Genomic DNA, 64,146 nt, shown 5'->3' with positions numbered 1-64,146 from the left:
TCCTGCAGGGCCCTCCTCTGCTGCCCAGGGGGACCGTGAGGTTCCTGCCGTGCTGGAAACCTTCGAGTGGCTGCTGACACAACACCATGGCCTGAGAACGTACCAGGCATGTGGTACCATGGGCACCAGTACATTGCAAACGGAAGCAAATCAGAGATGTGATGAGTTCGGGGGGGGCAGGAGGCCCATGGAGACTCAATTGATCATTGTCTTGGCAGGGAAAATGTCCCTGTAGATCCACTGTGCCATTTTCTGCAGTGCCTCGTGCTGGGAGCGCAGCCACGTTTGCTGAAGCAGCCCATATGTTCGCACCGTTTCTCAGCGTGATTGACAGTGAGCCAGTTCCCCCAGAGCATCCTGAGACATCCCAGACTAATTCATCCTTTGTGCATAAATATTCTTCTTATGAGGACTTGGGACATAAATTCCCAGCCTGGGGAAGGCCAGGGAAGATGCAGGGATATGTCAACATACCTTGACTAACTGCGTCTGTTACAATACCTTCTTTAGATCCAAAAAGGCTTGAAAATCACAGCTGACTTTCAGTGGAACTGAGGACCTGCAAACAGCCCACACAGTGTGGTCCTGCCAGGGCTTGGCCAAATACGTGTGTGAGATCAAACACTGCAAAACCAGCCATCCCCTTTCCCAGGCTCCTGCGGCTCGCGAGAGCCACATTTCCAGATTGATTCTGCAAAATGCACCATGCCCGGGTGTCTCACAGCACTCTGAAGGGCAGCGCTCAGCTCTGCTGCCTCCCGCCCGGGACATCCCTTCTCCCCCACTTGCTTCGTTAGCAGCATTGCTCTCGGGAGGCTACGAGTGCTGCCGGCTGCCGTGGTTTGTCTGGTGGCTTTGCAGGCTGCCCCAGCCCGTGTTGTCACCGCTCAGCAAACACAGCTGAGATCTCAGTTACCAGGAGACTCTCAGCCCTGCTAATCCAATTTTCAGTAGGGAAGTTTGCCTGAGAGCCCCAGGAAGTGGTGAGCTGTCTGCCCTGCTGTGCCAGCCCTGCAAAGAGGGGACGGTGCTGCTCCTTCTGCTGTGACAAGGCTTATTTAAGGGGCTTCTGCTGTGCCCCTCCTCATTTGGCTGTGTAAAGGTAGCACTCGCAGATTTAAGGACAGGAGATAGTCTCAGCTGTATGAGTGTGTTCGTGCCAAGGAAAAGAAAACCAGATGAATGACCGGTGGTGTCAGCTAGGAAGTTTTAACACGGGGAGAGCTTTTTATTTTTAATTTTTAACTACCTTATTGTGTCCTTCTTTACCTTGGTGAATCTAAGCTTTGCCACAGCACCTTCAAAATAGGACTGTTACAGTCTTGCCAAGGACAAGTTTAAATACCAGCCATAAAAGCCAGTAGGGAAAAGCTAGTGTTAGCAGGGGTGCCTTCCCTAAAATCAGATTGGCGGCTTGGGCAGGTTTCTGCACTGTTGTGAAGCTGATGATGGAAGCTGCAGCTGGGAACAGGCCCGGGTCTAATGAAGGACAGAGCTGCTCTGAAACACAAGGGCAGCCGTGGCGCTGAAGGCGGCGCTGACGGGATCTCCTCTGCGGGACAGACCCCTCCTGCCCGGCAGAGACCAGAGACGTCCTGCCCCTGTGAGCTCCTCCTTTTGGAGAGGAAATTGGCCCAAATGGCCCATTTCAGGAGGATCAGAGCCATAGGGAGATGAAAAGCAATTGTTTTGGATCAAGAGCAAGTAGGAGACTGGAGAGGGAAGGTTCCATCTCCCAAATTGTTGAAATGCTTCTGCTGATTTTTGGTTAGAAACTGAGCTTCAGAAATGTTCAAAATATTTCAGCTGGTGCTTCCAGAAAAAGGCATCTTTAAATGTTTGTTCCAAACGTTTTTCAACAAAAGGTTTAAATAACAACAGGTCAGAGGAAGGGTGTTATTTAATCAATTCCTTCTGAAGGTACCGAAAGAAACGCAGTATTCCAGGGTGAAAGGAAATGCAATTTTTCCTTCTTACAAACTCAGTTCTAAACCTAATCCTATGTGTTTGTGCTGCACAACAACCCCAGCACCGAGCAACGCGCTTGGCCATCCTGCAGGGACCAAGTGAGAAGGACCCACAGCAGGTGCACAGTCCCAGGGGAGGGTCACCTCGCTCAGGACCTCACAGGGACCTGGGGTGGATGCTCAGAGAAACGTAAGAACAGGGCAAGTGCATCTGATGGCTCCCGAAGGGTTTTACAGGGGATTTTTTGAGTGTGATGTGATGTGTTGAGTTATGAAACCTCCTCCCAGGAGTAATCGTGTGGTCTCCTCTTGGACCTCGGTTAATGTCATATAGATTTATCACAAGCTGAGCCTCAGCTTGTGCAAGGGTTGAAATAAGGCCAATGTGGCTCCAATTCAGATCATAGCTGGGAGAAGAACCAGCGTCTCCAGCTGGGTTTTAATTCACCCTCTTGAATCATGATTTCCATCCTGCTGGAGCATGGATTATTTGCAATTTCAAGAGTTTTCTGCCACTTGAGTGAAGCACTCCGCCAGCCAGGCGCAGCACAGCAAGTGTCTGCGAGCGCTTCAGGTGCCTCCACCCTTTCTCTCCACCCAAGTATTAATTATTGTTGAACTGCTCCTTTAATATTTAATTGCCACCTTGACTCCCCTTTTCATCTCCTCCCTTCTCAGGCGTCTCTGTGCCTCTTGCAGCCTGGCCCTTGCACTTTCCCTGGGCTTGTTCTCCAAATCAGCTCCGCACCTTAACCCTGCGCAAGAACAGCCCGTGTCCCCGCCAGCTGCGCCCAAAGCGAACCCATGCAGCACCGCTGCGATGTGACGCCGCTGGAGTCCACCAAGGGTCTTCAGTCTGGTTCAGACCCTGGAGCCAAGGTGGGTCTCTGGAATTTGCTTTTGAGTTCTGCTGGAAAAAGGGATGTGAAATGGCTTGTTAAGTTTTAACTGAGTTGGTCGGGATGAGAGGCACTGAAAGTGGGTCACGTTGCCACTGGTGTGGCCCCAGAGCAGCCACGTGTTGAGTAATTTTCACTTTTTGTAGTTCACAAAGGGCCCATGACTGCGTCGGGAGCCAGCTGGCTCTTCCGCGCTCATCTGCAGCTTGTGAACTACAAGTTAGAGGCCATTGGGCTGCCCGTGTCCTCCTGGGTCCGGGCTGAAGCCCTGGGCTGGGCTGGGGAGCTCCCGTGGCCCCAGCTGTCCCCCAGGGCCATGCAGGTGCCGTCTGCCGCTCTCCGTGCTTCCCCAAAGCACTGCATTTCCATCCAACATGAAGAGAACCCGCCTGACTGGCTGGCCTGGCCACTTTGCACAGCCTAGCGCCCTTCCCAAGGCTGGGTCCTGGGTCCTGCGTCTGAAGGCTGGGGTGGTAAATGGGATCAGCAAACCCACGGTCGGCCCTGCTCTGCATGTCTGGAAGTGGGAAGAACTAAGAGGACAGATCCTCTTATTGTTTGCTCAGCCTCTACCCACCTCAGAGGCCCTACACTAGAATTACAAGTATTTCAAGAGCAGAAAATGTCAGGTGAGGGGATGAAATAAAGAGTTATTCAAGGTGGCATTAGATGTGGGTAGACACAGATCTCACCCACAGGACTTGGGGAAAGAACCTGCAGGCTGGGATAATGCACAGGGAGGGGGACAAGAGGGGACAAACTTGTCCTCTGAATGGGAACAAGGCTGCTCTGCACATCCTGAGCGGTTTCTGTGCTGGTGCTGTGATTGGTATCGCCGTGGGAAGGCAGCCCCTTGGTACCAACAGGCAGCTGTCACCTTCCTGGATTTTAAGCAGGACCAAACTGCCATTATATCTTTTAACTAGCTTCGGTAGTTTTCATTTTAATTGCATATTGATACAGCTGAAAATTAATGTCTCAGCAGTCCTTTGATCCTTATGAGTCTCCCCAGCTAAAGCCCGATTGACGTTTCTGGCCGGTGCCTCCTCCCAGCCCAGGGAGCACGCTGACCTTTCTCCTGGTGGAGGAAACGCCTCAAACGCCTTTTTATCCCACAGTTCCAGCTGACCAAAGGATCAGAGCAGGGGTAGGCAAGGGAGCAAAGAGGAATTTGCTTATTGCGGGGCAGCTTGCTCTGTGGCTGGCAGGAAAGATGCCTCCAGGCCCCCGGGAAGCTCTTCTTCTGCCTGTTCCCGTCCTTCCCTCTATCTGACGGGCCTGGAGAGGGGCTGCTAATTCTGCTCAGGAGCCTCAGACAGCAGGATCTGTGAGTTCCTGGCTCTGAAACTTGGCCATGCGGCTTATCTGCAGCCCCGATCCCCAGTGTGAAAGCAGGCTCCCCAAACAGCCAGACCTGCGGCTCCTTCTCCAGTGGGCTTCTCTGGCAGCTGGTTCTCAGCTTCTCCCAGCAGTTCCCGAGTGCCATCTGTTGACTAAATAGCGGTCATGCAAAAAAGGGAGAGAAGCCAAGATGAAGATGGGTGAAGAGCACTTGGGGAAAGTGGCAGCATGGGACCGAGTGGCTGTGGAGGAGTTTCACAGAGTGCAAAAAGAAAAGCAAGGAGGATTTCAAGCCAAAGCGGTTCCTGCTGGTGGAAGGGCTGATGAGGGGGTGCCAGGAATGCTTCTCAGGGCAGTGAGGTTTGGCTTTATTGAGGAATTGGATTCTTTCCTTCAGACTTTGTGTAAGGCAGAAAGACAGAGAAGAAACAAATAGTCTTGCTGTCAGAACGTGGCGTGATTCCTTTCTGCCAGCTGCTGAATGCTGTCCTGAAGTGGGGGGATTGTAGACTCCTGTCAGAGATGGTTGGTTGTGCTGAAACTGGTCAGAGAGAGGCTTTGCAGCGCACAGCTACAGAAAGGGACTATTTCACCATCACGAGCACAAAATGGGCAGGTCATTGCTCTGGTTTCCTTCCTTTGCCCCAGAAAAATCTCCAGCAAACTTTGCCCTGGGTGGAGATGGGGGGCTGCAAGCCGGCAGCTGAGGGCTGTGCGCAAGGGAGGGCAGCCCCGGCAGGGCAGCGCAGCAAAAATCCCCTCGTGTCCTCTTGATTCCTCCAGCTTTTGGGCTTTCCTGAAGGCAAGCTGCTGTCCGCCCCTGGGACTGCTCCTTCAGGGGCTGATACATCCCCTGCCGTGAAGCAAAGACCACAGGGCCAACCTTTGGCTCCTCTCCTTCCCAAGGGGCAGAGCTCTGGGTATTGGTGCTCCCTGGTGCCAGGATGATGGTCCTGGAGAGCCCTTTCCCTGGGGTGGGCACAGACCCCCTGGGAAGGCAGCGGTAACCTCGGGATTGACCCTGCACTTGAGAGCAAAGCGGGGTTTTTGACAGTTCAGACCAAACCCTCAAGCTGAGGAGGGCCTTGGTGCTATTGCAACCCTTTCTGGCCATGACACCAGGCGTAAGCAAATATATGTGCATGTATATAACTGCATAAATCTCAGTGCATTTATAAGGTTCTGCTTTCTGTGTCCTGTGAGAGTCCTGAGAGCACAAACAGGTCCCCAGACCAACCAGTTCTGCCCCACTGCTGAAGCTGCAGAAGCTGCTTCCTCGACTGGGCCCTTTTGCCCCGAGCTTTCCGTGTCCACAGCATTAATCGAGCATTCATCTTCTCATCAGTCTGAGGCGACGATGCAGAAGTAGATGCTTGTCATTTATGCCACTCAGACATGATAAAGGACATCTGAGAAACGTCAGCTGTTTGTGTCGAGGGCAGTGGAGCAGCCGACGCTGCCCTGGAGGGAACTGCAGCTCTCCAGAGACATTAGCAAAGGCAAAAGTATTTTGGGGCTCTTCATGTCTGCTCATGGCACTGCTGGTTGCTGGAAGAGCTCGGCCACACCATCAGTAGCAGCAGATGCCTTGGATGCCGTGGCCATGAGGTCTGTAGAAACTCCTTGCGAGCATTTAGCTTAAGCCTTGACAACCTGGGCATGACACGGGCCCTTAGCTACTGTGATCCACAGGAAGGACCCTGCTGCACATGGTGCAAAGCACCTGGGATAATGGTGTGGGTCTCTGCAGTGACCTGGACCTGGGTGTTTGCAGCACATGCAGGCTCCTTGAGCCCAGGAACGTGGCCACCACACCGATAGGATAATGAACTGTCACTGGAAAAAGTGTTTCCATGCACACTGACTCCTTGGCTCAGCCCCGCAGCATTTGCTGGGGCTGACCTCGTCCCTCTGGCCACCAGCCAAACCAAAAATGGGCCATCACCCCACCCTCACCAGGGGCTGTGCCAGTTTGGAAACCCAAGGCAGCCCCATCCTCGAGCTGCCCTGTGCTCCCAGGGTCAGGAAAAGCCCCGCGTGGCCCCACACCTTCTGCACAGCCTTGTCCTTCACAAACCTCTTGACAAGCACCTGGGCTCTAGCAAAGCTCTTGTGTCTTCTTCCCAATTTTCCATCCACAGCAGAGTCTTCATTTCCTTCCTCAAGCCTGAATCCAGAGGCACTGCCTGGGAAACTGTTCCAATTTCCTTTCATCATTTGAGTAGCTACTCATTAATATGGGTCAGTCTTTCCCTTTAAGCACTTTTACTAAGTCACATTTCCAGCTCCTTTAGTGCCTTAGTCCTGATCTCCAGTAGCTGGAGTTCTGCATAGAGGAGGGGCCAGATTCAGAGTCCTTCAAAGTCCTTTGAAGGCTTCTCTTGAACCATGCTGGATTTTGGGTTGAGCTTTTGGGATTTTGTGAGTGGCTGACCTGCTCAGAGGTCTCAGAGGGGACAGGTACCAGCAGCAGGCCTGCTCGCGTTTTGTGTGTTTGGTTGTTTGTTTTAACGTATGAACATAGCGGGGCCCTCATGTTAAGGCTGGGGTGTGCATCAGTCCTTGGGCACCAAAATATTCCCATGTGCTTCCATCTCCCATCCACCTCTTGCCTGATCTGGGTCCCTGAGACAGAAGCAGACAAATGCTGCCTGTTTGCTCAAAGCCCCACCATTCGTGTCTCTCCTTGGGGGGTCATTCTGGCAGCATTTCAGATGAGGACACATGGGGACCCTCTCCTTTGACTATGTGCTTTCTGCTAATCACGGTGCCCGCTGGTATTGCCCGCTCCACAGCATCGCTTCTGCTCCCTCCCTGAAAGAAAGGCACATTTTAAAAGCAGGGAAATCATCCCCAGAGAATACTGGAATTAAACAGCAAAAGGCAAGTGTGGCACTTGTTTTCCCGGGAAGGCTTATGCACATACTGGCATTCACAAGACATTGAGGACCCCAGATACTCTGCCGCTCCCCCGCCAGGCGTGCATTTAGCCATGCATAACGAATAACACGACCCCATGAATGGCCACGAAGTGAAGTCAAGCTGTTTGCCTGATCCATTTTTCATTGTTCGCCCCGCTTTCCTCACTTTGAACGAGGGCTTGTGGCATCAGGAAGTTAAAAGGAGTCAGGAGGGTGGGAAAAAGGGGAGTGTTTCTTTTAAAAAGAGAGTGAGATTGGAGAGGAGGACACAGGCACTCAAAACCCTGTCTGTGCTCAGTATATTAGGCAGCCAGTGCTCTTGGCTGGGAGCCCAGCCGAGGCTTTTGTAATCAAAACATGATCTTGTATGCTGTGCAACCAGTGCTGAGAAAGGCCGTCTGATGGCTCTCCTCTTTTAGCTCTGCTCTGGAATCCGCTGGGCTTTGCCGCGATGTCCAACATGCACCGAGCTGTGAGTGCTGCCTTTGTGGGGCCTGGGAGGGGCGCGGGGCGGTGGGGTCCCCCACCCAAAACGCCACGGAATGACTTGCGCTCGCTTCCTTCAGGGTGGCCTTTCAGTGGCTGTCGCTTTGTTGTTTTTTTCCTCGCCCGGCTGCCGGCAGGCACAGGGAGCAAACAAGCCGTGCCGCATCAGGGGGCTCCAGGGGGTAGATTTGGGGTGCTGGGGTTTGCACGTCCATTGGCGGGGCAGGCTGCAGCGCCTGGCTCAGGACAATGTGCCTCCCGGGAGGGTGGGAGACCGGGGCAGATAAGTACCAGAAAGGCGGGGAGTGCTGGATGTTGCCTGTCCCAGCAAGGGCTTCGGCTGCAGCTGTCAAGCCAGAGGATATTTCTTAAAAAGAGCGGATGCATTTGCTTACGCAGAAGAGTGTTAGCTAAGGGCCCCGCTCTCTTCGCCTCTTCCCTCCCCCCCACCTTCTGCCTTTCTCGCTTTTCCGACCCCGCTGCCTCCGAGGTCTCTCGCTGGAGAAGCGGGCGATCCAAGTCTGTGGGAAAACACTGCACGCAGAGCCAGCCTGGAGCGGGTGTCCCCCCGGCCCCCGAGGAGCTGCGCAGCAAGTGTGTGTGCTGCTGAGGCGTGGGGGTATGACAGGATGAGATGTCGTCATTTAATTGAAGCACGAAGCTGCTAGCTTTCCATTTCTCCCTTTGTGACATTTGTATTTGCGACAGAAAGAGGCCTCCTGTTCTGCAGCTTTGTCGCTCTGCCTTGCTATCTAGGAGGCATTGGGCTCGGCTGCTTTCTGATTCAAAGCCATGGCACGTTTGTTCTGCCAAAGCCATTTATAACTCTCCCGTCGCTGTGACATACGGGCACCTTGGCTCCCCGGAAGAGCTTTACCCCGGGGAGGGCATGGCGTAGCCACTTTTCATCCTGAGCACCAGCTTCAGCAGAGGCTGGGCTGGCAGATTTGTTCCCAAAGCAGAGGAGAGGGCACGTCCCCCTGCTATCGGCTGCCTGGGAGCGGCGGCTGACGAGCAAACGCTGACTTGGCTGAACCGTACAACGGGTGAGCCCCGCGAGCCGGTGCGCGGGCTCCCAACGCCGCTCGGTGCTTCTGCGGCTCTGTGGCCCCAGGTTGTGCGGGCAAGCGACCACCTCTCGTCCGCAGTCCTGCATTAGCTGAAACATGTCGCGCAGAGAGGAATACATTAACGGCCTCATTAATAAAGGGGAGGAGAAGTGCTGAATACCAGTAAAACTCTCCTTCCAGTGACTTGTTTCCAGCTGGAAATGGAAAGGCCCCCCTGACCCCCACACCAGCTGTGTTGCAGCGCAGACAAAATGCTGACGAATGTGCAGCCTCGTGCGGAGAGGGTGAACGACCCGACAGGGCTTTTCCATTTCTTTGCTTTTGAAAACAGAAGAGCACAAATACAACCTCTGCAGGAATTTGTAAATTCTTCTGGGCCGGCAGCCCTGTCAGTCCTCCTTCAAAGGGATGTGAAGATGAAAGGGGTGTGTTTGAGGGCATGCACCACTTTGATCCCACCCTCAAGCCGCCAACACCCCAGCTCTCAGCAAACAGCGAACCTGCCAATTTAGTGCTCACAGAATAGCTTCTGTGCAGGTACACACCGAATTCAGCTTTAATCAGCCTTGCAAAATGGCCATGAAAGTGTATCCACCCACACATACAATCCACTCACCTGTTGTGTACCCGGTTGATTGACGGCAATGGAAAAGCGTGTTTCGTTCTCCCGCAGAGCTTGACAAAACCCCGTTGTCCAGCAGGAGAATGTGCAGAGGCGGTTTCAATGTCCCTGTTGTTGCACCTGAGCACAAACGTGTGCCTGTGTCCCCTCGGCAAGGGCCGGTAAATCCGCACAGGTAAAATACCCCTCGCCAGGGACATGAGTAAAGATGCGCCTTGCAGGATCCGAGCTCTGCGTTAGCAAACCAGTTCTCCTGCCTCTCCGCTCGCTGGTTTCTGACATCCAGCACACCTCCTCTGCCACAGTGTCATGTTTTCAACCTTCAGTCCCTTTTCTCAGGCCTCTCCCCCCATCCGTGGTCCTATTCATTGCAGACCAAGCACAGATCGGCTTGATCAGAGCTGAAATATAGTTAGCTTTGAAATATAGTTAGTTTTTTCATGTAAAGCTGTTGAAAGGCAGAGCTGGCATTGCAGGGATGTGCCGTGGTTCAGCAGCTGGATCCCTTCCTTTGAAGGCAGCGCTGGCCATGCAGACAGGGTGATTTGCAGCCCTGGTTCCCAAGAGGCCCGTGACACTTTAGGAGGAGCAGCGATGCTAACCCCTGGCTCAATTCCCATGTGCTACCTACGATTATTTTCCGAAGGGCCCGCTGATCAAACCTGCCCACGTTCTCCGTTGGTGTCCACCTCCCAGGTAGCTGAGAACCTTGCCGTGTTAAGGAGGAAATTCCCGCAGCTCATATAAATCCTGTGCTTTAAAACCAGCAGGGTACCGTCACCCTGGCACATGCTCCATGCTCCCGGCATGGCCCCTGGGCCCGCACAGCCCCGCGGCGGCCAGGGCAGCAGGAGGGCAGCGCCGGTTCGCTCCTGTCACCGTGGGGATCCAACGGCTGCCTGAGGGTCCTGGTGCTCTATGAGCAATTTGACAGGAAGCCAAGGGGACAGGCAAACCCCCCGCCTGCCCGTGCATCGCGAGCGGCAGCACTTCACTGTTTGGGTGTATTTCAGTCAATTTTATTTGCTGATTAACCATCTATTAGCAACTGGTTCTGGTTTTAAAGAACAATGAAAGCAACGAACACCCCTTTGGGAGAACGCCCCTTCTTCCCTCCCGGCACCACTCCTCCGAGTTTTAATTCTCCACCCCTTTGGGGAGGGCAGCGCTGGCAATGGGGGCTCACACCTGGGGGCTCTTCAAGGGCCCCGCGCAGGTTGCCCACCCTCCACGTCCCCAGCAGGGCCCTTTTCCTCATGCCCTCCTCCTCTGCCCTCCTTCCCCTGTCCCCTCCGGAGGTTTCCGCAGCGCCGCCATGGCCTGGCCTGGGGGCTGCACACACATCTCCCACCTCTGACAGCCTGGGGGCCCACAGCCCCTCCTGATTGGCCAGAGGCCCCACAGACTCCTCTGATTGGCTCAGAGGCCCGACGGACTCCTCTGATTGGCTGAGTTTGGGTGGGAGGCCCGTGCTGGAACCGTCTGGAACCGTCTGGAACCGCCGGGCGCGTTCGGTGTGTCGTTGCTGCCGGGCGCTCAGCGCGTCCGTGGCAGCGCAGCCCCCCGGGTCGTGCCCGGTGTGCCCACGCCGCTGGGCTGCATTGAGGAGCAGGCACGGAGCAGGCAGCAGGTCAGCAGCAGGCAGGGCTGGAGGCGGGCGCAGGTTCCCCTGCTGAGGCCCCCGCAGCAGGGGCTGGTATGGGCCCAGAGAACACAGCAGCTCCAGGGCCAAGATGTTCCTTGGCGGTGTGAGGTTAACGGTTGGGCTTGATGATCTCAAAGGTCTTTTCCCACCAGAAGGATTCTGTGGGACCAGGATATGCCGTCCAATGTGCCTTTCAGCTGCGCGCTGGCAGTTTCTGCTTCACAGGTTCGCAGCCCTGAGTCACCCGCAGGAGCCACGTCCAGCTGTAGCGAGATGGGTGATGGTTTTGTTACGTTTGCCTCTCGATTCCTCCAAAGGTGCCGGCGCCGTGGGCAGCGCACGCTGTGCCCGGCAGCGGGGTTCGCGCAGTGCTGCCCGCAGGTTACTGTGCGCGGCCGAACGGCGCAGGCGCAGCCGGGGGACCCTGCGGGTGCTGGAGCTGCCGTGTCAGCAGAACAGATCCCCCGGCATACAGAGCCTGCTCGGAGCTTTGCGGTTCGTTTCCTCCCCTCCCCAGCCTCGCTTTGTCCTGTCCAGCTTTCTGTGTGACTGGAGAGGGACTGTGAGACCCTGCAGCATGCGGATGCCATGCTGATGAGGAGAGCACAAAAATGCTGTTTGAAAATCAACCTGTAGAGCCTTGGAGATCTCAGTCTTGCCACCTAACTCCTCATGCAAACACCAGGCAGAGTCTAGACGATATGGATCAGCTCACTGCAGTGAGTTGATATTCATCAGCATTAATTTTTGCCAGATGCTGCTGTCACTAGAATTTAAAAAATCCGATTTGTTATCACCTGTTGGAACCAAGGTGCTCTCTAAATGCAATGGAAGGGAACTGATGTGCCTGAGAACACCTGAAAGAACAGCAGGGAGAGGTGACGTTACTGCGTGGAGCTAAGCAGTGTGTTAACTCTGAAGCCTACTGACAGCCACCAAAATAGGACATCAGCTTTTTGCTGTCAGAAAAAAAGTCAATTTACAAGATGCAGTGTTCTTTTTAATGGAGGACCAAGGGGAGAAATGGTGGGGAAACATTCTTCCACTTCCCACCCTGCCCAAACAGAAGGAGCAGGTTTTGTCTTGTTGGTGTGATAACTGAGAAGATCTTTGCTCCTTCTGTTTTCAGGATGCTGCTGTTGATGATGCTATGTTAAGGAAGAAAGAGCTGAAAGATGTTGAACTCGATAAGAAAATCTTGGCTTTACGGAAAAAGAATGAAGCACTCATCCGAAGATACCAAGTAAGTCTGCAGGTTCTGACTTTCCCCAGCTCCGTTTTGGAGTCCTCAGCTGGCAGTGTAGAGCAAACAGTCAGCAGTGTTGGAGTGACGTTGTATAGATAACAGTTTTACATCGGGGAGCGTTCGGAGCAGGTGGGCACAGCGCTGCCTTTAGCTACGGCTCCTGAGTCGCATTGGAAAGCAGGCTCGCTGACACCTGCCTTACTGCTGCAGCATCTCCTCTCACCCTCCCATCGTTCTCTATCTGCATCACACCTTTCCCCCCCTTCACCTCGTATTCCTCTTGGAATCCTCGTAATCCTCTTGGCTCCATAGGAGGTCGCATCCTCACGGCACCTGGTAGGTTAATCTTCCCCGCTGGGGCTGTGGCGTGGCTGGAAGCTCTTCCCCAGCCAGTCCCAGTGGAGCACAGAGGTGTCCAAAAGAGTTTCCATGAAAAAGGGGGAGATGAAGGCAACTCAAGGCTCTAGCAGCCTTACCCTCTGAATTCGGAGGAAGTGCTCCAGCTACAACCCCTGTTTTCTTGATCCTGCCTTCCCAAGAGAGCACACCCAGTGGCCTGCAGGAGATAAGCTGCAGACAGGCTGATTCTAAGGATATCTATGTTTTTCAGGAAATAGAAGAGGACAAGAAGCGAGCTGAGCAGGAGGGAATGGCGGTTACCTCCAGGAGACCCAAGCAGGATGGACTCACTATTACTATCACTAAGGCTCACAATGTAAGTGCTGCCTCTCTTTCACCACAGGACAGCTCTCACTCCAGTCCTGCCTCAGCAAAGTGACGTTTCTGGGCGAGAGAGCCTCCGCAGCAAAGCTCTGTCAGGCATAGGATATAGCTCCTCAGCCCTTGCAGAAGGATGTGAAAATTCTGCAGAGATGTGCACTCAAAGTGATTTTAGCTGGTGCACATAAATTTCCAGCCATGCCCAGGCACCTGTACCCGAGCATGCAGAATTCACAGGCAGATGAATGAATGTGTGAACAGTCACACTTGGTCCTGGATGGGTCCCAGGTGTCAACATTGCTGCAAATACGTAGGCAGAGTGTGTCAGGTGTATGTGTGTCATTGGAGGCATCGGGAATGCCTCTGAGGGTGCCTGCAGGCTGGGCAAAGTCCTGGTCTGCGGAGGCTTTGTGAGTGAGCAAAGCAAGCAGCCCTTGGTTGCTGTGGGGCTTCCAAAAACTGGGACAAAGGCTTCAGGTCCCAGATTTCCTTCCTAACTGGACCAAATCTGTTTCTGACAAGCCCTGTCCACCCCTCTTGGCAGTGTGGGGCTTGGCAAAACCTCTGGCTGGTCTTGCTTTAACCCCGGGAGAAGCCTTCTGGCAGAGCGAGTGTGGAGCCCGCTGAGCTGCACTCCCTCCTGGGGTGTCAGAGCCAGGCTAGCGCTTTGCTCACTTCTCAGCCAAGCCCCAGCCCTTGCTTTTCTCCGGAGGTGCGTTGTTGCACACGTTTTTCTCTCATACAGGACCTGAAAGATGCAATAACCCAGACTGAACACTATGGACAAGATAGCCCAGCCCTCTCGATGGTGAGCACCCCCCTCAGGAGCCACCCACTTGGCTTCCAAGGCCATCTCCATCAGGACTTAGGCTTTCCCGATCTAACTGAGAGTGCTGCAGAGAGAGAGGAGGATGACATTTGTTTCCTATAACTCTGGCATTTTAATCTGAAATGTCAGATTTGTAAGTGCAAAGGATTTTCCGGACCCGCTGTAATTGTGGGTTTGGCTGCTGAGCAGACAACGAGCCCCTTGTTCCCCAGGAATGTCACGGCCCTGTGCCAGGCACAGAAAGCTTCCTCGGGGCAAGGCCTGCCTGCTCTGTCGCTGGCCTTCCTGCTCGCGTGCAGGTGTGTTTGGGGAAGGGAATCGCCTTGGTGAGCCCAGGGGCCCGCAGTTGCTAATGGAAGTCATTCGTTTTCCAGGACAAAAGGATTGTGAGCGAGAAGCGGGTGAGCCCCTGTCCTACGAGCCCTGGGTTTGGCATTGGCAGTGAGGAGGAGGAGGAGGAGGAGGAAGCCAATCATATGTTCACATTCAGGATGGGGAAGAGGATGCAGCTGGCTGTTACCATGGACAACAAAGCCAAGGTGAGCAGGGAAAAAGATTCCTCTTACACTGCAGCCTCTTGACTTCCAAAACAGCTTCTGTTCTGCCCCTCACTTGAGCTGCCTGCTCAGCATGTCCCCCAGTCTCTCATCTGAAGGGAATAGTTCCCTTCCTGCTCCTTTCCTCTCATTTCTCAACCCCTCAGCACAAGCAAGTTTCCATATTGAGTTGCCACACACTTTCCTCCCCATGTGTGACTCCCAGGACTCAGCCCACAGGCCTTGCGGAGCCTCCCAGCAGCTCCACCGAGCCGTGCGTAGCCAGATCCCTTCCGGAGAGACCAGTCACCTCACTGCCCTCCTGGGCCACCAGCGGCTTTGTTAAACTGTGTCATGTGCCCGGAAAGGGGATGGAGATAAGTGGGAGCTCAGACTGATTTAGCTGTTATTCCCCAGCCATTCCCAGGGAGGCAGTGAAGTTTGGTGGTAAAACCAGCATATTCCTCCCTGTTGCTGTATTCCCAAAAGTCCGAAATGCAGAAGAAGAAAACAGAGTGACATGAGTGTCTGCTGCAGCTGCCAATGCGATGGGCAGAAAATGTGACCCAGTATTTGCAGACTTAATTAAAAATTGTGCGAAAAGGCAAAAGTAATTGAAAATACTACTTCATTTTTTAAATCCCAAAGCATCCTCCCCTGGGTGCTACCCCGTCCCTGCGCAGTCTGCGCATCTAGATATAATGATCCTAATGGCAGCTTCAGCATGTTGGGGCTTATTTGCCAAGAAGGGTTTGATAAAGCTTTGGCAGTTAGTATTGGCAGTATGTGCCTGCATGAGCTTCATGTTTTTATTTTCCTCACTTGGAGTTTATCTCAGGAAACTGATCTTGTTCTCACTGGAGTCAGTGAGTTTGACCATGAGATAAATAGGAAGAAGGATCAGAAGTGCCACCTTCTTTGGGAAACTGTAGTATCTGCGTGCACAGCTGCAGCGGTGGGGGAGCTCAGGGGAGCTCTCCCAGTCCCTGGAGGGAGTTCATTGCTGCGCATGGTATTTCTTGCTGTTGATTGTGGTCCAAAAGAATACAAGAGGCAATCTTATCTATTTATTGACTGAGAAAGCATCAGTGAAGCAGAGGGAGACACAGCACGAGGTGAGCACAGCCCCTTTGTGCTGCCTGCGCTGATGGGGAGCAGACAGAAAGCCTTGGCTGGCCCCTGCCTTGCTGAAACGGGACAGACGAGGTCGGCTCCTGTCTCCGTCACGGCAGCGCTGGGAAAAGGAAACGGTGGCAGCAAATGGTGCTCCCCTGGGTCCGCTTTTAGGCGCAGGAACGTGCCTGGCCTGCAGAATGAGAGCGGGCTTTTCGGAACTGAGGTCCGAGCCAAAGACATTCCCCAGGGTAGTGGAGCGAAACCCCACCCTTCCTGCTGCCCTGTGCGCTGGGCGGGCGTGCTGAGAACCTGCGCTGTAAACAAGAGGCACAGAGCCCTTTCTCCCTCTGAAGCATCTTGGAAATATTTTTCTGATTTTGTGCCTCGAATGCCTTTTCATGTCTGTTTCTTTGTGACCTAGTTACCCTTTCTTTCCATGAAGAAATAGGCCACAATCACTGTGCCATTATAAAGTCATTATATGTTACCTTGAAGGAACTGAATCATTTAGGAAATAATGCACCTTTCAGAATGAGTTTTCAGGAGAAAGGGACCGAGGGATCACATTTCCTTTGTTCTAGACGGATTGCCGGTAGCGCGAACATCCCCTTCAAGTGAAATCTCATTCCAGCACAACCAAACCTCCTCTTGATGTAAGGGGAAAAATCTCGTTTTTCTTAGAATCGAGGGTCCATAGAAATCCACCCACCCTCCTTGCTGACTGAACGGAATCAGTGAGGTACTTGAGAGGCTCCGCCAAGGTTTCTCACGGCTACGTAGCTCTGCATGGGGGGTTTATATTCGAGGCAATTACGCTGGCAGAGTGAGCAGCCCTCGCAGAAGGCTGCGGCCCCTGGAGCCGTTGCCATCATCTGTAGCTCAGAATTCAAGTCCTAGATGGGGATTTGTGTTAGCGCAAAGCACTGGCAGCTAAAGCACGTTGCTGCCTTCGACTCTGTGCCAGAGGTTTTCAGCGTTGCCAATTAACAGACCTCTGAGATTTTTCTGCTCAAAACACAGGCCTCTGTGGACGCTCCCCATAAGTTACCCTGTTGTATGGTATATATAAATTTGCTTGCATTAAGCACCTTTCCCAGGCCTTGGCAGCCCCACAAGGTCTCCTGAGTGTTGGTGTAAAGCACAACCCAGCAGCCTGACCTGATGCCAGAGGAAAATTGATTTATTGGTGAATGTTCCAGTGGCACCAATCCAGAACCTTCCCTTAGTTACTTTAAATATAGCTCTCAAAATGAATGAGCAGGAAGAGATGGGACTGTAATGGGTGAGAGGGAAAATTTATTAGGATTTTGGACAAAATTCTATTTGATATCAGATGAAGTACAGGCTTAGTTGTTGCTGCCGCCCTGTTGCTGCTGCCCTGTTGATATCAGATGAAGTACAGGCTTAGTTGTTGCTGCTGCCCTGTTAAGGCATCCTCTGGGCTGCTGAGGATTAAAAGAGGGTGGATAACTTGCTTCAGTGTCCCAGTAAGCAAGGCGTCACCTGGCGCCCCTGGACAGACTTGCTCGGTGATATTGGGGTGGCTCAATGGGCCATCGCTGTCCTTCCTGTGAGCGTTGCGAGGTTCAGGCAACGTTCCTGTGACAGGTTCAAGCAACAGAGTTCCTGGGCTGTGCAGAAAACCATTCACATTCAATCCTAAATATCACATATCATTGTAAAGCAAGAAGCGTCAAAGGCAAGGCAGCTGGGATATAGCATAAGCTGGACAGAAGTCCAGTGTTTTCTGTTGTTCCCCATGTTTTTTTCCCGATGCTTGTCAGATGGGCATTGTTAACCCTGCGCTGCAGTCTGGGGCATGCCTCAGACATAACGTGGCGCTTCTCAGTTTACAGTTTCTCAGCGAAACGCTACCAGGGCAGCGGTGTAGTTTTGTCTGACGGCAGTGGAACAGCTACTGCCAGAGCCTCGGTGTCCTGCAGGCAGCGGGTGAGCCGGGATGGGCCCCGTGGAGGGCTGAGGCGGCTCTGCCAGGCACTGCCGGCCATCCGGGCCCCGCTCTCTGTTCCCCTTGGCTCTGTGTGGGCATTTCCTCATCCGACATCCCTGGCTTTGGGAGCTAACCCACTGAGGGCCAGGGCTGCCCAGTGTGGGACAAGCCATCTAGGGAATCACTGATGTTCTTCAAATAATAAGCAAGAGAAGGAAGGCACGTGTCGGCACACTAAGCAGAATGTTTCTTCAGGCAATGTGTCTTAGCCAGAAGCAATATGGGGAGCGAGGGAGGGAAGGAAGGAGGAACGGTATTCTGTAGTAAAGCTGGTGGTCTCCCAGCTGGTATGTGCCACAGCTCTGCTAAATGGTTATTTCCTCTCTCGGCCTCTCAGTGTTCCTTGCCATCTGCTGGATAAACTGCAGAGTTCAATGGCTTTGCCGATGCACCAGCCTTCCTGCTGTGACTTCTGACATCCAATGGCCCAGGGAAGGTGCCACCTCCCTGTAAATGAGTAGCGCACTTGGAGGCTTCCGTCTTGATCACGGTATTTGGATACAAGTGCTCTGCAGTGGTTTTCAGGTAGCGGCTTTGCTGTTGCTTGCTCTCAGGGCCCATGTTCCTCCTCAGGAAGGACTTTTTCAGATAGCAAGAGATGAATCCAAACGTGCCCACCCAGTGCTGGGCATCCCTGGCAGGAGTTATTTGTGACCACGTTATTTGTCTAAAGGGCAGGCCATCACCACCTAAACACTGAAGGGCTCTAGGGAACAGCTGTTGACTTAAGTTAAAATTAATGTTTGATGTACAAGTTACGGATTAATAGCTTGCTATTACTTTGCTAAGCCATCACTGGGCTTACTTTTTAAATAAAAATTATATTAGCTAGAATGCCAAACAGCTCATGCCGGTCCTGTGTCTGGGGCAGAGCAAGCCCAGCTCTGCAGCTCGGGAGCTGACCTCAGCAGTACCACCGGGCATTGCCGTACACGCTGCTGGGGGCTTAGAGGAGGGAAGATGTATGGCCATGAATGTCACAGAAAACTCAGGATTACCCCTGGAGCAAAGGTATTTCCTGGGAATAATAACCATTGAAGAACAAAGTGACGTGCAGCTTCAGCACCAAAGTATCTACCAGGCTCAGACAATTCAGTGGTTGCAAAGCCACATCGTATTTTCAGCCTCTGAATCATGCTACAAATAGAGCCAAGAGCCAGGAGCAGGCAGTGAAGAGGCTCCTGTGCAAGGCGCAGCGTGCCTGGCTGCTCGCAGGGCTGTCGGCAGACCTCAGCTCTGCCAGGTGAGGTACAGTCACACAGGACTGGGCCCTGCGCAGGAGCGTCTCCCTGGGCTCAGGCCGGTGGCTCCCAAGGGCTTTGCTCCTATGGCAGGAGGACCCTGTCCGCTGTGGGGCCTGTTTGCATGTGGAGGGAGCAGCAGTTCCCGGGGCTGCAGAGTTCCTCGGCGCAGCAGGCGCCTCCTCGGCTGGGGAGTTGCTGCCAGGGAGGCAGATGCTGGGGAAAAGAGGTTCTTTCATAGAAAATTGCTTTACAGATTGCTTTGGGCAATTGCCCAGATTGCTTTACAGAGCCGTCCTCCCAAAAAGATGTGAGCGAGGAACAGGTTCTCAGAAGAGGAGAGGCTGGTGTGGGGAGAGAAAGAAGAGACGTGCAGTCTTGTATGCACCAGTTCCAAAACAAGGGGGCTGGATTTGTCCCTGTTGGGACTCCACTGACGTTTCTGGGGCCGAGTCACAGACCCGTGATGTGTAGGGAGCCTCAAAAAACTGCTGAGCACTTTCCTTCCATGTGTCCAGGCCTAAGAGTTTAGTTTTCCTTACAGCCGGGAACTGTGAAGCACACACAATGATGCTCATCGCTTCATCCTTTCTAGCAGTGGGAGAGAAAGTTGGCCTGTTAGTGCCAATACACAGTAACTCGCTGAAATGACCATGTTAACACTGTATTTCCGAGCTGCTAGATCATGTCAGCCTAACTGCCAATATGAATGAGACCAGAGGATACTCCTGTGGCCACGGGCATTGCCCCGTGAACCCAGAGATGATGGCAGGAGAGATCTGCAGCTTGAAGTTATCCAGGCATCTCTGCGGTCTGAAATACAAGACCAAGACAGTCTATTCCAAAGGTTAATTTTTCTTCCACTCACATCCATTAATATTGATTTGCACTGACATAAAGAAAAACCACACTGGTTTCTTCGACTGCAGGCAAGAATCCTATGCTGAGCATTCTAATTCCAGTCTCCAGTTTCAGTGCAATCTAGGAATAAAATACATGCATCATAGAATATAAACAGGATTTGGGATATTATTTTCATTTTAAAACATCCTGTGTTTGTATTGGCTCATAGTTCTGGCAATGGACGCTTGTTACCTTTGGACATGATGCGATTCAGTCATTCGGAAGCAGGTGCCACTTCAAAGCGCGGAGCTCGGTGCCTGTGAGCCGCGTGGCTGCCTGATCCCGAAATCTGATCTGTGTCACCTAGTTCTGGTTGTGTAAAAGCCAGAGCTGCAGAACACAGGCAAAATTACTGAATTCATACTTGCACATTAAATTCATTCCTTGCATACATCTGCACATGCATATACACACATACGCACATGTAAAACCTAAATGAGCGTTACTCAGAGTTGAAGCAGGCAACAGAGTTGGACACAGTAACAGAGTCATTAGGTAGCTGAGATGGGATGAGGCCTCTGGAGGTCATCTCGTCGGATCCTCTGCCAGAAAGTGATCTCCAGAGTTATCTCAGGTTGCTCAGGGCTGAGTCCCATCCAGTTCTGAAAGTATCCGTGATGGAGATTTCCCAGCCCCTTTGGGCACCTCTTTTCAAGTGTCTGACTACCGCCATCGTGGCTTTCTTCCCTTGTTTCCAGCTGTGCTTTGCCGTGTGGCAGGCTGGCTGTCGCCTCTCTCCTTTTCGCTGTGTACCTCTGAGAGGAATCACGCTCCGTTCTCTTCATGGGAGATCCTGCAGGATCCTGCCTCCAGTTCCCTCAACAGGTCAACACCTGCTCTCCTGAAGCCCATGTTCTCCAGTCTTCTGCTTGTCTTCCTTACTGTTCTGAGGCTCTTAAAATCCACTGTCTTCCTCCATTTCTGACTTGATTTTAGCGGTCAGGCAGTCACCGAGCTGCAGCAATGCAGTGACTTGAAACGCTGAGACTGCACTGGGGTGTGTAATTAAGGACAGTACAGCATGCCCTGTTCATGGGGGCGTAGTAAAGCTAGGATTCCAAAGCAGTTTAGATTCTGGTTCAAACTTTCTGGCTCTGCCTGGTCTCTGATAAAATCATACCCTTCTTAAGACAGATACATGGACTAAAGCCTTTAAAACAGCTCACAGAGTACGGGGACTTTTCCAGGACATATATTCTGGCTGCAGGTAAAAGTCCAGCTAAGTGTCTGGCTGGGGTAGGTGCCAAGGCAGTCGTAGTCCGTATTTAAATGATTGCCTTTTCTCTGGACTGTCAGATCTTACTCTCTCAGTAAAAAAGATCTTGACCTCTCTGGGGTGGCTCACAGACCTTGGTCCTCAGCAGCAGCCGGGTAGGAGGCTGTGTTGACACAACCGCAGAGAACAACACGTTCTAGAATGGCACTGAGCAGATTGGCAGCACATCCTTACTTTGAATGCAACATGTGGCTTTGCTGATTTCAAGGAAAGCAGAAATAGCAGGAGTCCAACTGAGGGCAGCAAAACTTGTTAGGGGCTACAGCTGAGAGCTAAAACCAGAGCTGTACATACTCAAGGGAATGTACAAATGTTCCCACCATGTCCAGGGACCCGCTCCTCACACACATCAGGCAACGCCAGAACTGTCTCTGCCAAGACAGCGGAATTAGACAGATGTGACAGACGGATAAACAGGAGACTGAAGGTCTGATGCTGGAACTACTCCAGTACCTCCCAACACAATGATGGTGTGTGACGAGGCTGGATGACTGGCCGGCCCCAGAGCCGGGCCTGCTGCCAGGGGCTGCCTGCAGCGGGGCTCCCGCCGAGCGCGCAGCTGCGCGGCTGGCAGAGCCCAGCGCGGGTGAGGCTAACGCAGGACATCTCGCTAGCACACGTCATGGCAAGTTCACTGATGCTTGCGAGACTTTCACACAAATCTGAGCTCAGCGTGTGCTGTTTGTTTTTGAAACCAAGATCGTAGCAACCAAGAGTTCCCGAGTGTCACTGGACTTGGAGATTTTGAGCTCCTTTGGAATCAAGATGCCACTATGTGTGGAAGTCCAAGGAGAAAACCAGAGGAAAATCCACCCTCCTGTAGAGAAGGAACCTTCTGAGGTTTGTTCATTCCTGGTAAAGTCAAGCAGAGGAATCACACATGAAGAGAAAAGAAAAAGATCAGAGATAAAGATGGAGATGACTTACTAAGTCTGTCATTTCCCTGTAAGGCAAAAATAAAAAGGCACATGATGGAACTGAAAGATGATACTTTTAAATGGGAAAAAGTATGTATTTTTGTACAAAAGCTCTGCTAATTTTGTGGAAGTGATGGCTGAGGGCACTGGCAGGAGCTCAGCCAGCAACAAAGATAATTAACAAAATAAGAACCAGATGTAAATCCACGCAGTGAAGTCATGAACTGATACAGACAGCTGGAAATAATATCTGAAAGGGGTAAACTGCCCTAGTTCAGGGAGTTTATGTATCAGTTTTCTAAATTATTCCATTGCTGAATAAATCATTCCAGAAATGTGAATGCACAACGACTATGAAGATGATAATTTATCAAACGTTAATACACTTCAGGGTAGTAACTGCTTTGTGGGCAAGGCTGGAGAGAACACCACTAAGTTTCTGCTTCACACTCTAAGTTTCTGCTTCAGTGCAGCCTCACATTTTGTTGGGACACATTGTTTGGTGAGGGGACAACTTCCCATTTGTTTCAAAGGCACAAATGCAAGGCGGTTCTTCTGCCTAAAATAAAAACGTCGGTCAGTGTTTATACTGTAAAGCATCTGAACAGGGTGAATCCCACCCCAGGTTGTACTCAGCTACATGTGCCTATGTGATATTACATGTCCCTTAATGTATCTAGAGGGGCAGCTTTAGAAACTAAGATGACTGACAGTGTGGCTTCAGTTTGTGTTCTGCCACCAAAGCCCTTGCAGTGTGGGGCTGGCCACGCTCCTCGGACAGGCACCGCACAGGGCTAATGAAGGTGTCGTTAACTCGTCCCGTCCTTTGCAGGGCAAGCGGATCGTCAGTGAGAAGCGCCCCGAGTGCTTCCCTGGCCCAGGCAGAGTACCAGAGCTGAGCGAGGAAGAGACAGAGCACTTGGTGGCTTTCCGCCGGGGCAGGAGGATGCAGATTGCCATCACCATGGACAACAAGGACAAAGTAAGTGCATTGTGAATGACTGGACTGCGACGTGTCAGTGGTATCCGCTCATTCTGCTGGCGTGAGAAGGGCTGTGGAGACAGATCAGGAGCCAGCCCAGCAGCAGGACGTTGGGCAAAACTATATGTTACTGGTGTGGAGCTTAGCACTATAAACTCTCTGGCATCCGTGGCTGTGGCAGAGGAGAGGCTGCACTCCTTTCCCCTCTCTGTGATCCCCGCCAGGGCTAGCAGGCTCTCAAACGTGCCGGGGCCATCAGGAGTATCAGGTGCTGGTTTGGGTGAGTCAGTGAAAGCACTGCTGGAAATGGGGCGCAAATCTCACCTCCTGTCTCCTACCAACCTCTTTTTGGGGCCGCACAGCAGACCGAGTCAGGAACACTCTCCTCCTGACTCACTGCACGACTTAGCAGAGCCGGGCAATATCTGCTTCTGCACCCAAGGCCTGCTGTGCCTGGCCGTAACCTGCTGGGTGAGGTGGCTGAACTTTGTTAATCTTTGAAACATATTTCAAATACTTCTTCGCAAATACCTTCCTCTTTACACACACAGAGGCATGTGATATTTTCCTATTTGAGAGTTTGCACAGATAAGTAAGAATGCCTGCAGCAAACAGGGTCAGCAAAGCCTAGGAAGCAAAACAACACTTAGTGTAGCTGCCAGACACACCCAGGAACGCCAGGAGACCTGTGCAGCACCCTCCTGGGACAGCAGCCAACCATCTGCTAACTGCCCACATCCATCTTCAGCTTCTCCTCCTCCCCAGAGTTTACCTTGCACTCTGAAAGCCCATGTGCTCCTTTCTCATGGCTACCAAGAAGATTTTTAATGCCGTGAGCTTCATATCAGCTGCCTGATTGAGCCACCAGTAAGTGTTTGCCAGAGGCTGACATGGCCGCTGTCCCCGTTTCGGTGTGGGTGTCGCAGATACAGCTGGCGGTGGCGGTGGGGTGGGAGTGCCGTGGCCGTGGCCGTGGCCGTGCCGCAGCTGTCCTTGGGCTGGCAGGGCATTCCGGCCTGTGCAGGGCAAGTCTCTCTGCTTCTGCTCTTGCTGGGCTGGTTTAAATAGTTCATCTCTGAGGTCATCAAGGCTGGGACTGTGCTAGGAGAGAGCAGCAGGAGGAGTGCCTAGATTTGGGCTCCAGATCCTGAGCCCTGTTTTAAAAATGTATGGATGGCCCTGGAAAATCTCCTATGTGTTTATTAAGGAACATGAAATCTGAGGCTGAGGGTCCACATATGTGGTTTTGGCGATGCCTTGCAGCTACTTTCGGAGTGTGTGTGAGCACAGGCCTACAGCTGCACTAGTTGAAGCCATGTCTGTCTGCACCTTTTAACATGAACCACTGGAGATCTGATGCTGTGACTCACAGGCTGGCAAAGAGGGTGTGAAGCCCCTAATGCCTGGCAGATTTGATTTGGGTGATTCAGCAGGGGCTGGTGTCTTGAGTCTTGCTCCTGCTACTTTCACCTCCCACTGTGCCGCCATTCATTTAAGCTCATTAATTTCAATTCCCAGTGAACGCAATTACCTCCATGTAGCAGCACAAGGAGCTCACATGACTCTGTCAGCCCTCCTTTCCTCGACTGTACAGAGTCACAGCGGTTTCCTTCACAGGGCTTGGCCCAGAAGGTAATCCTGATAATCCCCAGGAATGCAAACCACTCTGTGCTGCTCCTCCTCAGATACCCAAGTTCATTTAAAGTCTTCCTTTTTTTTTCCCCTTAATTGAGATGCAGCCGCTGGGTTGGCAGAGGGTGGCACCGAAGCTCGGGCGCTCTGCAGCGACAGCGGGCGGCGAGGGCGGCGCTGCTGCTGGCCCAGGGCCCGCTGGGGCTGACGGCCACAGGGAGGAGGGTTGCGCAGAGCCCTTTGGTGTCCTCGTGCCTTGGCTGGACAGAATCCCTGTCAGGAGCACAGGAAAGGCACAGAGGCTTCAGATAACTCTAGCTATCAAACAGCACTACCGAGGAACAGTGTTTGCCCTCAGCTTTACTTAGGACTGAAAATAAAGATTAGTTTTGCTTGATCCCCTGGTCTCCTGGCTGAACAGATAGCCTGGCTCAGCAGCAGTCTTGGACTAATGTCACTGGCAGACCCATTTAGCGATAGCGTCATGCTTCTTGCTGGCACTGCAGACTTGTCCCTCGCTTTCTGTTCCTGAGCGTACCCCCCAGGCTCTCGGGAGCGCAGAGCAGAGCGGCGCTGGCTGCTCTGAGGGCAGGCTGCTCCCTGGGGCAACGCAGGGGCTGCCGCGCAGCACACCTCCCACGGCTGGGAAGGGAGGGGCCAGCAGCGCGTGTTAATGAGCTTATTCGTTCTTTGGATACCTCTTATAATTTAGAAAAAGATATAAAAGGGTTTGAGACTCTAGTTTCCAAGACCTGTTACCAGCTGGGTGTGTTTCAGAGTCCAGCTGAGCTCAGGAGATTTCCTTGTTCCCGGTGATTTCCCTAGATTGATCGGGCCCTGTTCCATCCCTACTTAATGAGTTATCCTCACATTGCCATTTTAATTGTGTCACTTCAGACAACAGCGGCAGCAGCCAGGACAAACACCAGCTCTCAGCACACTACACCTCACAACAGGACTGAAAGGATGTGGCTGTGAGAGAGTTAAACGTTGGATTCCACGGTCACCTCTGTGAGCCGCTTTCTTCCAGCCACACTTGGTCAACCTTTTCCCAGGATCAGTGACAGAAGCAGATGGGCCTGACGTGACGGGTCACGTTGGCGTCTCACACATCATGCCAGCTTGGGCTGGTGGAGTCGAGGGAGGTTTGTTCTGGCCCACCCTGTCACTTCAGCTGTTCCTAAGCTGCCTTAAGGATTAGTGTTTTAAACAAGTTCTTCTTTTTGCTGATAGCGATAGTGCTTGAAAAATGGAAACGAGGCAAGTCGGTCTCACATGCTGTGCCTCAGAGTGACGTGTTTCTCCAAGAGGCACTGGGAGAATGCGGAGCAGAGAGCAGATCAGCGTCAGCAATACCAAAATGTACAAAACCTTTATTAACTTCAGCCTGCAGAACTCTGTGTGTCACAGGGATGTTGAGTACATTAATTCACTTTGGAAACGGAGGCCGAATCCTGCCAGCACTGGTAGCGTCACAGCATCCACAAGCCCTGGCAGCCCTGGGCTTCAGTTCCTCCTCTGTAACCAGGGTTATAGCACAGCTCTGCCTTCCTGGCCACAGCGGTGCCGCGCATGTGAGCGGTGCTGAGGGCTCAGCGCTGCATGGCTTCAGGAAATCTGGCAGTGGGGAGCCAGCTGGTAACACAGGGAAACTGGCCCTGGTGGGCTCTGCAACCCAAAGCCACCCCAGAGAGCTGGGACCTGCCCAGTGAGGGCCGTGCGCTACAGGAGTGTTAGTGTGGTGGTGTTTGCACCACCAGTGAGTGTTTGCACCACCAGCGAGTGTTTGCACCACCACTGAGTGTTTGCACCACCACTGAGTGTTTGCAGCCTCAGCGAGTGTTTGCAGCACCAGCGAGTGTTTGCACCACCAGCGAGTGTTTGCACCACCACTGAGTGTTTGCAGCACCAGTGAGTGTTTGCAGCCTCAGCGAGTGTTTGCACCACCAGCGAGTGTTTGCACCACCACTGAGTGTTTGCACCACCACTGAGTGTTTGCAGCCTCAGCGAGTGTTTGCAGCACCAGCGAGTGTTTGCACCACCAGCGAGTGTTTGCACCACCACTGAGTGTTTGCAGCACCAGTGAGTGTTTGCAGCCGCAGCGAGTGTTTGCAGCACCAGTGAGTGTTTGCAGCCGCAGCGAGTGTTTGCACCACCAGTGAGTGTTTGCAGCACCAGCGAGTGTTTGCAGCACCAGCGAGTGTTTGCAGCCTCAGCGAGTGTTTGCAGCACCAGCGAGTGTTTGCAGCCGCAGCGAGTGTTTGCAGCACCAGTGAGTGTTTGCAGCACCAGTGAGTGTTTGCACCACCAGTGAGTGTTTGCAGCACCAGCGAGTGTTTGCAGCCGCAGCGAGTGTTTGCAGCACCAGTGAGTGTTTGCAGCCGCAGCGAGTGTTTGCACCACCAGTGAGTGTTTGCAGCACCAGTGAGTGTTTGCAGCCTCAGCGAGTGTTTGCAGCACCAGTGAGTGTTTGCAGCACCAGCGAGTGTTTGCACCACCAGCGAGTGTTTGCAGCACCAGCGAGTGTTTGCAGCACCAGCGAGTGTTTGCAGCCGCAGCGAGTGTTTGCAGCAGGCGCCAGCAGCACAGCATCAGGGAAAGAGCAGAAGAGCAGCGCAGCCTGATCCATACTCGCCATCCCCCAGGTTAGGAGCTTCCTGTGCCAAGAACAGCATCTTTTTCCTTGACAGGCTTTTTCCAATTCTAATTTTTTTTGAGTCCATCTGTGCTTTATCCCCCACACATGTCCAGCCAGGAGCTGCAATGGTAAGTGACGTGCTGTGTTGAAACACACCTCCCTTCTTTTTCTTCAAACTTGTTACCTGATGACGCCGGTTGCTGTTTCTGTGTCATGGGAAGCTGTGCATAGATCATCCCCTCTTCGCTTTCCCAGAGCACAAACGATCTTATCGACCCGTATCACATCTCTTCTGCAGGCCTAAGAGACTGACCCTGTTCAGACAAGTCTGGTGAGGAAATAGTTCTATATGTTTGATCACTCTCATTGCCCTTGTTTGTGCCTCTGTTATTTGTACTACAGAATTTTGATGTGAGAGGACCAGAACTGTAGTTGGTGCTCAGGCTGTGGGCTCCTGTCGATATACTCAGTGACATAACAGTGTTTCTGGTTTGTTCTCTATTCTTCTTTTAACAACTTCGCATTTGCTTTGCTTTTTTTTCTAAATAATTGAGCTAACATTTTCAGGGAACTATTCACAATAACACCAAAAATTTTGTTCCTGAGCGTTAATCATAGTTCAGGCTTCATTACTGTGTGTGTACGTGTAACAAGGGGCTTTTTTCTCCATGTGAGTTATTTGGTATTATTGAATTTCAGCTGTAATTTTATGATGCAGGCATTCAATGTCAAGAGGTCTTTTGCAGCTCTTTCCTGGCAAATTACATTATTTGCCCTGGATGATTTACTGTCACCAGCAAACTGTCGTCTCTCTATTCAGCTCCTTTTCCAGACCATTTATGAGCATGTTGAGCAGCGTGTGTTCCAGTGGCACACCCCTGCTAATCTTCTGCCATGGAAACTGGAGTTTTCTTGCCACATTTTGTTTTCTATCCTTTAATTAGTTGTTAATCCAAAAGAGAAGCTTCATTTTCATCCCCAAGTTGATCAGCTACCGGGAGAGCCTGAGGGGTATCAGTGTTGTCATCCGAGTGGCTGTGTCAGGGCTGAGCTGAGACCCCCACTGGGGCATTAGCGTTCAGCCTCCTTCATTTGCCCGTGGGGTTTGTCCCCTCCTGCCCCCGCGGGCTCCCGCTCGCTCCGGGTTATTGGTGTGGGAGGGAGGATCACAGCCCTCCCTGCCCGTCGGTAACGTCCCGCAGCCTGGCACTGTCAGATCTGCCTCCTCACTGCCCTTGCCACATTTATCCTATGAGAACATTTGATGGGCATCCTTGTTATCCCACGTCTTTCTCTATTTTTATCCATGATGAAATTCAATTACAAAAGAAAAAAGAATGCCATTCTTGCTAGCCTTGGCGCTTCCAGCTGCACCACGTTCTCAGTCCCAGACCACGCGCACGGCTGTGGCCGCGGCTGCCAAAGGGGAAATGCAAACAAAAAAGCTGTTCTCGTTATTTTCTTTTCTGAAACAGTCCCGATGCCTGACACCACCATGCCAGCTTCAAGCCTGTTTTTTTCTTACCTACTGAAAGGTAGCACAGAGGGTTGGGGGACCAAATTGTGCTGTCTCCTTGCAGAACAAATTAACCTGAGCACATCGCTCTGCAGATGCAACTTCACACCCTCCAGTGCCACATCTGGGACCTTCCGTCCCACCTCCGCCTGGCTGCCCCTAACTCTGCAAGCCGGGCTGGGGACAGCGCCTCATGTTTCGCACCAGTTTTCCTAAAAAGCCGCTCCGTGCCCTGGCAGGCGTTCGGGGGCGTTAATACAGCAGAGCGGCAAGCTGGCAGCCCGGGACCGGTGGAGCATGATGGTTAATTAGCAGGTTACAAATCATCTCTTAAATGGATAGGGCTTCGGGGCTTTTAAATTGTCCTTTTATTAACAGACTTTCCCAGGATGGTATATCAGAAATGACTGTTTGTCATCAGTAGACACAAAAGCTGCTTTCAGGGAGTTCCATGGGTAAGTCTGACTCCTGTGCCTGCGTGGGAGAGGAACCAAACCTGTGGCAGGAGAAACACTTGTTTTTCTCTTGCTGATTGGAGGGGAAGGTAGGCAGAAAGGGCGGCTGAAAAGCCTTTAGCTCCCTTCAGGCAGCACGATTAGCAGGCAGATTTTTCAAAAGGGTTCGAAAAAAACATCCTCTCATGTACTAGTTTCTAAAATCCTGCTCAGTGGGGGATCTGAGCACTGGAAAACCGGCTCTGAGCTCTTACAAAAATCTCCTTCTGCAGAAGCAACGCCAGTTCTGCTGCCAACGCGTGCCTGGAGGAGCGGGTACCAAAAGGTTAATTTAACACATCTGTCGGTACTTATTTTTTAAATAAGGAGACTGTGAAGTAGCCCAGAGACGCTGGAGCCTCTCACAGCTTTTGGTGTGGAGAACTGTCAGTACTAAACAATGCTTAGCGTGGCTGGATAGTGGCGTCAGCATTGTCACCACTGCACACTGACCTCAGTGGGGTGTTTGTACACCGAGAAGTCACAGCCAGTGTCAGAAGGCTTTGGGAACCCAGGGCCATCCCTGCTTAGGAGCAGGCCCTGCCCGCCCCGGGCCAACCTCTGCCTGAGAAATAGAGAAATCCTTGCTTAACTCTCAGGGTAAGCAAAACATCATCTTCTCTGTCTACTTCAGGTTTTTGTTCCCTCCTCACATCTCTTCCGCTGCTGTGCAGGAACAGTTAAACTATGAGATGATAATGTCATTGTCATATTTCATAATTTTGGGGGCGGAGAGGAGGAAGGAGGAGAAAAACATGTTTTGCTTCCCCATGGCCTGGGTGCGTCAGAACAGGCTAACAGCAGCTCTGGGGCAGCACGGAGCAAATGCAGAAATTGCTCCTGTGCCAGTGCAAAAGCAAAGCTAACCATGTTCTCCTAACTGCACAGCTCAGAGCTGCTTTCCTGGTAGAAGAGAACCAGATTTTTATGGTCCTGTTTTCCACAGTGCCCTTGGAGAAGCAAAAATAGCAGCAGACAAAGGAAAAAGGCAGCCTGGCTTGGGGCAAGGGGGGTAAAAGAAGGAGAGTTGTACAGCGTCCCTGTGAGGGCGATTTGCGGTGTGCCCTGCAGAGCTGGTGCCCAGAGCAGGGCAGCGGGCACGGTGCAGGTGTCCGCGCTGGCCAGCCAGGCAGGAGCCGCGGCCTGTCCCGCGCCTGCAGCTGCAGCGCCAGCCCTGGGCCGGGCGCGCTCCCGGGGCGCGGGCTCGCTGGTCCCTGGCAGCGGCGGGGCCGCGGTCACCCTGGGCTGCGGAATGCAGAGACGCACACCCCGGCTCCGCTCGCCGGCTGCGCGGATGCTCTGCCTTTCCGGTTCCCATCTTCTGGGACACAGTCAGGCATTGTGAAGGGGCCAAACTGTGTCATTCTTTACATGAGAAATACGCAGACTCAGATAAAATAATAAGCACACCCATGCAGCTCCCTGCCTCAGTTTCCCCGTCAGTTGTGAGCTGTCTTTGGCATTCCCGAGGCAATCAGTGCTCCTCCTCTCCTGTCTCTCCTCCCACACAAGGTTTTCTTTCCCCAGGGATGGAGGGACTCCAGCTCTTCTGCAGCAGCTGGCTCCTTTGTACTCTTTCTAAAATGATGAGTTTCTTTTACAGCTGCTTTAAAGGCTAAACATCCATCTGCCCCTTGCTCCCCAGCCAGCCTCCTCAAATAGGCAGAGTTTCCAGGTTTCTGCTGCTTTAATCTCTGTATAAACGCGAGGCTCAGTTTGAGGCGGCAGAGATTCGTTAGGGACGCGGGAGCGGGCTGCAGCGGGGCTGAGCTGCGCTGGGACGCTGCGCAGGGCCAGCAGGGGCCGGGATCCCAGCACCCAGCCCCTGGGGCAGGCGAATCACTGGAATAAAAGTCCTGTTTCCAGCCTGCGCTGGACCTGACAGCACTGACAATTTCTCGAACGCCTGACCTGGCAGTTTGTGCTGCGATTTTCTTCTTTGTGTTTCAGTTTTGCTTGGCAATGCAGAATGGTAGCACGATAATCTCAGCCCCACATGCTCCCTGGCCCTGTAGCGGTTCAGCAGGGAGGGGAATTTGGGAAACGTTGGCTCCTCTGGGTGCGAGGGGGGGTCTTTGGCCCAAACCTGAAAAAGTACCTGAAACTTGGTCTGTCTTGGAAAGCAAAGGGACCGTACAGGGCCCTTGTGTGCCTCTGCCTTGGGAGGAGAGGGACCTGTCGGAATGAGTTCCTTTTTCTTGCTTTTCTAATACATCTCTTATTTTCTGACTTCTTTTTTTCTACATCAGTTTGATTCAGGACCCCAGAAACCATCTCTCCTGTTTTGCTGACCTTTCCTAAACAGTTCTTACATGTCTGGGTGGGCACAAGGTCAGGCACTGACTCCCCTGCCAGGAGTCCTTGCTTAATCCTTGACTTAATTCCTGTGTCTGTGCCTTTGCAGGCAGAGGAGAGGAGAACAGCAGAGAAGAGGAGATCAGACAGCGACAGAGGCCCAGAAAGCGAGCACAGCCGCAAGGTGAGCGGGGCTCCGCGTCCCTTTGGGGGAACCCTTGTCTTGGAAGAGGAAACCAGTAGGATGTGCCTCCCTGTCTGTAAGAGTTGCCTAAGTCCTAAAGGAAGCAGCAGCATGCTCGGACGTGATCCCCACTGCTCATCCCTTTTGTCATCCAAAACTTTGCTGAGCAGCTGGAAAGAGGTGACAGGGGACTTGCCCGTCCCACCTCGTTGTGGCTGTGTAAGTCCCTAGCACCGCGGCAGGGATGTTACAAAGGGGAACGCGCTCACCCCTGTGGCAGCACAGCCCTAGCTGGTTTCTCTCCCAGAAACATTTGCTTGTGGATTGAAAGGCTCAGGCTGTATTACCTACAGCTCCTCAGCAGAAGCTGAATAGGATGGAGGTAAATTAAAGCACTGGCCTTCCCACTGACTGTTTAATGCAAAACCTGGAGGACGTGCTGGCTCCCCTGAGCCTGCAGATGCTCTTAATTAATGGAGCACAGATTGAATAGCCCCACCTCAGTGTGATTCATTATGAGGACACAGATGGGCTCTTAAACATTAATTCTGGCTGAGTTCCCCAGAGCAGAAAAGGGGAGCGCGACAGCCTTGTGGCCCAGCTCACCGCAGCCGCACTGCACCCAAGGTGAGCCCCTGGCCAGGGACCAGCTCTGCAGGTCCCACAGCTGCCTCTGCATCCACCCATGAGAGCGCACAAGCACCAGCCTTAGTCTTTCCCTCGCTTTTGGCTTCCCCTTTGTTCATGGTCAAGGTAACTGTGCAGGGCATTTCCCTTCTCCCTGCTCTCACCCGCCCCGTGCTGCTCCGCTCTCGTGTGCTTCTCCTCGGTGGGTGGCTCAGGACTGGCAGACCTCGGCTCTCCTGTCTTTGGGATCCAGTCTCGGGTCCCCCAGCGATGACTGGAGGAGCAATTGCTGCCACCCCATCTCTGGCCCACGTGAGTGGGTCTCCTTGGTAACAGGGTTTTCAGTGGCTCCTTCCCTGCTGCTCTGCTTTTATCAGCAGTGCAGGGCTGAGGAGTTCGTTCCTGTTTGAGCATGGGGTGAGGGTGGCTGGCATGGCAGGGCACATGTATGAAGTGATGAATTAGCCACTGGTAATTAGTACCCCAGGGCTGATATTTGCTATGCTTGACAACACATCATGGCCAGTTGGCTCTTGTTTCCACCAGGTCAGTTAACCTGATAGGTGGGTTACCCACCTCTCCTTCTTCATATGCTCCAGCAGCTTTGAGCCAACTTTTTATTGAGCTTTTTTGAACAGTGGCAGCCCTTGACTTGTCTGTTGTGAGGAGGGGTGATAAACCAAGAGGCTGAAGGCAATGAGGGTGAAGAGCCCCTTCGCTCCAAGGATGCTGCTCTTGGCGCTCACAGCACCGTGTGCCCTGGGCGGAGGGTTGGCCGTGGGCTCCCCTGGATGCCTGATGCTCACAGCAGGCTGCCTTCCTTCCTCACCTTCTCAGTGTGAAGGATTTCACAGGCATAACTTAGGATTAAATGTCTCAAAGTCTTCAGGTAGGAGGATTCATTAGCCGAATGCATCTTCTGTGAGAGTTCAACCTGTGACGTTCTGTTGGGAGACATTGCAAGCACTCCAGGAACTAGCTCTATGTCATAAATAAACCTGAGCAAAGTGCCTCTTCCTGAAAAATTGAGAACATTTGGTTTTAAAACCTTCAGGTGACCGCTCACCTGCGGACACAACAGGTGAAAGCCGCTGTCTAATTTATGCCTGCAGTTACAGTGGCTGCCAGTACAAATGGCGTGAATCAATTCTGTGGCCATTTGCACACAGAATTACAGGTGCATGCTTTAAAAGCATGTAATCAGCTACTGAGTAGAATGGAAAAGTACATCTTATGGCAGCTCCTTCACAGATCAGGAGCTTGGAGACCACTACAAGAACCAAAGAAACCTTGTGGTTCAGGTTAGGGGAACAGCACTGAAGCCCCATCTCCTCAAGGCAAGAGTGTATCCAGATGGCAAAATCCAGGGGTTTAGGTAATAACAATTTTAATCCTTAAAAATGTATCGCTATTCATATAGTGGAACAGCTTTTCAGAAATATGTTGCCACAAATAGTCATTAGCATTGTAGAATGTCCCTGGGAGGGAATGGTTGCTTGTTCTGATTTGGCTATGGCTTTACCATGTGGCTCCATGTTAGCCAAGTACCTTCTTCCTGCCTCAGCTTCCCTCTCTGTAAAGTCACCCAACCCTGGGACCAGTATATTTAGACTATGGGTAAAGCAGAGCCCTTCTGGGTGCACATCGCTTTAGAGAGAGAAGTGAACCTTGCTCCAAGCTGTTTTCAAATATTACTGAGCATTTCTGGTGGTGACAGTACAAAGTACACAGAGTGCAGCTGTTTCAGACATTTTTATTAACAAGAAGCAATTTTACCTCCACTAGGATGGTGGGAAGTCAGTCCAGAAGAGCCCTGGAGACCTGAGTTTCCCCATGACGGGCCGGGAGCGCTCGGAGTACATCCGCTGGAAGAGGGAGCGAGATCAGATTGACCTGGAACGACTGGCACGTCACAAGAACGCGAAGGGCGAGTGGCGACGCGCTTGGGATGTGGAGAAGTCGGAGCACATGTAGGTCCTCCACCGCCCCGGGGTGGTTTGTCTGCAGCAGGCCATCTGAAAGCAGCAATGAGATCTCGTGCAGATATTTATTGCTCATCAAATCCTGTGCTGTCATGTGCCACTCCCTGACCAAATCCCCATCGCTGTCTCTTTCCCCTCCTGAGGGGTGCTACCTAATACATGGATTTTCAGTCACCCAATAATTAGAAGTGAATTGACTTAAGTGGGTGCTGGGTGTTGCTGGCAAGGCAGCTCTGAGCCCTCCTGGTCTCCTGTGTATCAATTATTGAGAAAAGCCATAATACGAAATAAGCAGGATTGAAACTAACCAAACAGGTCTGATCCAGAGGTCTCATCTGAGATGACAGGTCTGAAGTAACTTCAGATTGTGTTTAGAAGCTTGGGAAACTGCATTTGAGCCTTGTACAGTTACACTACAGGCATCTCTAGGCTTCATGGATGTTCATAGAATTAACTATATGCATATATATATAGGTACTGCTGTAAAGGTTTTAGAGGTTCTCCTTTGGGGTAGAATTGCCTCACAGCCTCATTTTCCCTGGTTAGTGAGGGTAGTTTCAGCTCTTGCTGATAAACCTGCGCAGATTTGCCCCTGGGCAGGTGCAGCGGGGCGGAAGGCTGGAGCCTGCGTCACCGCGAGCGCTCCTGCCCACGCTTTCGCACACCGGAGGGGAGCGGTCAGCTCTGACAATGCCTGTTTTTAACCTGCAGGTTTGAAGAGGACTTTGTTAAGGATGGGGAGCCAGCCTTGGATAATCCCAGCAATAAGAAAGGTTGGCAAGGGACACCTAGACTCTGTCCTGATGCTGGTGAATGCCGATCGTGCGAATCCCAGTGCCACAGCAGCTGCCGTGGCTGTCAGCTGTGAGACTGCTTTCCTGGGCAAACGCCTCTGAGCGCGGTGTTGGGGTCTCAGCCCTCTCTGCTTTGCAGAGTGCTCAGGGGATGGGATTTGAGTGGCTGGGTGCTAGCGCTTTTTATCTTCCCAGGGAGAGCAGTGGCTTCTGTGACCTTGTATGACACAGTACGGAGGCTCAGTGCTGCCTCCTTCCCCACACGCTGGGTTGAGAGGCAATCCTATTCCAGAGCACATCATCTCTGATCCCCGTGGCACACGCTGGCTTCTTTCCTGGGCGTATGTCCATCGCGGCTCCTGTTTCTCAGGAGATGGACTGGCAGAACAAAGCTTTCCCTTGTGACACCCTGTTTGAACGTCAGGCTTTCTGCTGTGTGCCCATCACAGAACCTCACTCACTTCCGTGCATGCTTTGCTTTGTCCTCTCAGGGGGAAGAAACGCAAGGAAATTCCACCACAAGTCCTTTCCTCCGAACGGGAGAGGTGAGTAAACGCCAGCGCTCGGCTGTGTCACCCCAGTAAATGTCAGCGCCTCTGCTGTGCCCTCATGGAGAGAGCTCTCGCCAGGCGCGCCCGCGGGTTTGGAGCACCTCTCGGGACGTACCGCGTGGCTGCTCCCATAGCTGTGTGTACAGTCTGCGCTGTGCGGCAAGGGAGAGCAAGAACAATTCTTCCAGGAACAGCACAAGGGAGGCTGTATCCAAGGAATAAGATTAATGTTATAACTGGAATCTGGAATGAAAACTGCAGAAGAAATACCCCTAGGTTATCAGTTTGTATTGATGACTTTAGGAAATATCCATACAGTATGCACCCAGCTTCAGAGGCTTCCCCCTCCAGGGGTGCTTCCCAGGGACACAAGGGGGTTGGCCCCTTCAGTGGCCCAGCAGCTGGTTCTGCCTGCTCTTGCACAGCCTTTCCAACCTGTGTTGCAGGTGGAGGACAGCACGGAGTGAATGTGAGCGATCCCGGGCCCAAAGCAGTGCCGGCCACGAGCAGCCGAGCCAAAGGGAAGGACAGACTGACGGGCAGAGCCAGGAGGTGAGGAGGCTGGCAGCTGTGCCACAAACTCTCGCTTGTGATGTGCGTGTCCAGGGCTCATTCCCTGCCTGATTGTGAAGAGGGACAGACAAAAAGAGATTTTATTCCCTAGTGGTGTCTCTTCAGATGAGTTGCCATTGGCTGGCACCGTGGGGTCAGTGGTACTCGTGGGGTGCACCATTGCTGTACGGACCTGCTGCGTCAACGCTGCGGAACAGCCCAGGGGTTCAGGGTTACTCTGTGACCACGGTTGGGTGGTGCTGGCACGTGCCCCAGCTGGTGCTTGAACACGTCTTATCTGACTGCCAGGCCCTGCTGATACGGAGGAGCAGCCTCCAAAGATAGTTCCCAACTGAACCAATAGTCATTAGGATTGATACTGTGGTACAAATGTCTTGTCTTAAACACTTCTTCTGAAAGATCCCCGCCCTGGAGAGGAGGGAAGCGGCCTGCTCTGCCAGCTGTGGGCAGCATGCAGCAATATAGTAACTTGCACAAAGTCATTTCAGAATATCAGCACAACGGAGTGCAGTTTACAGGTTCGCCCACATCCTCCCAGGGGCCCCCCTCCCCTGCTGCTCTCCGTAATTAAATCTGGTGCAGTCTCCAGTTTCCTGGAGCCACACTGACGGTTTAATAACAGTGACTGTCTTTGCGGCACTGCCATACCCTTTAGCGGGCAACAGAAGGATGAAGAGTTGATCACATACCCAAGCTTCTCCATTTGTCCAGGCACAAAACCATTCAGCAGCATGTAAAGTTTGTGTTCTTCAACCGCCCTGGTCGGCTCTGGCTGTGCAGTTGAAGAGTTGCACAAGCAGATTTGTGCTTCCTGGGGGTACTCGCCGCGTTACCCAGAGCCCCAGTGGGAGGCCGGGGTGCTGCTGTGAGCTGGCCGAGGTGCAGCGTGCTGGGCAGGAGCCTGCGCTGGCGGGGCAGGCGCGGGTCTCGTACGCAGAGCCTGCTACCGCGATAAGCCTCGAGAAGTTGCACCGGTGCTTTTGTTTCCAGTGACTGTGCTTTGAGGAAATGCACCTGAGCAGCCATAACTCATCGAGTTATGCTGCAGATTGGGAATCTACTCAAAGCATAAAGTTGGGTTATCTTCTGTCTTCCTAAGCCTTGTTAGTTAATCATACCTTTAAAAATTAAATTTAATTCTGGTAAATTGATGAAGGACAGGTTAAACAGCATGCAAATAATCAAGTTAGCTTTGTTTCTAAGTTACATTCCACCCCTTTCAATTCTTCAGCTCCATCCTTGATAAAAGCTGCAGAGCTGTGTCGTGCTCGCTCCCCCAGGACAGGCACGCGGGGGGTTGCTGTGTGTTACTGTCTGTGAATACCTGAGACAGCTGCTGCTCAAAACTCTGAAAGACGCAGTGATTTACCCACAGTTCCGACCTATCAGGGCCAACCCAGACCCCCAGACCACAGCACCTGGCGTGGTTCTGCCTCTGAGGTTCGCCACTGAAATTGCGTTATTTGTGATAATAAAAAGGACGGGGAGCTGGCCAGAGAGGCAGCAAGAAAATGTAAAAAGTGACGGGGCAGAGAGGGAAGAATTAAAGCAGGGACAGGAAGCTGGCCAGAGGGAGATAAGAATGACATTTAAAAAGGGACGGACTACAAGGCGGTCAGGGAAGAACTAAAAACACAGGAATTGCTTCAAGAGCTGCACTGGAGAGGAACAGAAGGAAAAAATATATCCACCTGATACTAAAAGGCACAGGTGGCTGTTGGGCAGACTCTGCTACCCTCACACTAATTGTTAGATTTTTAATAGCCGCAAATGACCTGACTTCAGGGCGTCATCCTTTCTAAAAGCCAGTACTTCTTGCAGAACACAGCTTGCCTGAAATCACACACCAGTTTGGGGGTAAACTGGGTTCAGGGGGAAGGCCACTGGTGCAGCATTGCTGTCTGTACTTCCTGCTGAACTGAGCCGGATCAGTTGTTGTCAGTTGTCTGGGTCTCCTCCAGGCTAATCACAGAACACTGTTTCCTGAGACACTTTTCCTTTGGACTTCGATCCATCTGTGTCTTTAAAATCGCCATCCAGTGCCATCCCCTCTGCTTTGACAAGGGTTCACGGGGCAGTTTATTGCTGCAGAGCAGATTGTGTCTCCCTGTGGGAGAGATGCTCAGTGCTCCCAAGGGCTGGAAGAAATTGCACAGAACAAGCAGCTTTGGTTTTTGTCAGTGTTTGCGGGAACGTGAGTTATACCCGCTGCAAAGATCATTTGCTTCCTTTCTCTCCTTCCTGCGGGAGTCTTGTTTCCCTGCACTTCAGGGCCTGCTAAGGTGGGAAGGAGCTGAGGAGGTTTTCCCTGGGGGCTCCATGTGCTGGTACATCTGGTTTATTCTGGTCACGTCTTGTGCTGTCGGCCATGCCCACCTTGTCTCACCATGAGAGCTCAGCACCACCCAGCTGCTCCATGCTGCCAGAACCGTTGCAGAACAGCTCTCCTTCTGCCCATTCAGCTCACCTCAGGGACTTCATTTTCCTTATCTCTCCATTGCATCTTCTGGGTCCTCTGTTGATGTAGAGGGGATCCTGTGACTCTCTGGTCATGCCATCTTGTCTCTGAGGCTGGAAGAGCATCCTTAGTTCCACTGCTTCTCTTTGGGAAGAGCCATTTCTGAAGCTTTTCCTCTCATTTCAAACCTCAGCTCAGGGAGCCTTTGAGGTGCTGAGTCTTCCTTACCTTTGCTTGGATCAGCCTTTATCACTTAGAGACTCCCCTCCTGTTGAAGTCCAGGCCACTCAAGGGCAGTTGATCAGACCCATTTGGGGCATCTGGTAGTGGCTTCCAGCAGTGCTTTACCCTAGAAAGGATTTGGAGCCAAGTTCCTATATGAGTGTCTGTCCTGGACAGCATTAATGTGCTAGGGAATGTGCTGAGTGTTCTCCTTGCATGTTAGCGGTGAATAATACACTTGGTGTGAGCAGTAATGATGGGGAGGAGGAGCATGTCGGGTGGAGATGCTGAATGTTTTAGCATTGCTGTCTGGCCAGTTCTGGCTGTCCTGAGGCCTGCGGGGTGTCTGTGCAGGGCTGCTCTGCAGGAGCTGGGCCGTGCTGGCGCGGGCAGGGACACCTGCCGGCAGCTGGGCTCCCTCTGCACCGCCGGCTGTGCCACCCGCGTGGCTGCTGGGCGCAGGGGGAGCCGCTCCCGAGGGCGCCGCGCTCACACGAACACTGGGGCCGATCAGCTCTGCAGCCCGACTTTTCTCTACCCATACCTGGCTCTACGCTTTGAGAGAGCCTTGAAAGTGCTTGCAAATGCAATTTGCTTCTGCCCTGAGGACTTTGCTAGATAAAAAGACAGCATGAAGCAGCTTAGTGTGATTGTACGGTGGAGCCTGTGATGGTAATTCCTACACAATTTTCACAAGGGCACATGGGGTCACTGTAACACATTTGCCTGTGGGAATGCCTGACTCTACAGTCAGCTCGGTGTGCATCTTCAGTTTTTGTGTCTTGGCCCAATTTTGCCAAATGAAGAGGCCAGTAAACCCAGCAGAGTCTGTCTAGAGAAGAATTATATCTCACACACGTTTGCACATGTGTTTTAAGAGTATGGGGTAGGGAGAAATATGTATATAATATACATGTATATACATATATATATATATATAAAATGTTTGTGGTATAACTTAGACACACATCTAAGAAGGTCAAGGTTACTACTCCCTGCCCGGTAGCACTGCATGGGCAAATTCAGATTTATATTCACCCTTGCAAATTCAAACAAGCAAAAGAAAGCAGCTCATCGTGCAGCCTTTAACCACGCTGTTGCCCTCTTCGGCACAGGATGTTGTAGCTGCTGCAAATTTATTATGGGGTTGAAATGCACTTACAGAAATCCTTGGATGAGACTGTCTACTGGGCATGACTCAACACAGAGATACCATCTCAGGAAATCCCGGAGCTGCACGTTTCTGGAAGCTGGGTAGGGTACAGGGGGGTGTTAAATGCACTTGCCCTCTTTCCAAACTCTGCCCTAAGCATCTGCTGGTGATGCTGGGAGGGGAGGAGAGCCTGGGCAGGCTGGACCTTCAGGCTGATCCTGATGGCAGTTCTTGCAGTCAGCAGTCTCCCAAGGTACTTCAAAGCAATTTTATCCTTCACTGTCCGCATCTGCCATTGTGGAGATCTGGGACCCTTGGGCACTGTCAGGCAAGCGGGACAAGACTGTGGCAGACATCAGCATGAGCAAAGTGTATATCTTATTAGTCTAACGACAACTGTCTGTTCTGGCAATTGGATTTTATGTTTTCATTACGTTCAGAATTACAACCACCAGTTAATTAAGATGTAGTGGTCTCAGATGAGTGTCTCTGGACGGGCTGAGTGCTTTACAGGCGCCAGAAGGAACTGGACTGGTTCTGCCTGCCCCTTTTTCTCTTGTTGCCCCGTCAAGGGGCTCGGACAAGGAATGCGTGGGCCTGGGGGAAATTCCCACCCAGGTGGCAGGCAGGGGCGGTGCCTTTGCCATAGGAGAGCTTGAAGGCCTAAATGCTGATTTTTTTGTCTCCCTTCCCTTGACAGATGGGATGCAAAAGAAGGCGAGGACATGTCTTTTCTGAAGGATGACCCTGACAGCCAGGTGAGCTCGTGAGTTCAAGGCTGGCTGCTGAGTTTTCTTTGAACGTGCACTGTCAGAAGGTTGGAGGCTCTCAGCCAGTGCAGAGCTGGGGTAAGGGAACCCCTCATTAGCACTCTGCAGATGGCAGCATGTGAGAGCAGCTTCGCTTGTTGCATTGACCCTCTGTCAGCACAACCAGCCCACTTATTCTGGTCCCTGAACACTTTTGCTCCACCAACATCCTTTTACGCCCTTTAATGGCCTCTGCAAATTTTTCCTCATGTTTTGAGAGCCATGATAGACAAGGAATACCATATACTGGTATTTTAATGAGCTGAACTAAATATTTCCTTCTTCTCTCAGAGGAGCCTGAGGAAGAGCAGAGGCGATGAGGGCATGGAAGAGAACTGCACAGCTGAGCTGGAGGAGAAGGTGAAACAGCCAGGCCTCCAAGATCATGGGGCCTCCTCATCACAAAGGCTGCAGAGCGGAAAGGTCCAGTCTACCCACGATGGCCAGAAGGAGGAGCAGCGAGGAGCCAAGGGCTGCAGCACGGAGGTGTCTGTGGCCAGCACAGGTGACTCGGAGCCAGGGCCTGAGCCCAGCAAGGACGGTGTTGGGGAAGGAGCCAGTGGGAAGCCTGGCACTGCTGACGTGTCCCAGGAGCAGGAGAGCGCTAACAGCACGGCTTCTGTGCGAGCCACCAGGCGTGGTGGTGAGGAGACCTTCTCATTGCCTGGGGAAGAGAATTTAGATGAAGCTGGCCTAGAGAAAAACACAGCTTCAGAACAGGAGTCTGCTGAGGACTCTTCAAACAGCTGCGGAGGAAAGCTGGACACAGCAGCAGGAGATGGACTGGATGCAGATCAAGGACAACTGCTGAGAAAAAGAGGGGAGGAAGTGACCCAAGATGCTGCTCTTCAGGAGCAGACACTTGCACTGCAAGGAGGTGAAGATGCTGGGGGCACTGAACACAGCGGAGAGCCTTTGCCCCCAGGCAAAGCCAGCTCTGACGACACTGGTGTGTCTGAGCAGGACATGGCAAAGTCACAGCCCAGGGAAGGGGAGCAGCCTGAGGATTGCAAGGACAAGGACAGTGGGGTTGCTCTCAACTAGCGAAGATTGCACCGGCTTGCCTGAGACAGAAGGTGAGTTCCTGATCCCACTCCCATGCTGTGTTTGTTATCCTGTTAATACACTCAGCTCTAGTACAGGTCCACAACTCCCATCTTCTGTGCCCATTATGGCATCACACCAGGTAACTATCCAGAAATGTTCATGAACAGTGATGTGGGTCTCTCAGATAGTTTAAATCTGTGCATCACAAAGACCTGCCCTGGAGTGGATGGAGAAACAACTGAAAGTCAGGAAAATTTGGACAGAAAACTGGAGTGCTGAGTCTGGTTAATGACACACGTTAGTTAGGGCACAGACCGAAACTGTTCCTGGAAGGGACAACCTCAGGATAGTGGGATTAATGTATTTCCTTCTCCAGGCTGACCACAACTAGAATAACTTGAGGGCAGCACAGTCCCTTTCCCAAAACACTTGCAAAGCTGTAGCGGCCCAGCTCGTGGATGGTAGTTTGAAGAAGGCTGACTGCATTTTGAATTGTTCGTGTAGTGACACTCATGTGAAGTCAGTGCATAAATACAAAGGGCAAGACGGTTGCTGTTGAAAAGGCCTGTTCACCAGACAGAAAGGAGGAAGAACAGATCTGGTTAGGTAGCAATGCTCCAGGTTTCACTCAAGCAAAGAAGTTTCTTTGAGAAAGGCAAATGCAGAACGAGAAAGGCCAGGAAAGAGAACAAAGTATGACAGGCAGAAAAATAAGGTAGAAACTAGGAGGAAGGAGCAAGGAGGGCGTGTAGGGGCTCTTGGGCAGTTACGTTTGCAAGAGATGTTTTTTCCAGGCACTGTCAGACACAGGTCAGGGTGTCTCAGACACAGGTCAGGGTGTCACACACACAGATAGACGGGAAAGTCGGGACGTGATCCTGCCACCAGGTTCGGCAGTCAGGTTGTAGTTCACTCCACCTAACTCGGGCTGAGCACAGAGGCACCCAGCTGAAGATCTGGGCCTCCTTTCTCTTTGAAGGAGGGATGAGCGCTTCCAGAACACAATCCAGGTTGTGTGTGGCCTGAATCACTCTCAGGATTCTCCTGGTTCTAGCCTTTAAGTAGAGAGGCAGCAGTGATATTCCGTGAGTGGGCACTTGAGGCAATTAGCTGCTCAAAGGCAATTAGCTGTCAAAGCCAGGCAGACAGATCACCACCCCCCCCCAAGCACCTTTCCCCGGTTTCAGCAGCGTTTTCTTCAGGCCCCGACCCAGCAGCTTGTCACTGGGTATTGCTCAGTATTCATCCCAGAGGCATAAATGAGCTTAGGGATGATGTGGTTAAGCTGCTAACAAAAGACTTTCACTATAATCTAATACTATACAAAAGGCTTGGAGAAGCACAAGTGTTACAGCTATTTAAAAAAAGACAAAACACCAAGAAGCAGCAGGAGCTGGTTCCGTGCTTGAACTAAAATTCCTTCAAGTGAAGGAAATTAATTCCAACAGCATTTATGAAAACGTTAAGAGATGCTTGGATGCACAGAGCAGGCGTTTGCTGTCCAGGCCGTGCCTCTCCAGTCTACCAAAAATGCCCCCAGAGGATGAAGGAATTAATGACTACTTTTCTCACTCAGGATAACTTTAATTAGACGCCGACTAAGAGGAAACAATAAATTACAGTAGCCCATTTTCATCTCAGCAATGGAGATTCCTATGGTTTGCTAATCGGGCCCTGAGTCCACTTGAGCGTGGCTCTTCGCTCATCACTCCTCGCTGAATTCATTACCGCAGGCTCAATTATAAACGTGGCTTTATGTCTTGGAGAAGGCGATCTAACCTGGTGTTTGCACTTAAGCACTGGCATACCTGTTTGGCTAAGCCAGAGCTTGAGGCCGGTGTTGCTCTCTGGAAGTATTTATTGTTTGGGAAACACCAAGTGTAGTGATTCTGGGGGAAAAGGAGTGTTTAACTGGTGTCCCAGTTACCCTCTGCCATTTCATCCCGCCTGCCTTCCAGTCGATCTCCTTCCTATCTGCAATGCTCGTTTTCCCTGATCATGCCCCTCCAAGAGAGCATGTTCCTGCCTCACTTGCCTCTCTTTCCCAAGCAGTTTAAGCTGAGTTTCCAGGTGTGCCTGAGCTACGCGCTTGGCATCAGAGACGGCTGGCAGGGCACCCGCAGCGGCGCCGCGCTGAGCCAGAGCAGCACTTTGTGTCCCCCGTCCCAGCAATGGGGTGCTCCTGGTGGGTTTTTTTTTCATTCCATCACCTGCAAGAGCACTTGAGGATTGAGCGCGAGTGCTGCTGGGCTGCAACGATGGTCTGGGGCGTCATTGTCACCTCCTATCTGCTCAAGTCACCAGAAAGCAATTTGGCCCCTCCCTTTGCAGCGCTGACAGGCTGTTGTCAGGGCTGGCTTTCCCAAACACGATCGTTTGCAGACAGAGTGGATTCTGCCGTGATTTATTTGTAGTGGGGAGAAGAGCCAGGAGGCAGACGGAGGGACTTGTCTTTAACTGTCTGCTCCCTGTGTCTAATTTGTCAGGAACTTCCCTTGGCAGGCAGAAAAAATGCAGGAGCTGGGTTTCTGTAGGCCTGGCTCAGCACAGCAGAGCGGTTCGTCTGCGCGGCTGACAGCAGGGCTCCCAGGAGGACAAACAGCAGCGATTACAACAACAGCCACCAAAAAGGCAACAGCTCATTTGGCTCGAGTCAGTTAAGTTGTCAGCATGTTTGGAGTGAAAAGGTCTCGTGTCTATTCCTGCTGTTGCTTTGAAGTCCCCAAATCAACGTGGCAGGCTGCACAGTGACACAGATGGCAGTCAGAAATGACCACTGGCTGGCGACACTTGCTTCCCTTCTGCCTCGGCTTCTGTCTCCTCGCGCTCTGCACACAGAGCAGTTGTAGACCACGCTCTGTGTAAAAAGCTGCAAAGCTCTATTTTCATATAATTCTCCCTGAAGTGTTATTTCACAGCAATTCTTTGGAACCAGATCCCTCAGAATTGCCCCATTTGAGGCGCGTTTGAATCCTTGGCAGGATTTTCCTATTTGTTTTTTTTGGTTTATTGAGCCAGCTGACTCCCAGTGATGCTTCGGGGTAAGGGCTGGCTGAAGCGCAACCCGCAGGAAACCAGCAAAGCCGCTGCCTGTGGCCCACACAGGGACTTAGAGGTGTCGCTGTCCTGGAGGGAAACATCAGGACAACTGCTGGAGTCCCTTGGTGCATGTAACCACAGGAGACAAGCTAATGATCGTGCCTTTTCAGCCTGGCTAATCAAAAGTGCAGCATTATGAGGCAGAGCTAGGTTGAGCAAGAACCAGGAAAAGAGCATCACTCAGGGAGCTGGGAGAGCAATAAGATCAAGCATTAAACAAAGAGCTGCGCCTCTTTGTTAGAATGCAAAATTCAAAGTGCTATTTATTCCTTTTGTGTCTAGTACCGTGAATTCAGGTGCCCAAACCACCTTAATTATTTTCTGCCTCTCATGGCTGGAGCCCAGTCTTTAAGGAACAGGCAGTCCTGAGTGAACGGCCCCTAATCCAGTTTGGGAGGCTGTGGGCTGGGAGCTCGCATGTGGTTTGGCACAGTTGGTGCTGGCAGGGAGCTGCAGGCGCCTGTTCTGACTGCGGGGCTGGCGGAGGGCCGCACAATGACAAATGCTGCGCTGCAGCAGGGGAGGGAGGGAGGGAGGGAGGGAGGGGGCGTTTCTCACCCTGCGGTGCGCGAACAACAGTAACGCAAGTTCTCTGTGGATGAGGATTTATGCGGCAAGGTAAACGGGTTGTTGTTAGGCGAGCCTACAGGAGGTACCAAGCAGCTCTGGCTTGGTAAATCCAGACCAGCTGGAAAGCTTTGCGCTGCTCTGTGTCCATGGAACAAGTGGCCAGGGAATGACCTGGAGTGCCTGGTAGAAAACATGAGCCAAGTCTGTGCCGAGAATCTAAATTATACAGAGTTTGAATGGCTACTGTGTTGGAGGACAGAGAGCTCGTAGCAATAAAGGAAGATGATTATTGTAACTGGAACCCACGTGAGATATGAGCAGCATCAAGAAGCATCTGGAGGGACGCGCTGCCATGGGCTACCAAGACTGGCTGGGAATTCCCTGCCAGGGTAGCACGGAACTTCCAAAGGAAATCATTTTTTTCCCTGTGCAAAAATACAGATTTGACAACTGCCTTGCATGTACCAGAAATGGGTCTGCTTCAACACCTCATGTTTTATAAAATGCAGACTGGAGCCGTCGTTAAACCTTTTCAAAACAGAAAATTTTGATGTTATGTTTTTAAATACTGGTGATTCAGTTTTGATACGGTGCAATTTTTGGAAAATCAGCTTTGAAACAGATGCTATGATTTTGCAAAATACAACCTATCGACTCCAAAAGGAATGTAAATGAAGTGGAAAATCCTATAACAGATCACTTCACCTGGCGCCAGGGCCGTGCCCTCTGTCCGTGGAGCTCAGGCAGCCCAGAGCAGGGCAGGTAAGCTGTCAGCAATGGGCGGTGACGCTGTGCTCTGCACCGGCCCTGCTCCTGGGCGCGGGGCCTGTCCCCCCGGTAACGGGCGGATCTGCCTCCCCGCCGCGATGCTGCTCGTCCATCCCTGCACAACAGCAGCTCCTTGCAGCGAGCAGCCACCGTGTGGCTTTCACAGCTTCCACTGCTCATGTCTATTTATGGCACTAAAAATCTCCATCACCTTCAAACGGGTTGGAGATGCTGTGCAGAGTGTGGTGGGGCTTTTATCCTTCGCTTCGAATAACAAGGAATAAATATTTACCCGAAGTGCAGGGCTGGAATCCCTGGAGAATGTCCAACAAGTCACAGAGAAGTAAACGATACACAAAAACCACAGAAGCTTTTCCCTGAATTCTCTTGAGAAAATTAATCGTAACGTCTTTAGAGAAAATGCAGCTGGGGGTAGATTTCCAGAGCAGCTCCAGGGATCTGACCCGGCGGGTCGGGCTGACGTCAGCGGGCGCGGGGCCGGCGGGGCCGGCAGGCCTGTGCGCGGCAGAGGTCGGCGGGGTCGGCTTTCTGATGCAAACCGGCACTAAAGGTTGGTGCGGGAAGCAGGACAAGCAGAAACCAACGCTTCCCAGTGCAGTGACGGAGCTGCCACAGAACCCACCAGCTCCCTCAAGGTTCAAGAGATGACAACGTCCCATCTGCTGTTATGTCTAGAAGTTGGCTCAGGATCGGCAGAGTGAGGTCCCGAGGGCTTGACTTGAACAGTGGGCCTCGCTGGTCCTTCCTGCCGCCCACATCACCTCCCGGACCCACCGTCACACAACGGGCGTTTCAGACCCCCAGAGCACCACGTACCACCGTGAGCGGAGAGCTTCGTGTCCTCGTGCAGCATTGGGAGCGCTATGGCTGAATACAGGGACTGATGCGGTGATGTTCACGCTCTGGAGTGACGGAAACCTCCCCCAGGGCACAACACGGGAAAACACAGGGATTATGTGGTTCGAGAGAAATGTACTCAAGCTGAAGAAACCCAGGGAAGGACTCCAGGGGTGTTCAGGGGATGGTTGTTTAGTCTAGCGAGATGAAGGCAGAAAGTGCTGGAGTTGTGATCTCTGTAAATACAGCGGGGTAGCAAACAGCACTGAGGGAGAAGAAACATTCAAGCCAGAAAACTCTGGTGCAAGAGTCAATGTATTGAAGAAGCCCCTGAATAAATAGAGGAAGATGAGGGCGAGGTGGCCAGAGGACTTGGAAGCGTGCCGTGTTGGGGCAGGGCCCGTCGCCCCCAGGCTGGCCCGTCAGCCCCAGGCTGGCCCGTCACCCCCAGGCTGGCCCGTCAGCCCCAGGCTGGCCCGTCCCCCCCAGGCTGGCCCGTCAGCCCCAGGCTGGCCCGTCGCCCCCAGGCTGGCCCGTCGCCCCCAGGCTGGCCCGTCAGCCCCAGGCTGGCCCGTCAGCCCCAGGCTGGCCCATCAGCCCCAGGCTGGCCCGTCGCCCACAGGCTGGCCCGTCGCCCCCAGGCTGGCCCGTCAGCCCCAGGCTGGCCCGTCGCCCCCAGGCTGGCCCGTCAGCCCCAGGCTGGCCCGCCAGCGTGCTGTGGCAGGGACTGCCTAACGTGGGGCTTGTGGCAGCGCCAGCGCCAGCTTGATGACAAAGTTGTGTATGGCCCTGTCAAAGTTGGGGGCTGCTGCAAAGCAGATGCTTTCACTGACACCCCAAAAATGAGCGTACACAGCCCATGTGGAAACGTGGGCTCTTGGCTCCTAAATCTCTTTGGCACTTTGCGACAGTTTCTGTCTTCTTTAGTTTGTTGGGGTGACTTGAGCAGACAAGGAACTATTAGAAGCAGTTGCCACTTTGACCACAGCTAGTCACTGGAGCACCTTTGTTTCCTTATGGCTACTTAGTTCAGCTTAACAAGTCTGGACATAATGCAGGGCTGTGACAGCCAAGCTGTCACCATTTGAAATGTTGAAAGCTGCTCTTGTCCCCTGCGGTGGTTGCTGTCCCCCCGCTGGCAGCGTGTGCCCACCCCTCAGCACCTGCCGGGAGCCTCTCGGGGCCAACCCCACGGGCAAGGGAGTCGAACGTACCACGGTGTCACCTGCCACGCAGGGGGCACAGGGACATCCTCCTCTTGCCCTGCCCTTGAGAACGGACCCTAGAGAGTGACAGTATCGTAAACCACTCCAACAGGAATCCATAGAGACTCTCTTTACATATTTAACCTCAGCAAGAGTTGCAGGGATGATTTTTCTACCATTGGCAAATCTAGACAGGATTAGATTTTTTTTTTTTCCCTTAAAGAAATCAGTTCTAATTCAAATGGGAATTAAATTAGGGATGTCCAATGGCGTGTTCTAGGTAGAAGATGACTCATGATCTTACTGATTTTTTCTGGCCTAACAGTGTATGTTGGAACAGCAGATAGATATATAGATATATAGATATATAGATATATAGATATATAGATATATAGATATATAGATATATATCCGTTTTTAAAAAGCTAAGTGAGAAAATCTGGTATGATGTGTCTTACACGTCATGGCTGAGTTTGCCTTGTGGTATTTCATGGGACTGAGTGCCCACTAAGAACAAAATTGGGAAGTGTGGAGCTGCCCCAGGAGGGAGCCAGCAGAGTTACATCACTTACGCGCAGGAAGGTGTCTGTATGGAACGGATAATAGTGTAAAAATAGGGAAGGGAATTGTCTACCAGCACTAGTAGCACAGGGCTGTCAAAGAGACTGGAAACCATTAGTAATAAGATAGATGAACGATAAGCAGAGCTGGCTCTGCAGTCAGTTCAGACTTGTACAACACATTTTTAAAAGTGTTTGGACCACCAGGCACAATTCTGAAGTTCTGCTTCCCGGCCCTTGGCAGGAGCGTCCATCCAGAACCGTGCGCTGCGGCCCAGCACCTGGCAGCGGGAGACAGACAGGACGCGGAAAACGTCCCCAGCAACAGTCCTGCAGTCTCAGCTGCACATAGCGTCAATTATTTCAGTGCTGTGGCTATGCCTTCAGTAAAGTTCCTCAGTAGATATCTGTGTACGTGTCCTTAAAAGATTCCTTCAGAGGTTTCCTTTCTATGCAAGCCAAGCTTACCATCGCCTCGCCTACCTTCATGGTGTTTCATCTGTTTTTCTTTTAACGTGGCCCCTCTGCCCTTCCTTGTGAGCTTTGGGTGCTGAAATCTGCATCAGCCGAAGGCAGATCTGGGGATTTGAACATGGATGCAGGAAAATGCCAGCTCAGCAATTCTCAGCAGCTCCCGAGCATCTGGCAGCTGCAGGATAAAAAAACCCAACCAAACAACAACAACCAAACAACAACAACCCAGCCACAAAGTCTGCCTTTCACAATTCAGATCAAGGTAGCTGGGTGTGAAGGCAGCGGCAGGACAGAAGGCTCCAGGCTCGGGTTAGTGTTTTCAGACTGATCCACAAGCGCTGCAGCCCCAGCACAAGTTTCAGAAGAGAGGCCGCAAAGCCCTGCCCTACATCAGCCCCTCTTGCTGCTCCAGGTGCTGCCCCAGCACACACGAAGCCCTGTAGGGATTGCTGGTCTTGAGGCAAAAGGACGATAGTTGTATCTAACGCGGGGGGGACTGGGAGCGTGTTTCGTCCAGCCTGGCGCCCCCAGCTCAGCCCTGGGCTGCGGAGCCCCCGTTGCTCCCGCAGGACCTGGCAGGTGGGTGCTGGGCCCCCAGCAGCCCCCGCCGCGCAGGAACGTCAGGTTGAAACTCGGCCAGCGCTTTTAATTCACCGCTCAGCAGTTCCCTGCGGACTGACGACCCCGCTGCTGTCTCTGCTCTTGTTTCACAGGACACGGTGCTGAAGGCGGTGGATGAGAAGAGGAGCGTGAGCTTGGCCTCGCTCTTTGACCTTCTATGAAATCAGCTTTCAGCATCCGCCCTGTGCCCTTCAGCGCCCACTCACAACACGTGGGGTCCCCCGTCACCATCACCCCTGCTCGGTTTTGGCATCGCCCTTTCCTCTCCGTGTGCCAAAGGACAGGGAAGGCTACACACACTCCCAACCTACAAAGAACATACTCCCACTTTTCTTTTGTATTTATTTTGCCTATATTGAAGCTGTGTGGCAAGCCAACGAAATGTCTACTGGATGCACTTTATTTTATTTAATAACTAATTACGTTTAAAGTTAAGGTTTAGGTTTCTGGGCAGCCCCCAGAGGCCGGCAGGGAAGCGGCTGTGCCGGAGGGCGGCAGTGGCCGTGCGAGCTGTCCCTCGCTACCGACAGAGCTTTAGGAGACAGGGTGAGAGGCGTTACGTTGTAGTTGGGTAGGAGGGTGAATAAGTAGTGTTCAGAGCGGCTCTTGTGCGCGGGGTTTGTCGGGGTTGAGGTGCTGGCAGAGGCGGCCGGCAGCTGCGCGGGCTGCGGGGGGCCGGAGCGTTCTTGAGCTGCGCTGCGGGGGCAGGTGCTCGCACCCCGCCCGGCATCTCCGCCACACACAGCTCGCTTTCCTCCTCCGGTGAGGGCTGTAGGGCACAAACAGCTGAACCTGCACATCGGGAGGGGGGCTTTTTTCTAAGCAAGATGGCTGCTGGGTAATCAGGTACGCACGCACCTCAGCAAAACACTCGCCCACTTTGTAAAGCCAGGAAGGCTACAGTAGCTGGAGACACTTGGAGCTCTGTGTGCCAAGCCGGGCAAGGGGGAGGACAGCACAAACGCAATAATCTTCCTTCTCCACTGCCCTGCCCAAAGGAGCTGGCAGCAGGACCCAGGCCCAGTGGGAGCTGAGGGCCTAAGGCTTCCTATCAAATGCTTTCACCTTCCTGGTTGTGCCTTTCGTAGCCTTGTGCTTGAATAAGAGGGCAGCAGTTCCCCTGGAAGCTGCCATACAGACATTTTGACTTGGCCTTAAAAGAAACCTTCCAAATCAAGAACCCGGATAAGCACTTACAAGCATAAATGTGCAAGAATCGCAGCTGCTTGGATTTCCAGCAGCTAAGAGACTCACAGCAGACTAGGACCTACCAGAAACAGGGCTACTGAGTAAGGAGAAGGCAGGGACAAGGAGTAACACAACAGAATTTCCGACTTGTGAATGACAGAGCAGAGAGGGTATCAGGCTCATTTTGAAGCGTTGCTCTACAACTTAATGCAGGAGCAAACGTACATGCAGACACGTATGCATGGAGACTTGCTGGATTTCATTGCGGGATGCATTTGCTCACCAAATGGCAGACGGCCTTGGTGAGACGGTTGGCATGTGTGGACTGAAATACTGTACTCTGTTCTAATAAACTAATATTTGCACAGATGAACATTTTGGTTTTCCACGTAACTTAGATCCAAAAGCACCTATCTCATGGGCTACCTGGGAATTTCCTCTACATCCCAAGCTCAGGAGAATTTCTTGGCCTCAGACCAGGCATTATCAGGAAACAGAGTGTGCAGCTTTCCTGTGTTCTCAGTAGAAACATCGTCACCCCAGCGAAAACCAGACTGGGTTTACTTGGACTTACCCAACAGCTGAAAGAACAGATAGATGAAAGCCAGATGATAAAACTGCTCCAGGTTCTGGAGATTCTCCATCACTGCTAAAAGCTGATTATCTGACTGGCTCAAAAACCTCCTTACAATTGTTTCATTCTTTAATTTATTATTGTGTCAGGTGTGTGAGCTCCGTGTCGGCGCAGCCAGCCCGAGCCGTTCCCGCACAGCAGCGCCGCGTCGCCCGTGGTGCGTGCACGGTGCAGTCTCACATGGGGAACTCGTTGCCCGCCGGCAGCCATCGGGCACACAGCCAGGCACACGGCAGCTTTTACATTGCCCTGCTCCAGCACTTATTCATGGAGATAAACAATTAAAACCCCTGCCGTTGTCACTGTATCTTACCACCCTGGACTCGTTCTGGAAAGGAGAACCATCACTTTTCCCCCATTCCCACCGTTTTCTCCTGCAAATCCAAGTAACTTTGCACTTAGCGATGCCTAGGAAGGCCTGAGTCTGTAGCAAGCTCCAGGGAAGGGACTACACTGATAGTGCCTGTTCTAAGCATAACTTTTTGCTGCTCATTAACACTTTGCTCGAATGCGTTTGGGTTGGTGCCTGGATTGCAGTTTTTCAGAAAACTGTGGCTAGCTGTTTCTTCTTTACAGTGAGAGCAAAGGCTGAAAAGTTGAAAAATCTGATGTAGAGGGATTATTTATATGAAATAAAAGTTGCAATGTGGGAAAAGCTCCAGTTTCTCAGTGTTTCTCAGTCCCACATGTAGAGTTTTCTGAACTGAATCAGTAATCTCTGCTTTTTAGAGCAACCGCTCCAGTTCAGGTTGCTTACCCCAAGGAAAGCGCTTCCCTCGTGGGCTGCCAGGCGAGGAGCTGGCGGCAGCGCCGGCCGCCTGCGCTGGAGCTCCAGACCGACTGTTCCAGAGACACGGAAGCCTCTTCAGCACAGTCGTCTGCTGCGGAGGTCCCTGTTCCCTCCCGCAGCGCTGGGAGCACAGGGACTTTGTCCAAGTCATTCTGGCTCTTGCAGGCAGCGGGAAAGCAGCAGCGGCTCTCGGGCACAACACCTTGTTCCGTAAAGCAAAAAAGCAGCTTGCTGCCAGACACTGCCCGTCGGCACAATTTACCATCCATTTCAACACAGCAACTCCCTACCTAAAACTCATATCAAAATTGATTTCACACTAGTGAATTAACTCTTGCATAAATAGATCAATTTAAAAAACTCCAAGCCAAGGACAAAACTACATCTGGATAAAGTTGGAGTTACTTGAGTTTCCAAAGCTTTACCAAGGCAATTACTGCAGGAGGCAACAACATCAAATGTTGACAGCAGTTCCAGCTCTCCGTTCCTATCTCAGCGAGCGCAATACCTCCAGCAGAAGTGTTCCGCACAGCTTACTACCAAGTGAAGCCCCGTACAGAGTCTAGACGCAGAAATAACAGAAACATCAGCTGATTTTCTGTACCAGCTCCCCTCCAGATAAATCAGGTGCAAATGGTGTAGGAGCCTGAAGCTAAACTGGCATTTAGTCAGAAGTTTTTGTATTTGAAGTGCATCATACAGTAGCTGGTGCTCTTCAAGTGACATGGAAAGCTTTTTTGAGGCCGATGAGAGCTGCAGAGCAGGAGGAGGATGCAGCCCTGCTGGGAGGTTGGAACGTGCCCGCCGCCCACAGAAAGGATCAGCAGCTCCAGCAGTTCACCGGCTCACAGACCCCCCGAGCAAAGCCGACGTACCGGCACGTCCACAGCTCCTTCCTGATCCTGCCAGCTCAGGGCAGCGACACCACAGCTGACCAGGGACACAGCTCTCCCAAAACTGCCTCCGAACGCAGGCGGAATAGCCAGGAGTCGAGCTTCACCTCCTCAGCTTGCTGCTCCAGCCTGGCTACAACCGTTTCTTACACCATTCCCCTCTCCACACACTTGAGCGCCTCCAGGACTCACAGCCATGGGTAACACCCCCCCACATCACCCTGTCCAGAGCACCTGCCGAGATGAGTTTTGGCTTCTCTGAAGATCCCCAGTGCCCAGAAGCAGCCGCTGGTTTTGTTACCAGCACAGCACCCAGGGCTGCTTTTCAGCTGCGCTCATGGATTAAGCTGGGATCTGGAGTACAAATAACACCCCCTTCCCTGACAAAACCACAGCTCAGTCCCGGAATCTGGAATTCAGACGGCGTGTGTTACTTCACTGAGACCCCAGGAGAACGTGCGTGGGGAGAAGGTCGCTTTTAGAAGATGAAAATGGAGCCGGCTGCTGGAGCACATTACATGCTCCAGTAACTTTTTGTTCCAGCTATTTCCCTTCCTTCTGGTCCTGCATTTGAGTTACACCAAATGCACTCTCCCTGAACAAATTGAGCTCAATGGGACAAGACCAGCACGTAACAGGCAGAGGGCAAGGATTATGTATCAATAAATAGGTGTAAGCCCAGAGGCATCCACAGGGAAGGAACGAAGGAGGTCCAAAAAGACCTTCTGATCTAGATGCACCTTTGGACATCATTAGTAATTCTCCACTTATTACTCGTCCTTCAGGGAGTGCTGCCATTGGCCAGAGCCTGCGGTTGGAGCTGCAGTGAGGATCTGTGCAGGGGCAGCGCTCCAGCCCCAGGGGTCACCGCTGGCACGGCACAGCTGGGCAAGGCGGCAGCAGCAGCAATTTCCCCCAAAAAGTCCCATTCCTGCCTCATGAGACTCTTCCCAGTCAGAAAGGCAAAGCAGAACATGACCTGGCTCCCCTCCATCCTCTTCAGTGATTACTGTGATTCGGACCTGGAAAATCAAAGCATTTTCCTTCCCTTGACACTTGACAATGCTGTGTTTCAGAACTAAGTTGTACCTGAAGCACAAACACATGGTGACTTCTCTGTGCCACAATTTGTTAAAGGCTCTTCGAGGACGAAAATCTGGAACTTGGGCCCTAAATGATACAGAGACTCTTAAGCTTGGAGAAAAGTTGGCATTGCAGAAAATTATTAGTGTGTTTAATCAAGAAAACAATGAAGTAAAACAAACATAAGCACGGATGGCACTATTGCAACCGTCAGAGCCATCACGCTTCACAGGAGCATCCAGAGTCAGGGGTCGGAGACTCTTGATAACTTCCTCGTATCACTAAAGCAAAGCGCCCAAGCCATTTTACTCATGTTTGACCATCTTCTTCAGCCAAACTACTTTCAGACAACTCCCTTACACACAGATCTGCACACACCGGAAATATGACGCGGTTCTGTGTGCAAGGAACACACGGGACAACATTTGTGTGAAGGGAATAACCCCCGCCAGCAATACCAAGGAAATAACATTACAAATCACGATGTTAGTGGTTTGTTTCCAGGAAGCGACACAAAAGCCTGTGCCTTATCTCACCTGATACAGTTACACTAACTGAACTGATTTTATTGTTTTGAGGACCAGTGAAGGAGAGCCTGAATTGGAGCTGAAGTAATAGAATGGACAGCAAGACAGCCTGCCTTCAGACCTCAGGTTTACCTGGCACTTGTGACTGCACCATTTCAGGGCACTAAATAAATGATGTTCAGGTGCAGATGACTGTCTCAGTACAAAGATGGCAACATAATGCAAAATTCCACAGTCCTAGATGTCAATCCAGCTGTTTTCCTTTGCAGCCAACCTACTTCCTAAGAAATCCCTAGTATCCTGGATTTTTATAAGTTAGTTTTCACCTAGAAACCAGTCCAGATGAGTCATTTTTGTTACTAGAAGTATTTGCAAAGTGCAGCTGGTTTCTCGGCCCGTCTGCCATGACGAGAGCGCCAAGCGCAGAGCCGGCTCGGGGCAGGCTGGCGGCAGCGCGGCGGGGGGAACGCGTTTGCCTCCGGAGAGCGGTCATTTGTGGCTGGGAAAAGGATGTGGATGAGGTTTGAGCTGCAGGATTTAGGCCCAGAAGGGCTTTGGAAAACAAGGCTGCTCAAATCACAAAAGCTCTCAGCCCGTGATCCTTCTGCATCTTTGCAAGCCAAAGCTTCCCCCCTTGCACACTTAGTACAACAGAAGTGAAGTACCGGGATGCTCCAACGCCAGCTGTAACAGGTACAGAAATAGAAGTGTTTCACTTCAATCTCTCCATTTGTCAGCAGAGGAAAAGCTGCAAAAAGCACAGTCTGGGAACTCGTCAAGCCTGCACTTCCATCCAGGAATGAAGATGGCCACAACCATCTTAGTACTGGCTCATCACCTGTTTTTAGCACCAGAAGGGGAGGCATCTTCAGCAGTGGGTCTGTTCCCTTTGCTGGAGTAGATCTCAACACTGTCACCATCCCAAAGATCCTTTGCCAACACCACCACAAACCAGGTGAAGAGCTTTATGTTGCTCCCGCTCCTGAATACAAGGCGTCTCTGGGCAGTTACATGACAGGTTGGAAGAGGGCCACGCAGCACATTTAATTCAATTCACTTCCCCTTCCATCTGCTCTACGCAGCCATGCTCTATTAGTCTTCTGAGAGCAATTGCATTTAAAGTGAAAAATGCCAGGAGTCTGCGTACATCGGCTACACTGTTCAAACCCACTATAGATTCACTACTATAGATTCAGAGCTGCAGACCAAGATTAGAGAAATCCCAGCCTCTGTGTAATTCAACACAGCTTTTATTTATCTTCAAAGGCTTTAAATGTTAAACACAAGCTCCCTCCCAGAGACCCTTCCCAACTGGTTCTGCATTTAGTACCAGGGCCAAGAAACAGAGTAAACTCAACTGGCACCAAACAACGAGCCTGTTTTGTTTCTCTTTCCGTCCCTCCTCCCTTGGAGAGCTGCGCACAGCCTCTCCCCGCACCCCGCGGTGGGTGCCAAGGACAGCAAACCGAATTGTTCTCACCACGACCCAGAGCTACGCGCGCGTGCGGCAGCCCCTCGGCAGGTCAGGCACCAAACAGGTACCAACGTGCTGCAGGCAGAACCGCCAAGAGAACAAAATCACCGGCTGCTACAGAACGTTGACCCACGGGGCCAAACGCAGCTGAGCGTCTGGCCAAAGCTGCGAGCGGGTGCTGCTGCCAGGACCCCCGTCCCTCCACCGCGGGGTGAACAGGAGGGTGCCGAAGCACTGCGGAGGCGGCGGGCGGCAGGACAGCCGTCTGCCGCAGCACCAGCTTCGGACTTTCGGCTCCTGCCCTGCAGGAAGGTGACACTGGTCGCACACGTGCTTTCGGCTACAAGCACCAAGCGCGATCTTCCTTCCCACCAGCTACCTTTCTTTTTTAGCACATTAACAACATACAGACTTCCCTGCACGCTCTCCAGAAAATGGAAAAGGAGGGTGGAAGATCATACCCAACCCACTCCTTCCCTTTGCCTGATTTCTTTCTGGAAGCCCGCTGCTCTGGTTTCTACCTTTAACACATGCTGTGAGGGAATGCCCGGCTGATGATGCAGGCGTAACACACCAGCACCAGTCCAAAGCATACTGATTTAGGTACGAAACAGCTATCTTTCCCCCCAACTTTAAAAAAGTCAAGTGCCATATTTTACAGTATCCTCGTGATTTGCACAACTTGAGCTACATACACCATGTTAGAGCACGTTTTTATCCCTCAGCAGAGGGAATGCGAACTCCACGGATCATTCCACAGGGACATGGAACAGCCTGGCAGCCTCACAGTTAAGGCATTCCACCAAAACCATCAATCTGAAAAGCAGCTGCTCAGAACAACACAGGTCATACAGTCTCCCAGCTGATACCCACATCCTCCAGTCACTAAAAGCCACTTTTTTTTGCACGGCTCACTGATGAAAGGGACTGCACCGAACACTTCTGAAGGCTACGGGGCAGGGAAACATCAAGCTGTGCGGAACGCCTGCCCGGGGACGTCACAAACCACCGGCACAGCCCTGCCTCCCGACGGCACGGGCTCGGGGTGCCAGCGAGGAGCCGTGCGGCCGCCTGGGCTCTGCCACCCCGGGCAGGGAAGAGCACGAGCCCTGCAGCACCTCCCGGCCCCGCTGCCGCCCACCGCGACAGCCCCACCTGCTTCGGCCATCACACATCAAACCTGCTCTCCTCACCAACGCTTTGATGCCACATTCAGCTGGACTTAAGCATGTACTGAGGTTCCTCCAGCCTCACCTAAGGAGAGCAATGACAAATGAATCAACATTATATGCCACAGTGGGCAAACCATTTTCTGCTACACAGAGTCCTTCCAGTTTGACATTCTGCCCAAATTCTCCTCCCTCTGCCAAAGAGAACATACTGTATTACAGAGACTTTCATATTGGGAAAATATTTTAATATAGTAAACAAGTCAATTTACCTTTCACATGTTTTTAAATAAGTTTATGCTCATTTTTAAACAAAACTGGTTTTACTTAAACAATGGATTACAGCCTCTAAATTCATATTGTTCCCAGCTGATCCTGTAAATAGTGAGGAATTCTGGACACCGATATCCTTTTATAGGTAATAGACTGGCATAAATAGCGCAGGAATTCAATGCAGGTTCAACGGGAGAAGCTAGCCCTGGTGAGGAAGAAAACGAAGACACTAAATTCCCTTTTGAGGAAAAAACGGAGGAAAAAAAGATACCACAGTTCTACCAAGTGGAAACGCTTCCTTCCCCGCCGACCCCCGCGCCGGGTGAGTCTCCAGCCCAAGCTCTTCGGGGCTCGGTGCCGCCGGGGCCCGCGGTGCCGCCTCCCCTGCGGCCGGCGCGGAGCGACGAGCGGGCGATCGCCGCGGGGCAGCCGCTCCGCCCGCCATCCTCCGCCCGGCCCGGCCGCCGCATCCCGCTCCGCCCGGCGCCGGCTGCCGGGGCTGGACCGCGGCCGCCCCCCGCAGTCCGCCGGGCCGGTCTTCCCCCCGGGCGGGGGCTGAGCGCTGCCGGCCGGCTCAGCGGCTCCCGCGCAGCCGGCGCAGCGCGGCCGTGCCCGCCTCGGCCCCGGGCGGCGGCGGCGACACGTCCGGGCGGTCGGTCTCGACGAGGCCGGGCTCGGGGCCCGTCCGCGGCGGTGACGGAGCCTCCTGCGTGGGGCCGGCGGGCGGCGAGCCGGGGGCCCGGCTGAACGCGGGGGCCGGCGGCGCCGCGCGGGTCTGCGAGGGGGTGGCGGCGGCGGGGCCGGGGCCGGAGCCGCCGCCGCGCACCGGCTGCCAGATGAGGCTGTAGTAGACGGCGAGGACGATGGCGGCCAGCGAGACGGACAGGACGTAGGCCAGCACGGTGGCCAGGCGCACCCACTTCTTGTTGGTCTTGGCCGCCATGCGCGCCTTCTTGTCCCCGGTGTAAGTGGCGGGCTTGCCCCGCTCCGCCCCCACCTCCTTCTCCTTCATGGGGGCCCGGCCTTTGGCCCGTTGCTCCACCGACCCCTCCGTGGTGGGGCCCGGCTCCGCGCCGCCGCCACTGCCGCCTCAGGACATGCCGCTGCCCGCTCCGGCGCTGCCGCTGCCCGCTCCGCTCCGGTACCGGGACCGCCGCTGCCCGCGGCCCCACGCTGCTCCCGCGGCTCCGCCGGCCGCGGGCGGGGGCGAGGGGCGGGGCTTAAAGGGGCAACGCCGCCCGGCTGGTGGGCGGGGCCGGGGTTGTGTTTAAAGCGGCGATGATGGGGTGTGGTTGCTGCGCGTGCGCTGCCGTTGGGCGCTCCTGAGGGGGCGCGTGCGGCGGCCGTTGGTGCGTGTGAGGAGAGGAGAGGAGAGGACGGCGGCTCAGGGACCCGTAGTGTGTGTGAGGAGGGGCCGGCGGCTCAGGGACCCGTAGTGTGTGTGAGGAGAGGACGGCGGCTCAGGGACCCGTAGTGTGTGTGAGGAGGGGCCGGCGGCTCAGGGACCCGTAGTGTGTGTGAGGAGGGGCCGGCGGGTGTCTGTGAGGGGAGGGCGGAGCGGAGCGGTCCCCTCTCCTCCCCGAGCCCCTCTGCCCGCCGCCGCCGTGCCCGGCTCAGCTCGGGCCGGTTGGCAGGGACGCGGCCCAGGGCGTCTTAGGGCTCTGCCCGCTTCTCCGGGCAGTATCCCACCGAGCCAGGCCCAAAGTCAGGCTTGTTCTTGGGGCTCTGTGAGCACAGGGAGTGCTGAGCGGGAGGAAGGCTCCTGGCCCGGGCCTGGTGCTGGGGAGCAGGTCAGGAATCTCCACTCTGCTGTCTGTTTTCCAGGGAAGTTACTTGACGCCTCCCCACCTGCAGGTATGTAATGCTGCCTGCAACTGCTGTGAAGCCTGAGGGCTAAGCAGTGACTTTTGGATAGAGGCTGATTTAATTCCCTTCAAGCTGGGCTGATGCCAAATCCACAGAGATAAAACTCTGCTATTGCTGTCAAAGTTTTAATTGACCTTGTCCCCCATATGTTAGTCTCTTACAAAATGATTGTATTGACTTACTCTGAAGACAGCTGAAATGCTGTTCTAAAGCATGGATTAGCCTTTTTATTTTTTCTTTATGGTGCTAAATATTTACTCTTGAGAATAATTTAGTTTCTCCTTTTCCAATCACTGTCTTCTTCCCTTAAATCTTAGGCCAGTCAGGTGTGTTGCAGCAGAAACCCATGTTGAGCAGGAGCTGCTGTTCTGAAAGAGGCCAACAGCAGCTGGAGAAATAGCTGGCACCCAGAAAGGCATCAGAGGAAGTGAGTGGTTGAGTTTTGAGTTAACAGCAGCATTTTATTTTTACTCTCAATAACAGGAAAAATGTGGAGTGTTAGAAGAGAGAGGGTGAGATTTTGCGGGAAGAAGCATGGAGTTTGCAGCTCTGAGGACTACTAGGGTAGAAAATATGTTGTGGAATTAAATGAGGTGACTTCCAAATTAATGTAATGTTTGGAAAAATGATGGATTGTGTTGGCTAAAATCTCTGGGGCTGCTGTATGTGTGAGGAGGGTGGCACTGCAGTGCTGATCTGTGCACGTTGCCCCTCACCTGGGCATGGCAGGGAGCTCCCAGTGCCCAGCAGCTGAGGGAGCCTTTTGGAAGGGGCTGTGCAGCCCCTCAGAGAGGGGGTGCCTGAGGGCTCTGGTGGGTTGTTCTTCCAAGGCCAAAGGAATTTTGGGAATCAGGTGGTTTTTGGGAGAGCACAGGTTATCTGGACATGGGATATTCTGTATCCAGACCCTGCCCTTGCCTGGATCAAAGCGCTGAAAGGTGTGGTGTGGTGCTGCCTTTGGAGATCCCCGGCCTTTTGGCCTCACCACAAGTCTTGTCTCTAATAATCTACATCATGGCTACACAGTGTAGATACAGGGGTGAGTGGATCCCAGCACAGCAGCCTTGCCAGCACTCACAGGGGTAGCAGCAGTTTTGCTGCCTGTTCAGGGCAGAGGGCTTTTATTGCCCATGGCAGATGGGTTTTAAAGTTGCCTTGCAACCCAAATGATTCTGTGAAACTGCAGCTAATGACATGCTCTATCCTCATGAAGTAATTTCATGAAATGTTGCTGTAGCCCAGTATGTTTAGGAAACATTTGTTAGTAGCTATTATGACTTTTCTTTGGTTTTGTATCTCTTGCCCTGATTTCTTACACCTGACTGCATTTTCTTGTTGAAGTCAATTTCATACACCTGAGTAGTGTGAGCTGCCCCTCCTTATTTTTCTTGCCCTGATTTAATACACCTGACTGAGTTTTTTGAAGTCCAATTTCATACACCTCTCAATAGCATGAGCTGATGGCATCCTACTGACAAATTATTTCTGAGTTACAGAAATGCATCTTCTGTGTTCCATAAATTTTATACACATTCCTGTGGCCTGTATGTTTAAGTGGTGCGTTTGGATCCTACAAAAAGGATTTTCTAGTAACTTTTGGGGCTGTGTTATCTTGATGATGGGTTTGTCCCAGCCCCTTTTCCCTTGCTGCTTCTATTTCATTCAGCAGCTCTCTGCTGCTCCATCTTCTCTTTGCATTTAAAAGGAGAATTCTGTAACTCGATTAGGACCGCAGCACCTTTCCCCTGCTTTACATAGGTTGCTCTGAGCTATCTATTTTGAAGTTGGAGACTTTTTAGTTTCTGTGCTACAGAGTATTTGAGGATTGGGTGTGGAAGTTTTTGTCAAGTGTAATTTATTATATCTTCAGTTTTTTTTAATCCATCCTCTCAGCTGCTGAGCTGCACTCACATTCTTGTTGGCCTTTATGTTCCTGCTGCTGAATGCTGTGAAGATGGGCAGAGCCTCACTGAGCTGCTGTCTGCGTTCACTCGCAGTTCTTCTTCAAGTGATCTGTGCAGAAATGGGTTTGTTTCAAACCCCTGTGCTGTCTGTGATCTCTGCTGTTGCCACTGGTACAATTTGTCGTTGCCTCTGGTGAAAGGATGATGAATTACTGCCTCCCACAAGTCCTTTCCCTGTGCTCTTCCTTAATTCCAGTTGCGGAATTTTGGGTGATTGACGTGCACAGGCAGTTCCTCTGCGGCTGAATGGGGCCTTGACAGTTTTTGTCTCATCCTTGTCTAATCCATGTTGTTTTCCCACATTTTAAGTCTGTACTCAGAGATGCTACATCCTCCTCTATTGCCTAACTTGACCCTGTTGTAGTATCTAGAAGCTGGTAGACAAAAATGAGAGCTGCGGTGTTGCTAGGTGTTCAAATGCATATCGTGTTGACTTTGATAGAAGAGGTTTAAAAGAGTCAGCAGGTTGATACAGGAAATAGGCACAGAATGTAACGGTGAAGTTGGTAGGTGTTGGTAGAATAAAAAGCAGTTACAGCAGCAAACCTTAGTCTTATGTCCCCAAAATTAGTTTCCATTCTCTTGGGAAAGAAGCTAATCCTTCATAATATCTGTGCAAATAATTGCTGTTCTTTTGCTGGTGCCGCTACTTTTTTTCTCCTGCTCACCAAAACTGTGTTTATGAATCCAGCCATTAATAGCACTTTTCCATCAGTGGAGCTCCAGCAGACTGGACTGGCCAAGGACATGTGGTGGGGTTGTAGCAGCAGTCCAGCAAAGGTAGTGGATGTGGTGTGTAGTTGAGATCCTGCTGCACCTTGTGTCACTTGAATGTAGATTCCAGGAGGAAGTAAAGCTGCTCCAGATAGAAAATGAGGCAACAGACAATTCAGTGGGAGTTACTTCTTCCTGCCTTCCAAATTCTCTTGTTCCCCTTTGCTGCTCAAGACTCTAGCTCTGTAGTTGTCTCAAAACTGAACTGTGTCATTCTGAAGACATTCTGCCTTCAGCCAAGTGTCTTCCTCTCCCCATGGCACTTATTCGTTGCTCATTCAGGCTGTAGTGTGCCTAGTGCCTGCAGTGTAGACTTACCCTTCATAGGGCACAACAATTCTATGGTATTATTGAAGAAATTCAGTGTTCCTAAGGCTTTGTCCTCTTTGCCAAGCCCTCTGCTGTCTCACCTTGAGTAAGACTTCTGTTCTCTAAATACTGAGTCTTGTTGTTTGTTGCCAAAGTCAGGTGTAAGATTTTTTTTTTCCTGTGAACAAATAAATGGGGGTGAGTTTCTCCCCAGGTCCTTTTGTTAAGTGCAGGCAGCTGCCAGAAGGCGTGTGCCTTCTGTTCCTAAACTTGAGTTCCTGGCTAACAACCACAGCTAGAGGCAAATGAGAGCCAGGAAGCCAGAGCTGCAGTACTGATACTCTTTTTGTCCTCTGGGTTTTAGCAGAAATACCAAGCTGTGCATTGAGCAGGCTCCCATGGTGCAGAAATAGAGCTCTGGGGTGCAGAGCTCAAAGGTCTTGTAAGGTCAGTGAATGTGTCATGCACTAGGCAAAGCTTGCAAATTAGTCTTTGAGATTTTTGCTTAAGAACACAAAAGAGATTGTTCACCCAAGACAAACGGAGTCAAGGGCACATGGTGCACCCTGGGACTGGAGCTGCCAATGAAGGAGAGCTGGGTAGCCCTCAGACACACAGCCTTTCTCCCCTGACAGTCCATACAATGTACTTTGTGGGGTCTGAGCGTTTATAAGCTGCTCTATTTTTACTTCTCTGGGGTCCACTAGGAAGCTTGTTTGCTTACGAGCCTGATACTTAGGCCCTACACCTGTGTTTAGTTGAAAACCCAAGTTCTGAGACAGACTGTTGAAGATTTGGTGTTTCACCTTTTGACTGAACAGCATTGCTTGAATTCTGCTGCCACCTGTTGCAGTGGGATGTTTGTTTGCTCTCCCAGGGCCCCTGAAGGATGTAGCTAAATAAACTTGTATTATTGATTTCCCCATGTTCAGAGTCAGTGGATACTATCTAGTGCTTCAGGACAAAGAAGACTTAATTAAGGGAAGATTATTGGCCCAAGATATTAGTGCTGTACAGACCTTCCTTCTGAGAGTAGTGGAACACTGGATTGGATTGCCTTGGGGAGGTAGTTGAGCCTTTGCTGTTAGCAGAGGCCTCCTGAAGCTCTGAACTAATTCTGTCAAAGCAGATAAATGTCCTAGCTGGTCCTGCCCTGGGACAAGGGATGGGCTGATGGCTTCCCACAGTCCCAGTGCAGTGCCCCTGTGCTGGTGGTTCAGCAAAAGCAGCTATTCTGCCTTTCTATCCTGTGCTGTCGTTAGGATGTGACACTGACACCCTACAAATGATAGCTAATTCCATGAGGTGTGTGACTTGACTACTCCACGTAGATTAGCTTGTGTA

General features: G+C 52.2%; 2 protein-coding genes across 3 annotated transcripts; one reads left to right on the top strand and one right to left on the bottom strand.

Moving 5' to 3' along the window:
* Window positions 1-7,579: 7,579 nt before the first annotated feature.
* CCDC9B (coiled-coil domain containing 9B) lies at window positions 7,580-52,324 on the top strand (the record flags this gene model as incomplete). Of its 2 annotated transcripts, XM_082058574.1 has the most annotated exons (14): window positions 7,580-7,600; window positions 12,081-12,194; window positions 12,808-12,912; window positions 13,663-13,725; window positions 14,121-14,285; window positions 22,579-22,728; window positions 31,413-31,487; window positions 33,900-34,084; window positions 34,808-34,869; window positions 35,382-35,435; window positions 35,888-35,993; window positions 40,548-40,605; window positions 40,948-41,732; window positions 49,951-52,324. In XM_082058574.1, the coding sequence occupies 13 exons, from the start codon at window positions 7,580-7,582 to the stop codon at window positions 41,698-41,700; spliced, it is 1,911 nt and encodes a 636-aa protein (XP_081914700.1). In that variant the 3' UTR covers window positions 41,701-41,732; window positions 49,951-52,324. The 2 variants fall into 2 exon arrangements, with proteins under 2 accessions (XP_081914700.1, XP_081914701.1); XM_082058575.1 differs by lacking the exon at window positions 13,663-13,725.
* A 5,518-nt stretch (window positions 52,325-57,842) lies between these two features.
* Window positions 57,843-59,104, bottom strand: INAFM2 (InaF motif containing 2). Its single transcript, XM_082058326.1, has one exon. The coding sequence runs from the start codon at window positions 58,899-58,901 to the stop codon at window positions 58,464-58,466; it is 438 nt and encodes a 145-aa protein (XP_081914452.1). The 5' UTR covers window positions 58,902-59,104; the 3' UTR covers window positions 57,843-58,463.
* Window positions 59,105-64,146: the final 5,042 nt, after the last annotated feature.

Source organism: Streptopelia decaocto (assembly GCF_964273445.1).
Source record: "Streptopelia decaocto genome assembly, chromosome: 7".
In the NCBI taxonomy this organism is placed as follows: Eukaryota; Metazoa; Chordata; class Aves; order Columbiformes; family Columbidae; genus Streptopelia; species Streptopelia decaocto.
This window is presented reverse-complemented; position numbering and strand designations above follow the sequence as displayed.

Bases quoted from the DNA above. Each gene is read 5' to 3' on its own strand.
- INAFM2 (XM_082058326.1), bottom strand. From the start codon at position 58,901: ATGAAGGAGAAGGAGGTGGGGGCGGAGCGGGGCAAGCCCGCCACTTAC.